The sequence below is a fragment of the Peromyscus leucopus genome, chromosome X (genome assembly GCF_004664715.2).
Source record: "Peromyscus leucopus breed LL Stock chromosome X, UCI_PerLeu_2.1, whole genome shotgun sequence".
In the NCBI taxonomy this organism is placed as follows: domain Eukaryota; kingdom Metazoa; phylum Chordata; class Mammalia; order Rodentia; family Cricetidae; genus Peromyscus; species Peromyscus leucopus.
The window spans coordinates 136,528,906-136,599,973 of NC_051083.1; the positions used below are offsets into that span (position 1 = coordinate 136,528,906).

General features: G+C 42.5%; 2 protein-coding genes across 2 annotated transcripts; both read left to right on the forward strand.

Annotated features, from left to right (window-relative positions):
- Positions 1 to 1,467: 1,467 nt before the first annotated feature.
- On the forward strand, positions 1,468 to 25,239 carry Tktl1 (transketolase like 1). The gene is given in 14 exon segments (XM_028888595.2): positions 1,468 to 1,665; positions 5,965 to 6,082; positions 8,967 to 9,064; positions 10,731 to 10,922; positions 11,001 to 11,128; positions 12,570 to 12,763; positions 13,237 to 13,401; positions 16,358 to 16,514; positions 18,174 to 18,304; positions 20,078 to 20,161; positions 21,151 to 21,247; positions 21,396 to 21,515; positions 25,068 to 25,151; positions 25,154 to 25,239. Coding segments are annotated over 14 exon segments (1,788 nt in total). The 5' UTR covers positions 1,468 to 1,531.
- A 6,462-nt stretch (positions 25,240 to 31,701) lies between these two features.
- LOC114706234 (uracil-DNA glycosylase-like) lies at positions 31,702 to 33,530 on the forward strand. The gene is given in 1 exon segment (XM_037199042.1): positions 31,702 to 33,530. A coding segment is annotated over 1 exon segment (912 nt). The 3' UTR covers positions 32,614 to 33,530.
- Positions 33,531 to 71,068: the final 37,538 nt, after the last annotated feature.

The window sequence follows — 71,068 nt, forward strand, 5'->3', positions numbered from 1 at the left end:
GATCCAAAATTGACTTCTTCAGACACCAGGCTTATACATGATTGATATATATATATATATATGCAGGCAAAACATTCATACACATAAAAACGTGAACATTTTGAAAATACTAAAAAAATAAAGTGATTAGTAATTTGTAAATCAAAGCATTAATTTAATACCATTCACTTATCGATCAGATTGCCAAAAATTAAAAGTGCTAATAATATCTATTAGTTTATGAGAATGTAAGGAAAGGAATACTCAGATACTCTGCAAATAGGATCAGTTCAGATTCTTTACTATGCTAAATCAGACAGCATCTACTGAAAATTTAAATGCAGGAACCTTTTAACCTAGCAAGAACAGCAAAGTCCAGTGGCACTCAGGTGACAATTTACACAGGAACTCCTAATTTTTGTGTCAAGATACTGCATTTGGAATCTCATGTTACTGAATCTCGGCACAGCACTGGGTACTGTGCTGGTGTGAAAGGTTATCCCAAGTCTCTGAGATGAACAGTGTCATCTTTATGGGAAGATACAGCCCAAAAGTTCAAAGAAAAAGTGTATACATTCTACTATAATGGAAACTCACCCAATTCAGGCTCCACAGTCAAGTTACAGGCCAGCTTTGGACTAAACAGTCACTCCGGGCTTGTTGGACAGAAAGTTCTAGAAAGGAAAATAGCTCAAAAGTGTCTTAAAGTCTCAAGAAGTCCAGCTCTCCTCATCAGCTAGAAACCTACTGGAGTTGGGCTGCTGCCTGTGAGGGGTAACTTTGGAATTCTGGGGTGTACTTTTTAATATGGTAATAAATTGTGAATATCAACTTCACAATTATAGCTATTTTCAATTGCAAGCTTCAGTTTCACAAGGTTCACTATGTTCTTTACATCTCCAGTCACACACGACTATCCTCTAATTACAGAACTTTTTTTCATCGCCCCCAAAGGAAAACTGTACCTGAACATGGAGGTAGTTCCTTTGAGGAATTGATAACACAAAGAAAAATATAAAGAAATAGAATTAGTCTGTATAGAACTGAAAATGCAAGTTCCAGATGTTCAAAATTCTTTTGAAATGGCCACACAGAAGCAGCACATAGTCGTGTAGTGAAGGGGTAAACATATAATGAAAAGCCTACACATCTGTGGAATGCGGAAGGATACATGTGATGAAGTGATGCACGTGCAAAAACGGTGGACTACATGTGCAATGCAGTGGAAGACTATATGTGCAACAACAAAAGAATACATGCGTGGTGGAGGGATATGTGTGTGTGTGTGTGTGTGTGTGTGTGTGTGTGTGTGTGTGTGTGTGTGTGTGTGTGTGTGTGTGTGTGTATTTGGCGAGAAAAACATATAACCAGGATAGACTTATAACTGAGTCACGAACTTGTGGCGGAGGAATGGACCTGCGGAGTTGAGGTATAAGTCCGTGGAATATGTGCGGAGGGATGTTAGTGCCAGGGCGGAGCACCCCGGAACTTTTAACTGAGTCGCAGGCCTGAGGCAGCCATTTAGTGCTGCGGAGCGTGACGCTCAGGTAACATGTCGGAAGCTGAGGCAAGCAGTGGGATGGCCGGCAACGCTGGACCTGATGAGAAAACGTTGCAGGTGTTGCGGGACATGGCCAACCGCCTGCGAATCCGTTCCATCAGGGCCACAAGTACCTCAACCACTAGGTAAGGCTGCCTAGGAGGGCCTTACCATGCGATTCTTCAGTCCTTACTGAAGTTGTGAGGCGAATGGAACCTGCCGTTATCCTCCATTTTCTGCCTTCTGGGACCACCTACCGCCTTTAGATACCCATGAAGTATAGTCTTCTTCAGCCCTGGCGGCAGGGGCACTCCCCTGACAACTTTGTGACCAAGGTTCTGGAAGCCCACAAGACCTCCCTTAGTAAGGGAAAATCTAGAACCTAGTCGAGTGAGTGAGCAGTGTTCTCTGGTATTTATCAGGCTAGTTCTAGTTTGGCATTTTAGGGAGGAATGGAGTTTTGTGTAGGGGGTGGTCGTGATTGAGCGGACCCTTACTCAGGACATTAGGTTGAAAAACGAACCACGTTCTGTGGAGAGCACACCAGAAGGGTAGTGCTCCAGGAGGTGGAGTGGGAAAGAGACGAGGAAATGTGAGAGGCAGCACATAAGAGGTGTGGTTTCCAAAAAAAGCAGTTGACGGCTTGTTAAAAAAAAAAAAAAAAAAAAGTTAGTGGATTTGTTGATATTTGTTATTTGTTGAAGGTAATTTTGCACCTATATCGATGAAGGATAGGGGTCTATAGTTTTTTTTTGTTGTTGTCTGTGTGGCCCAGGCTGGCCCTGAAGTGGATACGATTCTCCTGCTTTCCCAATATTTGGAATTAAGACCTATAATGCTGCTAGTCCACAATTCATTCATACTCTCTCTATTCTTCCCCCCTGCCTCGTTTTTCGAGACAGGGTTTCTCTGTGTAGCCTTGGCTGTCCTGGAACTCACTCTGTAGAAAACTCACAGAGATCCGCCTGCCTCTGCCTCTGGAGTTCTGGGATTAAAGGCGTGCACCGCCACCGGCACCGCCACCGGCACCGCCGCCGCCGCCGCCTGACCGTTTTGTTTTTGTTTTGTTTTTTTAAGATTAATTTATTATGTGTACAGTGTTTTGCCTGCATGTATGCCTGTCCACCAGAAGAGGGCATCAGGTCTTATTATAGATGTTGTGAGCCACCATGTGATTGCTGGGAATTGAACTCAGGACCTTTGGAAGAGCAGCCAGTGCTCTTAACCTCTGAGCCATCTCTCCAGCACCTCTCTTTTGGAGGCTTGTTTGTTTGGAGGTTTGGTCTTTTGGTTTTTTTGGGGGGGATAACTGTCTCTCTACATAACCCTGGCTGTCCTGGAATTTGAAGTGTAGACCAGGCTGACCTTGAACTCACAAAGATTCACCTACCTCTGCCTCCTGAGTGCTAGGATTAAAGCTATGCACCACTACACCCAGCTTGTCCACAGTTTTTCAGTGACTAAACTACTAATTGTATGTCTATTCAGACTTCGTAATACTAACTAGGTCCTGTTAGATTTTCTCTTTCTAGAATTTTTTTTTCAGTTATTTTGATTAACAAGTTTTTTTTTTTGTTTTGTTTTTTTTTTTTGTTTGTTTTTTGGTTTTTCGAGACAGGGTTTCTCTGTGTAGCTTTGCGCCTTTCCTGGGACTCACTTGGTAGCCCAGGCTGGCCTCAAACTCACAGCAATCCGCCTGGCTCTGCCTCCCGAGTGCTGGGATTAAAGGCGTGCGCCACCACCGCCCGGCGATTAACAAGTTTTTTAGGATACAATTATCCACATTATTATAAAAAATTCTTTTTCATTTCTTTAGGAGTGACAAGAATAGCCTCATCTTCATTTTCTGAGTTATTTCAGTCTTTTCACAGTTTTGCCTATCTAGCTAAAGCTTTGTTAATATTTTGCAAGAACCAACTTTGGGTCCTGTGGGTTGTACTTCAGTGCAAAATACTTGCCTATTATGCCCTGGGCTTGATCATTTGCACTGCACCAAAAAGAACCAAGTTTAGTTTTGTAGATTTTTACCTCTTTTGCTGCACTATTTTTTATATCTGCTATGATCTTTATTATTCTTTCCTTCTCTTAAAGGCTTTTGGTTTAGTTCTTTTGTAGTTCTTTAAGTAGGAAAGTTAAGGTTGTTGATTAGAAATCGTTAAAAAAATGAGTTTTAGCTTTACATTTTTTCTTTACACTGCTTTTGCTGCATAAGTTTTAGATTTTTGTTTTTATTTTCATGCATCTGTTTCTAATTTTCCTTGTAATATTTTTCCTTTGGTTTGTATAAGAATTCATTATTTAATTTCCACAACTCTGTTGAATGTTTTCTGTTTTTCTGCTGGTTTATAATTTCATGTCCTTGTAGTTACACAAAGTACTTTGCATGTATTTTTTTTTTTTTCATCCTTCCCTGGAGTTCGGAGCACAGCTCAGTAGTAGACTATTTGCCTAGTATGTGCAAGGCCCTAGGTTCCATCCCCAACACTGCAAACATAATTTGCCCTGAAACCTAAACCATGACATTAAGAAGACAATTTTTATTGCATTTTAAGACACAAGATTTTGGTTGGGTAGTGGTGACACACGCCTCTAATACTAGCGCTCAGGAGGCAGAGGCAGGTGGATTTCTGAGTTCGAGGCCAGCCTGGTCTACATAGTGAGTTCCAGGACAGCCAGGACTACACAGGGAAACCCTATCTCATGGGAGGGGGGGGCACAAGATTTTGTTTTGTTTTACATTTTTGTTTTATGGGTATTAAGTACAGTCACATTGTCATCTTAATGTTATGCCAAGTCTACCACCACCTGCTGAGGTTACAATTATAGGGTATTACACCAGGCTTTTTTTTAATGAAGCAAATATGTTTATTTATGTCTTTTATTTTATCAAATACAGAGAAGGATTTAAGAAGCCGGGCATAGTGGCACATGCCTTTAATCCCAGCACTCAGGAGGCAGAGGCAGGTGGATCTCTGTGAGTTCAAGGCCAGCCTGGTCTTCAGAGTGAGTTCTGGGGAAATCATTTAAAAAGAAATGCTTATTACAAGTATACTGTACTTTTTTTCTTTTCTTTTTCACCTGCCTCTGCCTCCCAAGTGCTGGGATAAAGGTATGTACCACCACCACCCAGCTTGTCTATTTTTACCTTAAAGTAGATAGATGATTAGATAGTACAGAAGTTTCTCCAGGTTTTTTGTTTGTTTGGTTTTGATTTTGTTGTTGTTTGTTTGTTTGTTTGTTTTTTAAGCATGTGTTCTGGTGATTGGCAAACACTTTACTGATGGAAGTAGCTCCCAAGTCCCTGCTTTATTTGTTTCTTACAGTAGCTTTTTTGGCTGGGGTAAGATGATATTTCATCTTTGTTTGTTTGTTTGTTTGATTTTGTGATGCTGGAGATAGAACTTGATCACCCACTCGCTAGACAATACTCTATCACTAAGCTGGCTTCCAGCCTCAGCCACTTGAATCCTGGGATTACAGGCATCAGCCACCATGTCTGGCCCTTATTGTAATTTATATTTACATTTTCTTGGTAATTAATGATGCTATTTTTTTTGAGACAGGGTTTTGCTGTGTAGCCCTGGCTGTCCTGGAACTCACTCTATAGACCAGGCTGGCCTCAAACTCACAGAGATCCACCTGCATGTGCCTCTGGAAATATTTTTTATATACTTGTTAGCTATTCACACTTCTTTCTTTGAAAAATCTATTTCGATTATTTGCACACTTTAATTTGTTGTTAAATTTTTGAGTTCCTTATCTTTTGACTATTAATGATCTGTCAAATGAATAGCCAGGAAATATTTACAGGGAATAAGTTTTGTCCCCTGTCCTGTTATCTCCCCACTATAAGAAATTCATTTTAGGGGCTGGAGAGATGGCTTAGAGGTTAAGAGCACTGGCTGCTCTTCCAGAGGTCCTGAGTTCAATCCCTAGCACCCAAATGGTGGCTCACAACCATCTAACTGCAATCCCATGAGATCTGATGCCCTCTTCTGGTGTGGAAATGTACATACAGACAAAACACCCATCTACATAAAGTACATAAATAATAAATATTTTTTAAAAATTCATTTTAGGTAGTAGAATGGAATCTATGTGATAGTTCTGATAGAATGAAGCATGTGGAAGTTCTACAGATGATAGCATATGAGTAAAAGAATGCTCAAGTCAGTAACAAATTGAAGTAAGCCCAGTGCATGTCACTGTGTAGAGAGAAAGAGGGCTTGGGAGGTTGCTGACCTCTCAAATGGCCTTTAGTGCCGAAAGCATAGGAGGCCATGGCCCAGCACCCTGATCCTTGCCTGAATTCAGTCAGGCCGGGGGAAATGACTGCTGCTTCTAGTTCAAAGACACAGTATACTGCTGCTATACATAGAAGTACAAGGTGCCCACTGAGAACCATTTGCCTGTGAGAAATGATTTGTATTGTGTCTGCCTTTCAGCCATCTCACACCATGCAGCAGTGCTGCTGAGATCATGTCTGTGCTGTTCTTCTACACAATGAGATATAAACAGGCAGACCCAGAAAACCCAGACAACGACCGATTCATCCTTTCAAAGGTATAATGACAGGGGAATACTGCTGCTTGTTGTTGTTTTGCAGGGGGGGGTGGTTTTTATTGTTTTGTTTTGAGACAGGGGTTTGTGTAGCTCAAGCTAGCCTCCAACTCACCATGTAGCACAAGCTGACCATGAACTCCTTATCTTCCTACCTCCAACTTCTGAATTCTGGAATTATAGGTGTGTACCCTGCTTGATGCTTACTTCTTAAACTGCACTTTAAAGACACCATATGTCAATAGGTGCCTTTTGAAATGGACCATTTGGTATTTTTTTTTATTCACAGTACAAAGTTCTAGTGAGGCCCACTTGGAGCCATCTGACATGTATAGCAGGAAAGATGAAATGTGGCAGCTGGCCATCATTGGTACTCTTGCCTCATTCCACCTCACTCTACTGAAGCCCCCATAGATCATACTTTTTCCATCCTCTGTGCTGCTTTGAGAGGCAGGTGACTTCAGTGACTCTGCCTTGCTGAACCTGCAGAAAACTGATGATGACTTGGAAGAAGCATCAACCGAAAACTGAAGGGCTTTTAGTTTTACCAGTTTTTTGTTGTTGTTGTTGTTGTTTTGTTTTGTTTTTCCCAGCTAAGTAAGCCTGGGAAGTAGCCAAAAGATCTTTGTATGAGCAATTTCTTGAAACATACTTGGTGCTGGAACAAAGATAAGTACTGCCTGGAAGCTAATTCTTCCCCTGAGTGTACATACCTTTATTCTAGTTGCCACCACTGAGTTGTACCCCTCAATACATAATAGTTTATAAGAAAAAGAAAACCCTATCTGGGTATGATGACACATACTTGTAATCTATACACTTAGGCAGCTGAGACATGAAAATTACCAAGTTTGAGGGCAGCCTAAGCTACATAGCTTCAGGCCAGACTGGGCTACAAAAATAGCCTATCTAAAAGAAATGTGGGGGCTGGAGAAATGGCTCAGTGGTTAAGAGTACTGTGTTGCTCTTCCAGAGGACCAGGGTTCAATTCCCAGCACCCATATAGTGGCTCACAACCATCTATAATGGGAATCTGATGCCCTCTTCTGGTATAAAGGTGTACATGCAGATAGAGCACTAGCATATTATGAATAAATAAATCTTAAAAAAAAATTTTAAATAATAAAAAAAAGAAATGTGGGGTAAGAAACCTTTTCTGGACCCTTGTGCCATGTCATGCTTCTTGCTGGCACCCCACCCATAATCTCAATAGTCTCCTACTCCTAAGTGGAGGCTCTGATTCCATGCCAAAAGATGAAGTCCTAAGACTTATTTGCCTTCAGTTTCACAGTTAGGAGAAAGCAGAGACGTAGGTCTGTGCTCCAAGGGCATGTGAGACATCTGGAAGCCAGGGCTTGTTACTCTAGGTGTTTTGTTTTGTTTTGTTTTTCTGTTGCTAATGAAACACTCTGACCAAAAACAACTTGAGGGGAAAGGATTTATTTGGCTTACACTTCTAGGTCACAGCCTATCATTTAGAGAAGACAGAAACTCAAGATACTTTACTGGCTTGCTTTCCTTTCTGGCTCATACACAGCTAGCTTTCAGATACACAATCTAGATCCCCTTGCCTAGGGATGGTGCTGCCAATAGTGGGGTGCAGCTGGGCTTTCCAAAATCAATCATCAATCAAGACAGTCTGTATCAGACATAGAAATGGGTCAGTCTTATTGAGGCAATTCTTCAATTGAGGTTCCTTCTTAGGTGACTCTAAGTTGTGTCAAGTTGACAATAAAAACTAACCACCATACTCCATCTCTTGTCAACTTGACACAAACATGTCACTGTTAAACCATAACTTTTCCTTTCTTGTCTATTCCCTAGATTTCATGTTAATGTCATATTATAAAATGCAGTACCATGTTAAAAGTCACCTATTCTTTAAGAATTCCAGTGCTTTACAAGTTCAGTGTCTCTTTAAAAGATCAAAGTATCTTAGCTGAGATCCTACAAAATAAAAAAAAAATAACTTACATACTTTCTTCTTCCAAAAGGGAGAACCAGGGCATAGAAACAGTTAAAGCAAAACCCAAAATCCAGCAGTATAAATCAAATCCTGTAGCTCAATGTCCATTATCTCAGAGTCACTCATAATATAATCCTCTGGGCTCCAAAGGGCTTGGGTAGCTCCACCTTCCCAATTCTGGCATCTGCAGTTCACACAGCTTGTCTCCTAGGCTCAGGTTCACACCACTTCACATCTGCTACTGTCCTTGGTGGATAGTGGCAATGAATAAATTTAGTGTGTCTGAAAGCTCAGGAGCAAGGTGTCTCCCACCAAAGCAGCAGCATTTTGCCATGGCTTTTCATCCTGTAGGGGAGCACATTCTCTCCATGGAATACTAGTAACCTGTATACAGACTAATGGATATTAGCCAAGGGGAGGTAGAGTGACAGAAAGTTAATCACAAGCATTGGCACTGCTTAGAATACTCAAACACTTTTGTGTTTATAGTTCTTTGAGAACCCATATTCTCCAAAAGATTTAACATCTGACTTGTGCACAGCTGAACCAAAGACTATGAAAATGCTTTACATTTTCTATTTTGCACTTAAGTTCCTTTCTCTGTATTCTAAAAGCTCCAGTTGCCATCACTATGCTGTGGATTCTGTGGCAATGGGTATCTTCCTTGTCTTTGTCACCCAGTTTCCAATTTAGGGTGGGCCCCAGGCTTGACTCATGGTCATCTTATGACCTTGATCTGGGACTTTGTAGATGAGGCAAAGATGATTTCATCCAGTGGGGTGGTTAATTCCAATGGGTCAGCAGGAGTAGCTGCTTGTAGTACTTACAAAAGAAAGTAGCCTGCACTTAGTACTAGAAATCTGCCTGAAGCTCATGTTCTGTAGATGTTCCTATATTCACTGGGTCTCTTTTCTCTTACAGGGACTACCATTTGTTAATGTGGCAACAGGATGGCCTGGGCAAGGACTAGGGGCTGCCTGTGGGATGGCATATACTGGCAAGTACTTTGACCAAGCCAGGTAAAGCGCTTACCAAAATCCATTTCACTGCCCCACCCCTGCACTTTGCCTCATTAGTTTGAGAAGACAATGATGGTTTTGAAAGTTCTGGTTGCAAAGTATTGAAGCAGTAAATAAATTCCATTTGTAGATCTGTTCTAGCATCTCTAGTTGGATCGAAGTGGTGACTAGAGTATTAGAACACTAATATTTTCTGAGACAGCTTCATGTTTTCTGTCCTGCAAAGTTTCACTGTGGAATGAACAACATGTACTTTGCATTAGGAGCCCCCAAATATTAGTAACATATGTCCTTTACTGGGTTGGTTCACAATCTCTTTCTTGGATCTGTGCTCATCTGCTGCTTATAATGAGCAGTACTACAAGTGAAATGCCTGGTTTAGACATGGGATTTCCTGCAGCTCTGCTGCATGTGGTGAGCCTGAATCTAGAGCTCTTTTGGTTTAGTTTCTCTGGGGTGTGAGCTTATCTTTCATATGATCTTGGGAGATAGCTACCTAGCTCCTAGGAGGCCTTGTTCCAACTCAGAGAATCCCTTTGGAAGTACTTAGTTGTGTTTCCTCCACCCCTCCAGCAGCTTTCTTGTTCCATTTCTCACAGTTTACTCACACATTTCTCACTGCTGTAAATTTTCAGACATGATTGCCTTTCTTAGTGACAACCTTGAATTTAATAACTTTTCTAAAGGGTTAGGGAGATAGGTGACTCAGCAGTTAAGAGCACTGGTTGCTCTTCCAGAAGACCCAGACTGGATTCCCAGCATCTACAGGCAGTTCACAACTGTCTGTAACTCCAGTTCCACGGAATCTGACATTTTCTTAGGCATACAAGAGGCAAAACACTCATACACATAAAATAAAACATTAAAAAAAAAAACAACTTTTCTTAAACCCACAGTACTTTCATGAGGTCTAGGGTGCATTTTATTGGTATAAATGATTCATGTTTCTGCTGCAGAGGAGTGTATTGTTTATGGTGGAGCATAGCTCCCTGGGTAGGATATTTCCATTGCTATGATGATTTGTAAATAATTTTAAGGTCAGAAATAAAAGGCACCAATGCTTTAAAAAAATGGAGCTTGGGGGGCGTGGTTACCTTATTTACATGTTTCAGGGACCTGCTTTCTCATTCCCTCTTGCTTGCTGACAAACCAGGAGAGGGAGCAGAAACAACTAAAAATAGTCTTAGAGCTGTAATGAGACCACTAGTCAAAAGTAAAGTCTGTCTCATGAGGCTCAGACTTCATTTCCTCAGCTGCTAAGCTTGTGATGATTTGATGAAGAAAATAGCCTTAAGGACCTTCTGAAGTCTGAAGCAGCTCCCAGAGTCTCAGTGTCTGTCTGCCTGCCTGCCTGTCTGTCTCTCTCTCTCTCTGTCCCTCCCTTTTCCTCTCCTCCTCACTCCCCCTCTCCCCCTCACTCCCCTGTCCCCCTCCCTCTCACTCCCCCTCTCTCCCTCTCCTTCCCTCTCCCTCCCCTTCCTCTACCTCCCCCTCCTTTCCCTCCCTCTCCCTCTCTCCCGTCTTCTTCTCCTTCTCCTCCTCCTCTTCTTCTCCCTCCTTCTCCTCTTCCTCCCCCCTCCTTTTTTTAATCTCCCTGAAATTGATTTGCTTGGGTGTCCCAAATGAGCCCCAGCAGGGTCCTAACTGATTCTTGATTTGTTTCTAGCTATCGGGTGTTCTGTCTTCTGGGTGATGGGGAGTCCACAGAAGGCTCTGTCTGGGAGGCATTAGCCTTTGCATCCTATTACAATCTGGACAATCTCGTGGCAATATTTGATGTGAACCGCATTGGACACACTGGCTCCATGTCCGTTGAGCACTGCATTGCCGTCTACCAGAAGCGTTGTGAAGCCTTTGGGTAATTGTTTCTTTGTTGTTGTGCCTTCTTTCTGTCCCATCATCCTTCTTCATTGTAATCTAACCTCCTCCATGACAGGTGGAATACTTACGTGGTAGATGGCCGTAACGTCGAGACCCTATGCCATGTGTTCTCACAGGCAGCTCAAGTGAGAGGCAAGCCCACTGCTGTGATTGCCAAGACCTTCAGGGCCCGAGGCATGCCAAGTACGTGTTTACTTCCTATGAGTATTCAGAACATTTGTCCATGGAGCAGAACAGACTGAAGGAAGCACTGACTGGGCTGATGGTTTCCTTAGTGAACAGTGGTAATGCTGGTAACATGTGAGGCTGTTTCTCTCTTGACCTTACTAGCTAAACTGTCTGGTTAGGATAGGAGGGGAAGGCCAAACTTCTACCAAGTAAACAAAGGTTTTTGCCCTTGTAGAGAATGGCTAGTGGAACAGTTCACCAGTGGGAATAGTTTGCTAACAGGGAAGGATCTGTTATGGTTAGTAGTCAGAAAATATGCTATATGTAGGGGGCAAGCCCATGAGTAAGGTGGTATATCCACATACATTGGTCTAGACCCAGGTCATCTGGAAGAACACATAGAAAACAGAAGCTTGGGAACTGGGGCTAGTGATAGAGACTTAGTTTTTTAATAAAATTTTATTCTAATTAATTCACAAATAAAAACATCAGCTAGTTAAGGAAGCCACTCAAACACTTTCCTAGTCCCAAACTCTCTATATCGCACTGAACTTCTATACAGTTAGAATGGCCATTCTGAAGTAGTGGAGCTTCACTAAGGGTTTTTTACTTTCATTATTACATTTTTTATTCAGTTAATCCACCACATAAAGAGTTAAAACTAGGAGGGAAATGAGACATAATACAAGATGTAACTCTTTGTACATTTCAGGATTATCATCTGGAATTGTCTATCTCAAATTTAGTTTCTCAAGTTTAAGTAGTTGAAGAAGATATGATTCATTTTTTAAAATAATATAGACAATTTAGAATAACACTGATCTGTGAGTCCTCCCAAAAAATACAGCTTTATTCTAGTTCTACCAATTTGGCAAATGACAACTTTACCAACGAGCCGCTGCCTGAAATTTTTCCTTGCTTTCACCTCTCCCTTACCCTCCTTACATACCCAGTCTCTAGAGTGTATCTCATATGCATTCCCTCCTCTTTCTCTCTACTACCTTACTGTCACTAAGTCCCTATTACCTTTGTAGAACTACAGCAGCTTCATGAAGAGTCTATCTGCTTCCTGATCACTCTTTTGCAAGCACAGTACTGCAACAGTAACCTTTCTATAGCACATCTGATCATTCACTCCCCTTCCAAACCTTTCATGGTTTCCAATCTTACTTCAGGTAAAAACTCATATACATAATTGTCACTCTGCTTGGTCTATCTTTTCAGCCTTGTTTCCTTCATAAAACCCTCCTTTCACCAGCATGTGTATCAGTGCCTCCCTTAAAAGCCTCAGGACCTTTCTTAGGCTGCTCTTACTGCAGTTCTATCCCAAGACTCCTATGTCCAGTCCTTATTCCTGTGATTCCTATTCAGATATCTTTTCTCTCAAAGTAACTTTCAGATGATCTGTACGGTACTCATTAAGCACCTGGAGTGAATATCCTTTGTTTTGTTGTAGATATTGAGGATGCAGAAAGTTGGTATGGAAGGCCAATGCCAAAAGAAAGAGCAGATGCAATTATCAAATTAATTGAGAGCCAGATACAGACCAACAGGATTCTTGTACCACCAGCTCCTATTGAGGACTCACCTCAAATCAACATCATGGATATAAATATGACCTCACCCCCTGTTTACGTAGCTGATGACATGGTAGGCAAAAATTTATAAGATTAACTAAAGTCATGTACATCATCATTATGGTTTTAAAAAAATATTTCTTAATACACAGGAATCTTCATTTATCCTTATCACTGTGGATGAACCAGTTGGTAGACAATAATGGAATTTTATTGATGATTCTAAGCAGTAAAGATCATTTTTACCTCCTCTATATTAACTCTGAAATTTCTTCTTGTTTTGGGTGGGTGGGTTGGTTGGTTTGAGGAAATTTTTATTTATTTGCTTTTTAAAATAGGATCTCACTACAGCCCAGGCTAGACTTGAACTCATTATCCTTCTTGAGTTCTGGAGTTACAGATGTAAACCACCATATATGTGATACTGAAGGATACTGTTGGTAAATCAAAAATTTATCAAAGGTAACAATGTATAAACCTATAAAGTAGTAACTCCTTTTCAAGTGTACTCCCAAGAAACTCTTACCACTTAACTTTTTGTTCTAGGTATCTACTCAAAAAGCATGTGGTTTGGCTCTAGCTAAATTGGGCCATGAAAATGACAGAGTTATTGTGCTGGATGGTGACACCAAGAACTCCAACTTTTCTGACATATTCAAGAAAGAACACCCAGAGAGATTCATTCAGTGTTATAGTGCTGAACAAAACATGGTGAGTATATCATGCAGGTCTCTCAAGTCTTCTCTAACTATCAGACTATGAAAGGCCTTCTACAGAAGCATTCCAGAGAAACAAGAGGTAAGTAGTCACCTAAAGTCAGAGAAGTGGTTTCTCTGTCTGCTAGACAGGGTGTAAACTGCCCAACACCCTCTGGGCATCCCACCCCATACAGATTGAAAGCAGGCTGAGAGCTCTAGGTCTGAAATGTCCTAAGTTCCCTAGTAGCCCTTTCTGTCCCATCTAGCCTGTAACTACGCAACTTTACAGCCACCCATGGACAAACGGATTGAGGAACTACCAGATATCTGTGAGTTTGAGGTCAGTCTCATCTATATAGTGAGTTCCTTGCCAGCCAGAGCTACATAGTGAAATCCTGTCACAAACAATTTCTTTTAATTAAAAAAATATCAATAGTTAAAAATTGTCAAAGAATTAAAAAGAAAGAATACTAATAGTTAAAGCTAGTACCTAGGCCGGGCGGTGGTGGCGCACGCCTTTAATCCCAGCACTCGGGAGGCAGAGCCAGGCGGATCTCTGTGAGTTCGAGGCCAGCCTGGTCTACAGAGCAAGTTCCAGGACAGGCTCCAAAGCTACACAGAGAAACTCTGTCTTGAAAAAAAAAAGCTAGAACCCAAGGCAAATCTGTACCTCTGTTGCTGCCCAGAGTGATAATATGCAGAGAGTACCTGTACCATTCTCAAGAGAAAAGAGTTCATATCAGAAAACCCTTAGAACTCTAAAACCAAGACCTGCCCACATAGAGGATGACAACTCTCTCCTGCCTTTACATTGCAGAGGCTAAAATAACCCTGAAGAGTACTTTTCTGGACAGGGAACTGGACTAGCAGAGCTCATGTGAATGTATTTTTAAACAAGTAGTCGGATATTTTAAAAAGATGAATTGCCAGCATTTAAAAATCAGATTTTTATGTAGAATCCAAATTTCTACATTCTCTTGAAAAGTAGAAATAACTGCCAGTGGGTTGGCATTCCCTCACAATGCGTACTGGCTGGAGTCAAGCATCATCCCTGTTTAGATGGGCATTCCCAGCCAGCTCTCCAGGGGTGCTGTACTCTGCTGGCCCCATTGTTCTTTTATAGCACTTCCCTAACCCACCAGTACTGGAATTTAAGCATATCTGTTACATAATAGGTCATCACAATGTTCATTCTTGGGTCTTTTCATTTTGCTTTTATTGTGGTGTTATGAATTGAACCCAGGGCCTTGCATAAGCAAGGCAAGTGCTCTACCACTAAGCTACATCCACAGCAGCTCTTTTTATTTAGAAAAAAAAGAAGTGCAATTCTTATTTTTTGTAAATTGACCTTCCTATCAAAAAGCTTGCTGGTATGATTGCTTCATTGATTACTTCAGTCAACAGCCATGTATTCTGGGCCTCACTTTGGTAGGCCTCTAACGAGGAACTTACTATTCAGCTGAAAATGAACCATAAATTTCTGATCTTCATGCCTCTGCCTCCCAGCCACATTGCCTGGCTCAGCATGATTATTTCAATTTGTTTATTATTTGATCTGAAGATTTTATATTCCAGAATGCCACCCAATATAAAATTAATGTAGGAGTAAGCATGCCTTTTAACAGTTTGTTAGCTGGAAGATAGTTGGTTAAAAAAAAAAAGACAGTGGGAAAAGAGGCCATGGGCCTTTTCTCTGGCAGATGAATGTAAAGCCAAATCAATTAACATTTAAGTATCTTGATTTTGGAACCAACCACAACCACCACCACCCCTTTGGAAAGCTCTTGTTTGCTCCCAGAGGTCATGTCCTAGTTCAAACCTGCCTAGAGTATATGAGTCTGGAGTGCCAAGGGAGATGTAAAGAACAACAATATAAAGTGGAGGTCATTAATAATGTGTATATCAGGGGCTGGAGAGATGGTTCAGGCAAAAGATCCAAGTTTGCTTTCCAACACAATGCTGGGCAACAGCCTATAACGTCAGCTCCAGGGGATCCTATGGTCTCTTCTGGCCTCCATGGGCACCCAAACACTGACACACATAGGGGGCAAGAGGAGGGAAGAGAGAGATTTTTAAAATTGTGCACATCAGAGCAGCTTTAGACCAGTCTCTTAGAATCAATGGCCCAAAGAGGAAGAATGAACACAGAGCTTTGAGAACTTACCCTATATGCCCACCCATCAACTAGAGGTTTGCACACTCTAGCCACCTTCACAAGGCAGCAGGACTGGTCCTATTACCACACCACAGAAATCTGAAGCATGATGGATGGTCCTTGTAACAAATAGAGGTAATTTGTTCTGAATACTAGTGAGAGGTCAGTTGTGATGCCACTCAAGGTAAAGAGACCACTTGGAAAATTTTTAACTTTAGGGTTCTTCATGGGAATGGAGGCCTAGATGAAGTAGGCTAAGGAGAAAGTAGAAAATGAGAAAGTGGAGATAATGACTAAATGACTTTTTCGACAAATTTTCTGTGAAGTAGAACCAGTTAGGGCAGTTTTTGGAAGGAAGGGTAAGGTGGAATGGAAAAGCAGAGATGGAAGGTATTGACACATAATTAAATGATAACAGATGATTTGAGAGAAAGTGAGAAACTGATTGAAAGGGAAGGAGTGGTAGAATTGGAGATACCATCTAGTAAGAAGGTTGGGATCTAGGATGAGCAGTGGGCAAACCATCCACAGGGAGGAGCAAGCTGATGGCTCAGGGTGGAGGGCAGGGAGTGGGCAGGCAGATGGATAGATGCTCCATTTCTTAACTTGGTCTCTAGGAGGTGTGAGGTTAAATATACTACCTGAGGTGGGTAAGAGAGATCCAAGGAAGAACATAGGAAAGAGACATGCTAGGACTGCAGAATAGTTAACCATGTGCAGAGTAGGAGTTACATCATGTAGTCTCTGTGGTTTAATGGGGGAGGGGATGAAGCCAAATCCAGGGATGTTCTGCTTCCTGTTCTTTGTGTTTTAGGTGAATGTGGCTCTGGGATGTACCACCCGTGACCGGACCATTGCTTTTGTTTGCACCTTCGCTGCCTTTTTCACCCAAGCATTTGATCAGATACACATGGGAGCCGTCTCTCAAATGAACATCAACCTTATTGGTTCCCATTGTGGGGTATCTATTGGTATGCATTCTGAATATCGTCATGTTGATAGCTTTGTTTAGGCTTTGCATTTTCTTACTGTTCACAAAAGGGATTTATTTTTGAAAATATTGTGTTTTAGATGTTTCAGGTACTCTGGATACCAATCCAGATGAGACACATTACTGTAAAGTACCCATTCAGTCATTGAGAAATACTTGTCTGCAGGCCTTTCTGAGATTTGCAGTATACCAAATCTGGAATAAGGACAACACACACATCCCAGAATTGTTTTCTGTGCTCTGTGTGGTCACGGCTAACTGTGAACAGCTGAACACACATTTAGGTAGAAGTAGATTGCTGTTCCACATTTTTGCTTTGTGCAATGGGAAACTTTGAGGAATATGATGCAGGAAATTATGGTAACGAAAACTTCATTCTAGTATCAGTAACCTGCCAGGGATTGCTGGAAACAGAAAAATCTAAAATAGGATTGAAGAAAGATGGGAACCAGCAAGAGGGTACAAAACCAAAGGTGGCCCTGAGAGAGTAAAGAAAAGAATAAATGTTGCTGACTAATGGAAGGATCTGGAATTATATAAAAAGCAAAAAAGCAAGTATCCAAGAGTTTCTTAGTTGACAATGTCAGGGAATCCTGCTCATGAATTACAGAAATTGCATGGGAAAGATGAGTAAACTTGTGGAATAAGTCATCTAGATAGTTGTGGCAACTTACATCTGCTGCTAGAATGTTACTGATGTGCACTCAGGAACCATAAAGTGACTCCCTGGCAGAACTAAACTATAGAAAGCAGCTTTGGCTAGAGCTGGGTATGAAGATAGCTAAGTGACTCCGAAACGAGGCACAGATGGTAGTCCAGGGAGCAAGTATAGCTGAGAGACAAGGCAACTGAGGCATACCAGCACTTTAGCATGGACAGGAATAGCAGCTGAGAAAGTGTCCCCAAATCTTTAACCAAAACTGGGTTCAGTGAGAATTTGAAAATCAGGACAGCTACAGAGACAAATGGATCTAATGTAGAGAGGATCTGGGCTTCTAAAGTTAGACAATTGTCCTAGGCAAGAGTGTACACAGGACACTCCTTTTCCCAGGAATAAGTAGGCTCCCTCTCTGTATGTACATTGTGATTTCTGTACACTAATCCCACATACCCAAGGGCATTCTTAGTCACAGCAGCATCTGAGGGTATCCCAAAAGTATGTTATCTGGTACTTGAAAGGCCTGCCAAAATGAGTAAGATACTTCATCTAGAAAAATCTGATTTCTTGAGAGTGAGTAGTAGAATAGAGCCAGAAATACAAAGCCTTGGGATGCTCTTAAGAAGAGGAGGACACAGGATCAGAGACTGGGTAGGGCTGACTCCACCCATGACATTTAGGTAAGAAAGCATTGGGTTAACTTGAACAGTACTTCTACTACTGTGTGACCAGCCAACTGATTACTGATCTGAAAGATCATTTGATAGCCTAACCTAGAATATTTTAGTGAGCTTTCAAGGAAGATGGTTATGTAAAAGCTAATGTAAATTACAGCAAGTGTTGAACCATGCAGGGCTTTGCTGTAATAGAGGGTGTTCTGGAGCAGTAAGAGTAGCTGCTTCTCAAGAACGATGGAAGGAGTTGAGAGTGGGTTCCTGGTAGGGTTGTGTTCATGTTTTTGTTGGTCTGTGGCTTTCTCAGGTGATGACAATCCCTATCACATGGCCCTGGAAGATCTGGCCATGTTCCGAGCAATTCCCAACTGTACTGTTTTCTATCCAAGTGATGCCATCTCCACAGAGCATGCTGTTTATTTGGCAGCCAATACTAAGGTATGTTTAAAGAATGCCAAATCAGAAAATGGTTCTGGACTCTACTACAAGTTTTGAACTGATGAGAGTTTTGTTTCTTTTCCTAGCATAAAATATAAAATGTGATGCTAGATACATTTACTAGCATGCATGAGGCCCTGGGTTTGATCCCCTGCACCATATAAACTGGTCATGGTGGTACACACCTAAAATCTTAGCATTCAGAAGATGGAACCAGGAAGGTCAAAATTTCAAGGTCACCTTCAGCTATATTAATAGTTTTAAGCCAGCCAAGGATGCATGAGACCCTAACAACAGGTGACTGTGCACATGAATGCATTGGAATTGTAAAACATGCAAAACTTAACTATATAGGGCAAAAGAGATGGCTCAGTGGAAGTGTGAGTACCAGAATTCAGATCTCTAGAACTCATAAAAATTTGACAGGGAGCCAGGTGTGTTGATGTACACCTTTAATCCTAGCACTTGGACTTGAAAATGTGTGTATTCAAGTTGACAATACAGTTATATTTACACCTTCTCATTGGAAATGACTGACTCACTTCATATTCACATATTTAAAGTCTTTCTAAGAATGAATCATTACAAACTATATTGTGGCGAAATTAATTTTTAATGTGTTTTGGGCTTTCTTGTCATCATGAGTCAGTGTTCCTGCCCTGACTTTTTGTTCCATGAGGACAGGAAAAGTCAGTGCATATTTTAGAAATCTTCCCAAATCAAAAAATTGGACAACATGGAAAATTTATCACTGAGGATATCACTAGGGTCCTGCTTGAGATATTCCTGTCTCAGTAGCAAAGTCAGATGTATAATCTGTTCACTGGCAGTTGAGCTTCTCCCTCACTCCAGAGTCTGCATTTTGTTGTTAGTATGAAGAACTGTTCACTCTTCTTTCCTATTGTTTAATGACTTATTACTTAGAATTTATGGTTTGGTTTAATTTTCATGTTTTTTCTAATTTTTGGGATTATAACATTTCTCCCTTCTCTTTCCTCCTTCCAAACCCTCCCATATACCCCTCCTTGCTCTCTTTCTTTCAAATTCATGGCCTCTTTTTTCATTAATTGTTGTTGTTGTGGTGGTGGTGGTGGTGGTGGTGGTGTGGTGGTGGTGGTGGTGGTGGTTTTGTTGTTGTTGTTGTTGTTGTTGGTGGTGGTGGTGGTGGTGGTGGTGGTTGCTTTGTTGTTGTTGTTGGTGGTGGTGGTGGTGGTGGTGGTGGTGGTGGTGGTGGTGGTGGTGGTGTGTGTGTATTCCATATATATTCCTAAATATAACCTGTACAGTCTGCATAATGTTACTTGGACATTTATGTTTTCAGAGCTGGCCATTTGGTATTGAATAACCAATTGGTGTGTTCCTCCCTGAGGACTGTTTCTCCTATTCTTTGTATTCCTTAGTTACCGGTAGTTCTTTGTGTAGGATTGAGGTATCCTGGGCTTCCCTATCCTCATCCATGTTAGCTCGTCTATAGTTGTCCTTGTTCATTGATGTTTTGGCAGTCATGTTGGTAAGATTTATGAGTGTAGCTTGTGACATTTCTAGGAGACACAGTCTCATGGTACACTCCTTGTTCCTCTGGCTCTTACAGTCTTTACATCCCCTCTTCCTTAATGTTCACTGAACCTTACATTTGAGAGTGTTTTGTAGATGTATCTATTGAGACTAGGCTCCATAGCTCTGCATTTTGATTGGTTGTAGTTTTCTGTAATGATCTCTATCTGTTGCAGTTTGATTTTTTAACTGTAGTTCTTGTTTGCACTTATGCCACAGGAAATGTGTTTCATTCGTACCAGCCAAGCAGAAACTGCAGTTATTTACACCACTCAAGAAACCTTTCAGATTGGACAGGCCAAGGTAAAGGCATAAGTTTTCCTGTGCTGTCCAGTATCCATTATATAAAGAAATCCATTCTAACTCTTGCATATGTTCTGGTTGCTTTTCCATTAATAAGTCTGTTTTGATCTTTGCCTGATTCTGTATTTCTTTCCAAATGGAATATCTTTTGTTGAGTTTTTTATTTTGTTTTGAGACAGTATCTCATTATATACCCCAGGCTGGCCTCAAAGTTGGAAATGTTCTACCTTAGCATCTCATGTGCAGGGGACTATAGATATGTGGCAGCACACCCAACTTTGTTAGTTCCTTTTATAGGAGAAGGGTTTGTTTAATTTTTATGGTGCTAGAACTTGAGACTGGGTCTTTATGCATGCTAGGCAAATACTCTATTTCTGGGTATATTGCCAGCCTTTTTTTTTGCATTTGTATTTATCAATTGTGTTTGTGTATGGCAGGTGCACCTCTGCATGCAGGTGTAGAGGTCAGAGGACAACCCTGAGGTGTGGTTGGTTCCCTTCCTCCCACTATGTGAGTCCAATGAATTAAACTCAGGTCATTGGGCTTGGTGGCCAGCACCTTTACCAGCCAAGCTTTCTAGCCTATACAGTTGTCAGCCCTTTCTTAAAAAATTTTTTTTTGGTTTTTTGAGACAGGGCTTCTCTGTGTAATTTTGGTGCCTGTCCTGAATCTCGCTCTGTAAACCAGGCTGGCCTCAAATCATAGAGATCCGCCTACCTCTGCCTCCTGAGTGCTGGTATTAAAGGCATGCACTACCACCACCCAGCTAAAGTCTTATTTTAAGGTAAGTTCTCAACCAAATTGCTCATGCTGTCTTTAAGCTTGAAATCTTCCTGCCTCTGGTTCCTGAGTGACTGGGAATTCAGATGTGTACCACTGCACCTGGCTTGTAGGTGAATTAACTAATAAATTTGTTAGTCAGGAGCAATTTGTCTTTGAGATGTGTCTTTCCATAATAACCACATATTGTTTTGTTGGTGCTATACCAGGTTGTCCGACGCAGTGACAATGACAAGGTCACAGTTATTGCAGCAGGAGTCACTTTGCATGAAGCCCTAGTGGCTGCTGATGAGCTCTCTAAAGAAGGTCAGTTGATTGTGTAAACACTGAAGTTATGGGAAGAAGTAGAATGTCAGCTATGTGATACACCTGGACTGATCTTTTCATTTTAACCTCTGAACATCCCTTATTCTGAGTTTGCTTCTTACACTAAGCTGTTATTACTATTCTCCAGATATCTCTATCCGTATCATTGACTTGTTTACCATTAAACCTCTGGACACTGCCACAATCATTTCCAATGCAAAAGCCACATCTGGCCGAATTATCACCGTGGAGGAACATTACCCAGAAGGTGTGTTGGATACACTGAGTATGGTTTTATAAGTTTGTTTTGGTAGAATTTTTTTGGTAGAAAGTGTTTTTGTTTTGCTTGACTGGAGATACACCATGTTCTCTACGTAGCCAACACTAGTTCAATATACCTTTGTTATACTCTCTACAAGTGCATCCATGTAGGGGCCTTTCAGCCATACAGAGTGGTTTCTTGAACATGGAACATTGTCTGTATATACTTTATGAGTCCCTATCATAGAGCCCAGTCAACTAGGGTGGGTCAGTAGCAACACTAAGGTGGCTAATTGAGCAAACAGGAAAACATTCACAAACATTTCTACAGCTTCTTTTGAGTATTGAATTAATAGTTCACTCCCCTGCCCTTAAAAAAAAACTAGCTCCTGGCAGAGAGTGGTGGCATATGCCTTTAATCCTAGCCGTTGGGAGGCAGAGGCAGTTGGATCTCTGAGTTTGAGGCCACTCTGGTCTACAGAGCAAGTTCCAGGACAGCCAGGGATACACAGAGAAACCCTGTCTTGATAAACAAACAAAAACCTAGCTCCTTGAACCACGCTTGCTGCACACACCTTTAATATGGCACTGAGTCAAACACAAAGGCAGGTAGATCTCTGAGCTTGAGGCAGTCTGGGCCTACATAGCATGTTCCAGATGACCTAGAGTATCTTAGTTAGGGTTTCTATTGCTGCAACGAAACACCACGACCAAAACCAAGTTGGCGAGGAAAGGGTTTATTCATCTTACACTTCCACATTGCTGTTCATCACCAAAGGAAGTCAGGACAAGAATTCAAACAGGGCAGGATCCTGGAGGCAGGAGCTGATTGATGCAGAGGCCATGAAGGGGAGCTGCTTACTGGCTTGTGTCATCCTACTTTCTTATAGAACCCAAGACCACCAGCCCAGCGATGGCACCACCCACCATGGCCTGTGCCCTCCCCCATTGATCACTAATTGAGAAAATGCCTTACAGCTGAATCTCATGGAGGTAATTCCTCAACTGAGGCTCCTTCCTCTCTAATGATTCTAGCTTGTGTCAAGTTGACACACAAAACCAGCCAGTACAACTGACCCCTTGTCAACTTGATGCCCAAACACATCACTATTAAGCAACAACCCTTCCTTTCTTATTCATCCCTAAGATTTCACGTTAAAAACATAAATAACTTTAAAGGTCCCACAGATTTTACAGATTTACACACATTAAAATTGCAGTCCCTTTAAAATATCCTATCTTTTAAAATTCAAAATCTCTGAACTGCAGGCTCCAGTAAAACACTTTCTTACTTCAAGAGGGAAAAATCAGGTACAGTCGCAATCAAATCAATGCAAAATCAAATTCCAACCATCCAATGTCTGGAGTACACTCACAGTCTTCTGGACTCCTCCAAACGTCTTGGGTCACTTCTCCAGCTCTGCCCTCTGTAGCACACAGCTTGTCTTCTAAGGTTCCAGCTGGCTCCACTCCACTCCTGCTGCTGTTCTTGGTGGTCATCCCCCCACGGTTACTGGCATCTTTAAAATGCTGGGGTCTTTGCTGCAACTGGGCTTCACTTTTCACCAATAGTCTCTCGTAGGTTCTCTTCATGCTGCCAAGCCTCAGCCTCATGCATATTCTGGGCCTTCAACTGCCACTGAGGATACACTTTCACCAATGGCCTCTCCTGGCCTCTCACAGTGCCAAGCCTCAGCTGTTCTCCATAACTCACCCCTTCCTGCTTTCAAAACCAGTACCACCTGGGTGACTCTTACACATTACCAAGTCTGGCTGCCAAGACAAGGTACAACCTTGGCCTCTTCTGGAACTCAGGTTCTCTGTGTTCTCAGGAAACACTTCCCAGAAGATTTCACCTCAGTGATGCTGGTCTCTTCTTAATCACCCCTAATTTCTTAGCTCCAACTAACCAGCATAGATTGTCCCAGTAGCATAAGGGTTTCACTTTAGTAGTTATGGTATCTTGTTAATCACAGCTAATTATTTAGCCCCAGCTAATCAGAACCACAGAATTTTAAATCCAAATAACAAACAGCCCTGATAGTCTGTAATCTTCCCTTTGAAATTTCACAAGCCAGGCCTCCATCTTCTGCACTGCTCTCAACATCCTTATCTTCCAAGCTCCCACAGAACATCCTACTGAGGTCTTAACACTCAATGGCTCTTCTACCCAAAGTTCCAGAGTTCTTCCACACACAGTCCTCCCAAAAACATGGTCAGGTCTGTCACAGAAATATTCCACTATGCTGGTACCAATTTGTCTTAGTTAGAATTTCTGTTGCTGTGACAAAAAAAAAAAAAAACCATGACCAAAAAGCAAGTTGGGAAGGAAAGGGTTTATTTGTTTTACACTTCCAGATCATAGTCCATCATTGGAGGAAGTCAGGACAGGAACTCAAACAGGGCAGGAACCTGGAGGCAGGAGCTGATTGATGCAGAGGCCATGGAGAGATACTGTTTACTGGTTTGCTTCCTATGACTTGCTCAGCCTGTTTTCCTATAGAACCCAGGACCACTAGCCCAGGGAATGATAGCACCACCCACAATGGACTGTACCCTCCCCCATTGATCACAAATTGAAAAAATGCCTTACAGCTGTATCTCATGGAGGCATTTCTTCAACTGAGTCTCTTTCTCTCTGATGATTCTAGCTTGTATCAAATTGACACATAAAACCAGCCAATACATAGGGATACATAGACCTGTCTCAGAAACAACTGGATCCTTGCAAACAAAAGAGGAAATGGCAAAAAGTAAGAGTATTTCAGGGAGCTAAGGCTTGGGCTATATTTGAGCCTAGAAAATAGGTAAAAGAGACAACATTCTGTTTTTATGACACAAGACCCTAAGACCACATCTCACTGGGTATTTCTCTGGAAGGGCTCCCAAATCTAGCATGCAAGTGTGGGAACCTATGGTAGAGATGGGAGAAATACCTGCCCCCCATGAAGGACACAACACTTCCCACAATGACCATGTCTGTCCACGGGTACACATAGTTAGGGACTGGGAACCCCATGATTCTATTGAAAGCTGGTCATGTTGGCATCTTCTGCCAGACATTTGTACCAAAATTCACCTGACTCCTGGCAGAAAAGTGGGCATTTGTCATAGTCTGCATCGCTTGCACTTGTATTCTAGGCACAAGGGCTACCCCATGAAGAGGGAGAGGTAATAGCAGTGAAAAATGCTTGTACCAGCCAAGGGTCACCCTATCAAGCTAGCAGCCTATTACTTCTCTTTGACATGGTTCATTGTGTTTAGTGGCTTTCAGATCCCTGGCAACTTTAAGAGTCCTAGTTTCCACAACCACAGCCCCCACTGCCAAATTACTGGAGACCAGGTTGAGATTAGCCCCTGCTGTGTGTGTGTAGGGGTGGATGATTAGAAGATGTGGGATTAGAAATGAGAACTCATTAAGCCAGTTGGAGCATGATGATTTGGGTGAATCAAAGACTAATGAAAGTACTTTGCCCAAAAACCAGCAGATTTAAAAGTGTATCACAGGACTTTTAAGGCTTACAGAAGAGATGTTGATATCCCGTTTTTTTTTCCCTAGGTGGCATTGGGGAAGCTGTCTGTGCAGCAGTCTCCATGGAGCCTAACATCATAGTTCATCAGCTGGCAGTGACAGGGGTGCCTCAGAAGGGAAATCCAGTGAAGCACTAGATTTTTCTGGAATCAGTGCCAGACATATCAACGTAGCTGTGAAATGCATCTTAATGAATTAAATTAGCTGTTGGTTTTTGTCTTAGAAGACTAGCCTCTTTTCTGTGTATTTATGGTTGTACCAAAACCATCACTTAGATAGAAATGATTGTGCTTTGTTCTCCTTAAAGGCAAAACCAGCTAACACCTTTATTCCTCATTCAGTAATTCTAATTTCCCTTTCATATGTGACTACATATATGAATATTCGTTGTTTTAACCATCAAAATGGGTTATATTTAAAATGGCAGAATAGCTAACAAGACAACCACCTGATACTGAACTTTCACATAAGACTGCATGTAAGTGAATTAAGGATCAATGTAGAAGTGACAGTTTAAAAAGTATTTCTCTCATAAGTAAAGCAAATATGTGTTGAATTAGAGTCCTCAGCCCAGCTTTCACAACACTAGACCCCTGAAATCCATAGTGCAGTTCGACTTGAGTTACTATGTATGCTGCCTTCCTACCTGCAGCTTCCCGAGTAATGTGTAACTTCAGGTGCTCTTGAATTTTCTCTGCTGTTTCCCTTCATATCTCCTCCACAGTTCACAGGCTGGTGAACAGAACGAAAGCAGTTAGGATGTCTTGTGCTGTTTGTGATGACTGTTCTGTGAAGACACAAGGACACTAGTCTTGATCTCCATACTATGCTGTTTGATATTAAAGCATTTCAAAATCAGCTACTTTATTCATTTTGTGCCTTCTATTCAATTTGGTTTCCCCTTGCAATAATCCTCAGGGAGAGCCTTCTATCTCAACCAGACTAGGTGTAATGGGCGGCAAACAAGTCACTCATTGTAAAATAGTATAGCCTTGGAAATTTACCCTAGTCAAATCTTCCATCAGCTGGAATGTAAGAAAGGTGTCAACCAAATAAAAATGGGACTGAGTTTCAAAAGCATGTGTCAAATATGTCACATTTCTTATTACTTTTATTAAGTGGACATTGGGAATTTGGGGAGACATGACCACATTGCTTCTGGAGTTATGCAACAATGTGTGGTAGATTTAACCTGGACTTGGTGCCATTAGAGCCTGCTCATTCTACTCCCACCCCTAGTCTACTGATTGGGTTTCCTGGCCTGTAAAAGGAAAGTCTTCATAAAGACTGCAAAATTGGGCTGCAGATATGGCTCAGTTGTCAAGAGTACTTGCTTCCAGGTTTGGTTCCTAGCACCCACATCAGGTGGTTCACAACTGACTATAACCCAAGGTCCAGGGAATCTGACCCCTTCTTGCCTCTGGGCACTCACAGAGATGTGGCATACATTCACAGCCATACCATACATAGACATTTTTTTTAAAATAAAATCTTTAAATGACTGGGTATGGTGATACATGCCTTTAAGCCCAGCACTTAGGAGGCAAAGGCAGGAAGTGTTTGAGTTTGAGGCCAGCCTGGTCTACATAGGCAACAGGCCAACCAAGGCTAAATACTAAGATTCTGTCTTTAGAAAAAAATTCAATTATTTTGGGATCATCACAGTAGTTTTAGAAAACAATTTATTCTGGGTATGGTGACATGTATAATCCTAGCACTTAGAAAGAGGGGCCTGGGCCGTGGCGGCGCACGCCTTTAATCCCAGCACTCGGGAGGCAGAGCCAGGTGGATCTCTGTGAGTTCGAGGCCAGCCTGGGCTACCAAGTGAGCTCCAGGAAAGGTGCAAAGCTACGCAGAGAAACCCTGTCTCAAAAAACCAAAAAAAAAAGAAAGAAAGAAAGAAAGAAAGAAAGAAAGAAAGAAAGAAAGAAAGAAAGAAAGAAAGAAAAAAAAGAAAGAAAGAAAGAAAGAAAGAAAGAAAGAAAGAAAGAAAAGAAAGAAAGAAAGAAAGAGGGGGCAAGAGGATTAGAAGTTCAAGGTCATCCTCCTCGGCAAAGTAAGCAAGTTGGAGGCCAGCCTATACTATGCAACACCTGTCTCCCGAAACATTTTTAACTTATTTCTCTGTCTCAGGGTAATCGCTTTCTCATTATACAATTTTCTCCTTTAAATTATACAGTTCAGAGGGTTTTTTTAATGTATTCAGAGTTAATTTTACAACATTGATATCTCCAAATTCTATACCCCGTTTCTCCTCCCAGCTCTTAGCAATCACTGATTTGCTTTTGTCTGGATTATACTTTTATGTGATATTTTGTGAAAATAGAATTGGAATATATGAACTTTTTGTGTCTGGCTTTCAAAAAGCATAATGTTCTTTGTATCTATGTACATGCACATGGAGGCCAGAGGACAACCTTTGGTGGTGATCCTCTGGTGCCTGCCATGTACCTTTCTGGCCTGGAACTCACCAATTAAGCTAGGTTGGCTAGCCAGGGAGCCTCTGGGATCCACCTGTCTCTGCCTTCCCAGTGATGGGATTATCAAGGTGAATCACCTTGTATGGCTTGTTTTACATGAGTTCTGGTGAATCACACTCAAGTCCTTGTTCCCATAAGGCAAGCATGACCTACTGAACTATCTCCCCAGTCTTGAGTGTAATGCTTTTGAGGTTCATCTATGTAGACTATGTTCATATCATTCCTTTTTTGAGGGAAAGGAATCATCTCTTGTAAGCAAAGCTGGCCTTGAACTTGCTCTGTAACAGGGTGACCTTGAACACTTGATCTTCCTGTCTCTCCCAAGTGGTCACTACTTTTTTATGGTCACACAATATTCTTGTTTACATAGACCCTATTTTATTTAATCTTTGAGTGAACATTTGGTTTGTTTACATTTTGTTTACATTTTTTGCTATTGTGAATAGTGACATTCTGAGTCATATATACAGATTTGTGTGTAGGTAACTATTTTTACTTTGTGTGTGTGACTGCCTGGAATTGCTGGGTTCTATGGTAATACTGTTTGCTTCTTCGTGTGTAGTATGAGTGTGCTTAAATACAGTTTATGAAAGAGTAAATAAAATGGGAAGACAATCAGCAATCTGTAAAGCAAATATAGAAGCCATTAATACAGGAAAGCCACAGTATAAGTGTCTATGCATTCATCTGGAAGTGCTAGATTCAGTATGCCTGAAACTCATAGTGCACATTTACACTGGCAGTATAAATGAGTCAACAAATGTACTCAATAGAAGTATAATTCCAAGAAGCAAAATAAAAGCCCCAAAGGCTCAATTCTGGCTTCTAGATTATGCTGGGCAGAAAAGGACAGATAAAAGCCAGAAGTGGTCGCTCACTCCCTTAATCCCAATACTTTGAAATCAGAGGCAAGCAAGCCTGGTCTACACAGTGAATTTCAGGCCAGATAGGGCAACATAAGTGAGACCCTGTCTCAAAATTAAAAAAAAAAAAAAAGAAAGGGACAGATATGGTAATAAGGACTCAAGAGCCATGATCATAAAGAAGAAAATGAGTTCCATTGCCAGGGATTGTTGTTGCCACTGGGTAGCCAAGGTATATAATATCCAAGTGATGGGGGCTGGTGCACAAAGCGTTTGAGGATGAAAAGTCCTTAATTCAACCAGTCTGGCAGTTTGTAGGCTCATGAACACCCTCTGAAAGATGTCATGGATCTTTGCACTTGGAACCAGTCCCTGAATCTTCTAATTCCCTACCATGAAGAAGTACCCGTCAGAGTTTGGAGCCAGCTATCTGGTTTTAAATCTAGACCTGTTAGTGGGAGGTGATTCCCTAGGTAACCTTTATGTCTCGATTTTTTCATCTCTAAAGGGGATAATAGAACTGCCAATAGAATATGTTTTAGAGCTGTGGTCAAAATTTTACAAAACTAAAACATGTCTATTTAGGCCCTCCATGTCCATCTATCTGGTGGGTTCCTACTTCCCCTCAGATCCAGCCATATCCCACTTGTCCCACCTCCTCAGCTGATCCTCACACTTGCCACCCTCCCGAAATTGACTGTATTGGGGTAGCGGCGATTCTTTTTTGCTTTTCCTCTCCTTTGCTAGCCCCCCTCCTCTGCAGCCCTGTCTGTTCACCTGCCCCTTCTTTCTCCAGTTCCTTGCTGGGACGCCCTCTACCCACCATTTGACTCTGCCTGGCGTTGGTATGTTGGGCCTGCCCGCGCCTGCCCGCAGTACCCTCCAATCCACTGGCGGGCTAGCATTTCGTCATTGGGTTTTGTACCGTCACTCACTTGGACACAGCCAATCATCTCACAAGAGCCTGAAGACGCGCTGGGCTAACAGCGAGGGTTAGCAACATGACCTCACAGTTATGTGCTCCCAGCCGCACTGGCACCGTTCCTAACCGCTAACAGAGCAGCCACGAACAGGGGAGGGAGGACCAACATAGGGACACAGGAGCCGGGTGAGGACAGCTAAACAGTGCAGCTGGGTTTGACAGTAGAGTGATTGAGATGGTAGGTAAGCATGTGCTTACCATAGAGTGCAGGGAGTTCCTTTCAACAGTCAGACGTTCAAAGCCTTTAGGGTCTTGGGACAGAACCCTCCCTACACAGCACATGCGCCACAGAAAAAGATACTAGGGGTGGCCTGTCTTACAACGGGAAACCATGGGACTTTCGTTCTACTGGTACTACTGTAGCCATCTTTTCTGCCAGTGAGATAACTTGTGGCTTTAGGATTCAGGAAGCCAGAAATGATAACAATTGTGATTCCCAAACTAGTTGAGGAAGACAAGCAACTAGCCAAAGAAATATTCAAAGCCAGAACCCAGGTACAGAATTGGGGTGGTAATTTCAGCAATCTGAAGGCTGAGACCAGACAGTTATGAGTTTAAGGCCAGCTTGGGCTGCATTAAAAAATTTTTTTTGAGACCAGGTCTTGCTATATAGCTTTGACTGACCTGGAACTCACTATGTAAATAAAGATGGCCTACAATTTTCAACAATCTCCCTGCCTCTGCCTGCCAAATGCTGGGATAACAGACATGTACAAACAGGCCTGGAATTTTTTAACTGCTAGGATGGAACCCAGGGCCTTGCATGTGCTAGGCAAGAAGTCTAACACTGAGTTAGATGCTCAGCCCATAAATCTTTGGTTTCTGCACCTCAGAAACCATTGAAGATTTTGGGGGAGTTGTGGCTTTACATCAGAATTTGTAAACACCAGTGAGAACTGCTCTCTGGGCTCATGGAACTCAAAAGAAATGTCAATTTTGATTTGCAAAGTTCATCCCGATGAAACAAGAAGAGAAGGGTGCTTCTCTTTTTACTCTCCTCCGTTTCTCATCTGATGGCCAGCTCCTCAGTGACTCCTTCCCAAAAGAAGTTCCTGCTCATGTAGGAACCTCAGAGAGAGAGAGAAAGGGAGGGAGGGAAGGTGGGGAAAGTCACAGGCAGGAGAGCACAGGATCCAGCCCTAGAGGCCAGATACTTTGAGTCACACTCTGCCTCTACCATGTGCCAACTCACAATTCAGAACAAGCTATTTAACTCTCCTGCATACTGTTTCCCTCATGTCTTGCCCTGGAAAATAGGGGTAGCATTAGCACCAACATCTTGGGGAGCTGCTGAGGATAAAACAAATTGGGTCCTTGGGAAGTACTTGAAACAGCCCAGCATATATAAAATATTCAGTCATTACTGCTGATCATATTACTGAGTCTCTGAGAATTATGCTCTCAGAAATATGACAGCCCTGGTCTTGCTCTTTGATGTACGTTCTAATTCTCAGGGATAGTGACAATCTCTATTGCTGTCAGTATGTGACTGTTGACCTACCTTCAGTTTCACCCCTTGGAGTCCTGTGTGTGACTCTGCTCTGCCAGGATTCCAGCAGTAAATGACTTTACCTGTAGCATAACCTCCTGTCTTTCCAGGACTTCCCAGCCTTCTCCCTAAGCTGTGGGAAGGTAGGCTTAGCTCCTGGGGGCTCAGAGGAGCTTCTTCACCTACTGTTATACATCAAAGCTGAAATGGACCCACTTCCTCCTAGATCCCTGTGCTGAGGCCAAGTTCAGGCCCATCTTGCATTTTCATCCTGCAGGTAAACCATCAACATCACCAGGTGTAGGTGAGGATGTTGGTCCTACTAAGTAATATGCTATAAGTTCAAAAGCTTCTACTCCAAAGACCATCAAGGCCCAAATACTAACTGGGCATGGTAGTGTATACTTCTAATTCCAACACTTGAGAAGCTGAATTAGGAGTATTGGTATGAGTTTGAGGCCAGTCTGGGCTACATAGAAAGTGCCAAGCCAGCTAGAGCTACATAGCAAGACCTTGTTATAAAAACAAAATGGGGGAGGGATGTCATTTTGAAGAGTTGCTCAAGGTAGACTGCCCTCAATAAGACCTTCTCTACTCTCTCTTGCTTTGGAACAATCTCTGTACGCTGTAAATATGTATTACTCTCATTGGTTAATAAAGAGATGACTGGCCTATAGCTGGGCAGGAAGAAATTGGACAGGAGAGCCAGACTAGGAGGATGCTAGGAAGAAGAAGGGCAGAGTCTGAAGAGTCGCCAGGAGATATAAAAGAAGCAGGACAGGGAGGCGGGCGGAGGGTGGCAGCGGCGGCGGCTCGGGCTCCGGCTCGGCCCCCGGTCGGCTCAGCCATGGGCATCTTCGGGCCGCGGCCTTTGGGGTTGGCCCGGAGCCTGTGAGCGCCGCGGGGGGGGGGCAGGCGGCGGAGTCTCACCCGCGACCCCGACTCCTGGCAGGCCAGCCCCGCCAAGAAGGCCCGGGTCGGGCAGGACGAGCCGGCCACGCTGCCCTCCTCGCCGCTCAGCGCCGAGCAGCTCGTCCGCATCCAGAGGAACAAGGCCGCGGCCCTGCTCAGGCTCGCCGCCCGCAACGTGCCCGCCGACTTCGGCGAGAGCTGGAAGCAGCAGCTGTGCGGAGAGTTCGGGAAGCCTTACTTCATTAAGCTCATGGGATTTGTTGCTGAAGAAAGAAAACATCACAAGGTCTATCCACCCCCGGAGCAGGTGTTCACGTGGACCCAGATGTGTGACATCCAAGATGTGAAAGTTGTCATTCTGGGACAGGATCCCTATCACGGACCTAATCAAGCTCATGGGCTCTGCTTCAGTATCCAAAGACCAGTTCCACCCCCGCCCAGTTTGGAAAACACTTTTAAAGAGCTGTCCACAGACATCGATGGTTTTGTTCATCCTGGCCACGGGGATGTATCGGGGTGGGCCAGACAAGGTGTCCTGCTCCTCAACGCTGTCCTCACCGTCCGCGCCCACCAAGCCAGTTCCCATAAGGAGCGGGGTTGGGAGCAGTTCACAGATGCAGTTGTGTCGTGGCTAAATCAGAACCTGACAGGCCTCGTCTTCCTGCTCTGGGGCTCTTACGCCCAGAAGGGCAAAGCCATTGATAGGAAGCATCACCACGTCCTGCAAACAGCCCATCCCTCCCCGTTGTCGGTGTACAGGGGGTTCTTTGGATGCAGACATTTTTCTAAAGCCAATGAACTGCTCCAGAAGTCTGGCAAGAGGCCCATCAACTGGAAGGAGCTGTGACCTTGCAGTGCAGGCCGCTTGTCTCCAGCAGTGCTTCTGAGAGGCCGCTGAAGCATTGACCATAGATGTCACTGAAAAAGTCCTGTTCTTAAGTTCCCGTGTGAGTGAAGAAAATGGAGAGATCTTTGTAAAGCGGTCACGAGCCAGCCGGGCCGCAGAAACCACAGCTTCGGCAGCCAGACCTCTTTTGACTGGCGCTAGACTTGAACTCTCCGGGCCAGGCAAGGTGGCCTGGCCGAACAAGCCCACTTCTCACAGACCGGTGGTCACATACTTGTCCTCTGTGAGCTGTATTGGGTTGGGGGAGAGATGGTTTTGGAGCTAAGTTTGGCGTCTGCCGCTGTTTACTTTTGCCTTTAGACGTAGTGGTCACAAGGTGTCCAGGTGTGTTCTTTAAAGGGCCTCTGTCTCAAGGAGCCCTTGGGTGTCTTGCGATCTTTGAGAATCTGTTTCCTGTTAGAAAGGGAGCGAGCGTGTTTTCCTGGCTCAGGAGGAGCGGCTGCCATCCATCCTGCTGCTCGTCCAGGCCTTTGCCTTAAGCAAGTGGTAAGGTTGAGCAGAGCAGAGCAGAGGGTTTGTGTTTGTTTTAAACGAGGGTGGGAGGTTTTCTTGTAGTACCTGTGGAGTCAGGGTTCCCACAGCAGACTGCCAGGTGTTGGTTTGTGTGTGACACTGGGGACCAACCCCAGGGTGCTGCTTTTTTTTTTTTTTAAATGGGCTGAATTCACACAGATTGTATTTCTCTGCAACGCTGGAGAATGTTGTGTCTTTTACAGGGTAGGCAGATAGATTATTTTTTTGGTCCTTTCTTTGAGAGACAATCTACTGAGTTCATACCTCAACCTGGATCCAGTGGATCCTACTGTTTAGAGAAGTGATCTGCCTGAGCAGGATAATACAGATCGTTGGAGTTTGGATTTGTAAAAAAAAAAAAAGAAGAAGAAGAAGAAGAAGCAGGACATGAACATGCCATACTGAGATAAGGTACCAAGCCACATGGTAGAACATAGATAAAATATGGGTGGAGCCAGAAGTTTTCCTGTGTCCTGCCTGGTCCTGCAGCTGCTTGGTCTCAAGTAAACACACAGAGGCTTATATTAATTACAAACTGTATGGCCTATGGCAGGCTTCTTACAATTTAACTCAGTCCATTCATATTAAGCTATGTAGCATTACCTGTTCTCTCACATCTTGCTTCTCCTGGCTGCTAGCAGATCTCTCCCAACCCTGCCTTTCTTCCCTCTCTATGTGTCTTGGATTTCCTGCCTAGCTCCATCCTGCCCTGCCACTGGCCAATCAGCATTTTATTTATCAACCAATTAGAGCAACACATATTCACAGCATACAGAAAGACATCCCACAGCACTTCCCCTTTTCTGTCTAATCAAAAAGGAATATTTTCATTTTTTTAAAGATTTTTTTATTATGTATACAGAAGAGGGTGCCAGATCTCATTACAGATAGTTGTAAGCCTGTAGATGTAACCAACCGTCTTATTAAATAAGAAACACAGAACCAATGTAAAAGAGAAAGCCAAGAGGTCAGAGCTCAGAGCTAAAATCTCACCCTTCCTCCTGCGAGCTCCTAGCTTCCCGAAAGAGCTATTTCCTGTCTGTCTGTCTGTCTTTTCATAGTCTTTTGTTCTGCCTTCTCATTGGTTGTAAACCCAAACACGTGACTCCTCATCACTGTCTGTATGTACAGTCCCCCAGGTCTTAAAGGCGTATGTCTCCAATGCTGGCTGTATCCCTGAACACACAGAGATCTATGGGATTAAAGGCGTGTGCCACCACCGCCACACTCTGTCTATGGCTCTAATAGCTCTGACCCCCGAGCAACTTTATTTATTAACATACAATCAAAATCACATTTCAGTACAATTAGAATACCACCACATAAGCCACCATGTGGGTGCTGGGAATTGAACTCAGGACCTCTGAAAGAATAGTCGGTGCTCTTAACCTCTGAGCCATCTCTCCAGCCCCAAAACTTTTTTTTTTTCTTTTTGGTTTTTCAAGACAGGCTTTCTCTGTGTAGCTTTGTGCCTTTCCTAGATCTTGCTCTGTAGCCCAGGCTGGCCTTGAACTCACAGAGATCCGCCTGGCTCTGCGTCCCGAGTGCTGGGATTAAAGGTGTGTGCCGCCACTGCCTGGGTTTCATTTTAATATAGTAAAATTACATGTAACAAAACAGTTATCGGGCTGGAAAGATGACTCAGAGGTTAAAAGCACTGGCTGCTCTTCCAGAGGTCCTGAGTTCAGTTCCCAGCAACCACATGGTGGCTCACAACCATCTATAATGAGATCTGGTGCCCTCTTCTGGCCTGCAGTCATACATGCTGTATACATAATAAATAAATCTTTAAAAAAAACAGTTATCAAGCAAGAATTATAGTTACAATATCTAGTCTATTTGTATTTAGCAAAATTAAAGAAAATACTCTATCATCCATTCTATTTTTGTGAGTCTAAAGTTTCATATCTAGGGGGCTGGAGAGATGGCTCAAAGGTTAAGAGCACTGACTGACTGCTCTTCCAGAGGTCCTGAGTTCAATTCCCAGCACCCACAGGGTGGCTCACAGCCATCTGTAATGAGATCTGGTGCCCCTCTTCTGTATACATAATAAATAAAATTTTTTAAAAAAAAGTTTCATATCTAATTTAATCTTTATCATGATTAAGGAAAACCATAATTTTAACTATCCAGTCTTCAACTCCATCAAAGACCCCAGAAGGATATAATATTACCTGAGTAAACAGGAAGTGCATTGTGAGCAACTTCCAAAACTCTAGAAATGACAAGAGACATATGACTGCCTGGACAGTCACTCAAAATTCTTCTGCAACATTGGGGCATCCATCTTCAGCCTACAGGCCTAGAGTCTCTGGCACACTTTTTAGTGAAGCAGGACATTTGAAGCATTGTCTTGCCTATTGGCAAATTTCATCAGTCACTTCTCCCTGTGTCTTGCAGAATGTCTGGCAGTCTCCTCTGCAAAGCAGGAACCTGAAAATACCATCTCACCTTGTTTTGGCAAAGTTCAGTGGTCATCTTCCTATGGGTCCTGCATAGCCAGTTTATACAGCATCCTGTCAAGCAGTGGAGGCAAGAGCACTTTTTTTTGCCCAGGGACTAACTTTTGCCACAAAGAAAGCAAACTCCATAATGAGTTTCTTCAATGCCCATCATCTTCTCTGAAGTAGATTGGTGCTGTCAGGAGCAGACATGTCTCACTGTCCAGAAAAGTCTAAGTTCTTAAAACATTTTAAATGTCATATTCTGTAGGTCTTTGAAGTGTTTGAAGATTGTCTATCTAATTGAAATATATCTTTGTATGCCTAAAAACTTAACTAACATTACTATAACTTTGATTATTATAGATGACTATTAATCTGTATTTCTTAATGATACATTTAATTTTAAATGAGTTGCATAAACGTAATACCTTAAACAAGAGTAGAAATAGGCATACAGTATAACGAAATTGACCTTAAATTTGTAATAATAAACAAAAATCTATATTAAAGTAAAATATATAAGATTAATAGTTGTTTTTTAGATTAAAGTAGATTTAATAATCTACCCCTTTTCCCATCATTTCTATATCATATCCCCCTTTCTTTTTTCAGAAAAAGATTGACTATGACCAATAACAATTTGTAACCAACCTCCTAAACAAAGATAAACAACCATAATCCATTTTTGGGGAATGTGGGTATAGTTTTCTAGGCTACTTCCTATTGATTGGGGGTACTGGTAGTCTCATGAGGACACAAAGAAAATTCAGGATAATAGTCAAGTCTTGGCTGTAGTAGTTTGTGAGGCTGGATCATCTCAGCCAGCAGCCTTGAAGCCTTTCTGGATGCAGAAAGCAGAGGAAACTGCAACAGTGGCATTTTGAGATGCTGGATCATCTGGGCCATTTGTTTTCATTGGTGTCTGGTCCCCTCATCCTGAAAATACATAAACTTTTAAAGGTAACATACATATCTGCACTAATATAAATACAGACTATGCATTGTACATAAGTCAGCCAAAGATAATTTCTTGTTATGTGTTTGAGGAGGTAAAATATACATCACATGTCTTACAGTTCTTCGTGTTTATGTTTTTATGTCTGTAGTCAGGATTTCAGGGGGTCTTCCTCAATCAAATCTGATAATCTTTAATTTTGAATGAATTCATAGTGTCTCATTTTCTGTGGAAACAAAAACATAACCTCTCTCCCAAGGTGGCATACCTTTTGACTTAAATTTTAGAGTCAAGATATTTTTAAAATATGTAGGTTGGTTTAATCCAGCTGCTTTTATAATCAAATGTCTCATAGCAGTCAAAAAATTAAAGACAACACAATAATATACATAATCCAGATTTCCGTGCATTTTCCATCCTCACGTGGCTCATTTTCTTTATATGACTTTACTCCCCTAAGAACTTTATTTTACTATTTTAAAACTATATATTTCTTTTTTATGACTGTCTATACCTTCTCTTTTTTTCTCCCAAACCTATGTATTTTTTTTCATTTTTCCTTATTAAGAAATTTTTTATTCACTCTACATACCACCCACAGATCCCACCTCCTCTTCCCATCTCCCAGCTCTCCCTCCCAAGCCACCCCACATTCCCACATCCCCCAAATCAAGGAGCTTATGTATATTTTTAAACATACCGTAACCCGTTTAGAGTTTTTTTTCCAGTGGAATCTGTTTTTATTATGTATCTATAATCCTTTTTTGACCAGGAGAGATTTTAAACTGCTAAGCTGTTTGGCGGCTTTGGCTGTTGACTGCACCCATTTGGCTTCCCAACATGGCAGAGGTACATTTACTGCCAGCTCTGGAAGCCATGCTCACTGCCAACCCTGGGAAGCAGTGAGTCTATGCCTCCATCAAGCAGCATGTAGCCCAAAAACATTTTTGTGTGTACTAGCAAAAGATAAATCCACTACGCAGTGTGCTTTGCAGCTTGGAAATGCCTCTGTGTACTGTGGCAGGAATCCACAATGCTGTGTTCAAGCTTGAATGCCATAGGGTCTCTGTCCCATGACCCGCATGAGAGATATGAACTAGGAAGCTGCTCTTGGCTCCTTTTTAGAGCCCTTTTATAAAGCTTTCTCAGATTTTAGGTGGAAATTCTTGCCCCATGTTGAGTGCCAGATGTAGGTGGAAGTTTTTCTGTGTCCTGCCTGGCCTGCAGCAGCTTATAAAATAATCACTCAGAGGCTTAATATTAATTACAAACTATTTGGCCTATGGCTCATGTTTCTTGCTAGCTAGCTCTTACAACTTAACTCAATCCATTCCTATTAATCTATGTTTCACCATGTGGCTTTGTGGCATTATCTGTTCTCTCACATCTTGCTTCTCCTGAAAGCAGCTCACAGTCTCTCCCGACCATACCTTTCTCCCGCCCCCCCTCTTGGATTTCCTGACTGGCTCCATTTTGCCCTGCCATAGGCCAGTGCAGCTTAATTTATTAACCAATGGGAGCAACACATATTCACAGCTTACAGAAAGACATCACACAGCATATCGGTTAATTTAAAATGTAAGAGTTATCTAATAACAAGCCTGAGCTATTGGCTGGGCATTTATAATTAATATTAAGCCTCTTTGTGGTTATATGGGAAAAGCTGCCAAGACACAGAGAAACTCCACCTACTCTCTCTCTGTTCCCCCAGACCTAATCCTCACGGTTGTCCCTAGCACTGCAACAGAACACCAAGTGCAACCTTTGTTAGAACAAAGCAGAGAAAATGTACCCCTGGTGGGTCTGGGGCCAAGGTGTACTGCTAAAAGATCATGCCACCCAACATATCTAATGCAAGATGTTTATTCAGGGAGAGGGAGGTTGAAAGGCCATCTTGGAGTGGGGAGATGGGAGAGATATAGAGACAGACAGACAGAGAAACTGAGAGACAGACTAAACAAGACAGAGTGATCTGGGGTAGCCAGGGCCTTTTAAATGGGATACGTAGTGACATACCTGGAAGCAGCAAGTAATGACATAAGCTGCTGCCACTGAGTCACTGAAAAGCAAGCTAGTGGAACACCAAATTTACATTACTCCCTTTTGTTTATTATAAAAGGTGGGGGGATAGGAAGGGGTAATGGTAAAGCAGGAATGAGGATGCCATGCTCTTTATACTGCTTCCTATTATCTCAGGGTAACATCTTTAGAGGCTTAAGAAAGCTGGAATGCTGACCAAGTCCTGGGAGAGCTGGCTGTTTTACTAATTGTCCAGGCTCTGTGGGACCATCTGGGGCTAGGAAAGTGCAGGCCTAGTTGAAGCAGTTTCTGATGCTGGACCACCTGGTGCTTTGAAGCTATCTGGGATACAGCTTTTGAGGGGACACCTGGACCTGACAGGATGCTGAAGATAAAGTTAAGAGGTTTAGGAGGAAATTTTTTTCTTAGGTGTATGTTACATGAATTCTTTCTCTGCCCAGCCAGGTGTACATTTGAAACTTTTGGGCCCATTGTCCTGGTAGTTGAGGGATGGGAGTCCCAAGACCAGGGAAATGGGGAGAGATGCCACCCTCAGGAATAGGCAGTAGGTGGGGAAACTTAGGCTGTTAAGTTTCTCTGTTGGCAGGGGTGCTTAACCTAGAGTCCATTTAACCCATGAGAGGTAGATTTAAGTTGATTTCCTGAAGCTTACAAGAATTTTAAGTTTACAAAAAGAGGTTTTAGATATGTTAGCATTACCATTGTTTGTGATCTGCACTGAAATCCACATTATAGAAAAGGCAGTAGACTCATGCTTTTGTGTCATAGTAGAAGCTTGGGAAATGACTTTGGGTTAAAAGCATGAACACTGTTTAAGGTGAGCTCAGAGAGGACAGAAACCTTTCAGGGAGCAGAAGAGCAAAAGCTCCCTTGATCTTGATTTTTCAGTACGAATACAGACATGAAAGAGGGCCTGTAGATGTAACCAACCATCTTATTAAGTAAGAAACACAGAACCAATGTAAAGAAGAAAGCCAAGGGGTCAGAGCTAAGAGCTAAAACCTTACCCTTCCTCCTGCGGTGGTCCTACCTCTCCAAACCAGAGCTAATTCCTGTGTGTCTGTCTTTTTATAGTGTTTCTGTTCTGCCTTCTCATTGGTTGTAAACCCAACCACATGACCGCCTCGTCACGGCCTGTCTGTATAGACCTCCAGGTTTTCCATGATTGGTATTGAGATTAAAGGCAGGTGTCTCCAATACTGGCTGTATCCCTGAACACACAGAGACTTACCTAGCTCTGCCTACCAAGTGCTGGGATTACAAATGTACGCCACCACTGCCCTGCTTTCCTATGGCTTGCTAATAGCTCTGACCCCCCGGGCAACTCTACTTATTAACATACAAATAACATTTGAATACAAATAAAATATCACCATAAGGGGCTTCTTCCCTATCTAGACGAATGGATGTATATAGATTAGACAGATGTTTTAGCACAATGAGAAACACTGTTAAGTCTATAGTTAGAAAACAACCAAAGGAAATTTAAAAATCTTGAGCTTGTGACTATGATAGTCACTGCTTCCCAGGGCTAGATTAATAGCTTATTAGAACTCTATTGGTTAATGTCAAAACTTTGAACTTTTGAAGTCTTAGTATAACAATAGTATAGAGAGGGAAAGAAATCTGAAGCATTTTTTCATTCTTTTTATGTACCATAAATCACTTTTTATCACTTCTTTCACATCCTCCAACTATTATGACTTGTATCTATACACCTTAAAACACCTTAAAAACGTAAAACATTTTCTTAGATCTTCACAACTTAAGCTTTCGTATCCTCAGACTTTATATAAACTTTACACTTTTTTTCTATCCAATTAGTCACCATGAGACACAGATGGTTGTTGTAGAATAATCCTTTTGTACACTGTAAAGATGTATCTCTGCTAAAGCATCCTCTGATTGGTTTAGTAAAGAGACTAATGGCAGGGCCAGGCAGTGGTGGCGCATGCCTTTAATCCCAGCACTCGGGAGGCAGAGCCAGGCAGATCTCTGTGAGTTTGAGGCCAGCCTGGTCTACAAAGCAAGTTCCAGGAAAGGTGCAAAGCTACACGGAGAAACCCTGTCTCAAAAAATCCAAAAAAAAGGGGGAGAGAGAGAGAGAGAGATGCTGTGGGATGTTCTGTATGTCCTGTGGGAGCCCGTTCTTGGGTTCCTTGTGGCTTTACCCAGCAGGTCCGCATAGAGGATGATTACGACCATGGGCCTGAGTGCAGGTGTCTGAGATGGTCTGCACTTGGCTGTGCTGTGGGATGGTCTGTATGTCAAGTTGTTGTGATTGGTCAATAAATAAAACCTGATTGGCCGTGGCTAGGCAGGAAGTATAGGCAGGACTAACAGAGAGGAGAAATAAAAGAACAGGAAGGCAGAAGGAGTCACTGCCAGCCACCACCATGACAAGGAAGATGTGAAGATGCTGGTAAGCCAGGAGCCACGTGGCAAGGTATAGATTTATAGAAATGGATTAATTTAAGCTATAAGAACAGTTAGCAAGAAGCCTGCTATGGCCATACAGTTTGTAAGCAATATAAGTCTCTGTGTTTACTTGGTTGGGTCTGAGCGGCTGTGGGACTGGCGGGTGACAAAGATTTGTCCTGACTGTGGGCAAGGCAGGAAAACTCTAGCTACAAAGAGAGACTAATGGCCAATAGCTAGGCAGGAGAGAATAAGCAGGAATTCTGGGCAGAGAGAGGAACTCAGGGGGATGAAACTAGGCTTGCAGGAGACACCAGCAAGACACTGAGGGAGTAGGACATACAGAATGGAGAAGATGTAAAAAGCCACATGGCAGAATGTAGATTAATAGGAACAGGTTAATTTAGGTTATAAGAGCTAGTTGGGAAGAAGCTGAAGCTAAAGGCCAAACTTTACATAATTAATAATAAGTCTCGGGGGGCGGGGGGCTGGTGTGGGGCATTTACCCACCAACCCCACAGTTCCCCAGAGTTTTCTTGAGTGTGAGCAGCAGGAAATATTAGATAGAAAGATTTATTGTGGAGAATCTTGTGGAGATAAACAGAGAGAAAATAAAGAATATCCTTGAGAGGGCCTGGAACCTTTTCTAACGGGCCCCGACTGTCTCTGTTCCAGGGTTTTTATAGAGACGCCAAGGGGTGGAGCAAAAGACCTCCTCCCCCAGCACAGCCAAGTGCAGACCATCTCAGACACCTGCACTCAGGCCCGTGGTCCTGATCAACCTCTATTCGGACCTGCTGGGTAAAGCCACGAGGAACCCGAAAACGGGCTCCCACAGGCTGGGAGGGAGCAGGAGGAGGGATGAGAGTGGGATCTGCAGTTGGTAGGTCAAATGAATAAAAAAATTTTGTTTTAAATAAAAAAGGAAGAAAAATTTAAAAAATAATAAGCCTCTGTGTCATTTTTTGAGGGCTGGTGGTCCAAACAAAGTCTGATGAGAAAGCCGGCTATAGGTGGTTGATTGTCATTGTAAAGTGAGTTCCTTTAAATAAAAAATAGTAAAAAGTTACATTGAAATCTGTTTTGTGAGTTTATCTTTTTTTGGAGTCTGGTAGGTAGGTAAACTGTGTCTAGGCCTAGTAGCAGCTCTAGGAAAGTGAGGCCTGTGGCCTGGTTTTTACATATGAAGAGAACTGAGGAGGCAGCTGAAGCCTTAGTTGCTGCTGTTAAACTAACAAAGCTATCACTAGCCTAGTCATCAACACCATCAGAGATCTGAGGATGTATTTCACCCAAGTAAATAGGAAGTGCAAACCAAACAGCTTCTGAATCTATTTAAAAAAAAATAACTGAGACTTACCAGGTACCTGGACAATCACCCTAGGCTCCTCTACTGTTGTTGGGGGCAGAAGTCCCAGGGCAGCATCAGTCTTTGGCTACCAGGCCCCAAAGACCTGACAGACTTTCCTGTGTTAGGAGGAGCTTGGGACAACTGGCCTAACTTGTCTAAGCAAAGCGGAGCAATCAACTCCCCAGTCTCTTGCTTGTCGAGAGTTTTGACAGGGTCTTGGCAGCAGTTGAGGTGAAGGGCAGTTTTTCTGTCCAGTGGCTAGCTTCGCCACATTTAAAGCAAGCCCCTCGTGGAGTTCCTCTGTGCCCCATCATCTGTCTTCCTTGGAGGAGATTAGGGGTGCTGCCAGGAGATGGTACTTCTCTCTGTCTCAAAAAGCTTTTTATTAAACACTTTAAATGCCATATTCTGTAGATCTCTGAAGGGTTTGAGGACCATTATCTACTAAATATATCTAAACTAGACAAACTTTGCTTGTTTCTGTTACTTGTTTTTAGGCTTAACTTTGAAAGCATACACAGGAGGCTAAATAAATCTTAATCCTGTAATTAACTGTATTAGTACTGAGCATGACTACAAATATAGTTCTGAACTCACATTAAAGAATTTGATCAAAAAAAAAAAAAGAATTTGATCATCTATAAGGTGATTGACCATTAACTTGCATGTCTTTATTATCCTTAACAGTTTACAGTAAGTTAGTAGTTTTTCTTTTTTTTTTTTTTTTTTCTTTTTTTTTCTTTTTTTTTTTTTTTTTTTTTGTTTTTTTTTTTGTTTTTTCGAGACATGGTTTCTCTGTGTAGCTTTGGAACCTTTCCTGGAACTCACTTGGTAGCCAAGGCTGGCCTCGAACTCACAGAGATCTGCCTGGCTCTGCCTCCCGAGTGCTGGGATTAAAGGCGTGTGCTGCTGCTGCTGCTGCTGCTGCTGCTGCCGCCGCCGCCGCCACCACCGCCACCACCACCGCCTGGCCAAGTTACTAGTTTTTCTAAGACTAAGACTTTACTGCTGCGTGGCGGCGGCGGCGGGGGGGGGCGGGGGGCGGCGGCGGCTCACGCCTTTAATCCCAGCACTCAGGAGGCAGAGGCAGGCGGATCTCTGTGAGTTCGAGGCCAGCATGGGCTACCAAGTGAATTCCAGGAAAAGGCACAAAACTACACAGAGAAACCCTGTTTCAGAAAAAAAAAAAAAAAAACAAAAAAAAAACAAAAAAAAAAAAAAAAGACTTTACATTGCATCTCTGTTAGGTTTAGCCTTAAAAATAATGATTTTTTTTTGGTTGTGAGCCTAGCCTTTAACCGCATGCCTCTAAGCCCAGCACTTGGGAGGCAGAGCCAGGCGGATCTCTGTGAGTTCGAGGCCAGCCTGGGTTACCAAGTGAGCTCCAGGAAAGGTGCAAAGTTACACAGAGAAACCCTGTCTTGAAAAACCAAAAAAAAAAATAATAGTAATGATTTTTTTAATTGAAAGCTCTTCTAGTATCAAAATAAAACTTTTAATCATAGATGCAGTCCACAGAGAGACTGACAACTTTATTGTGCACCATTATAGGCCATTATAATTTTTTGTATGGCTTAGTTTATCTGAATAGCTAAAACTTAAGAGGCAAAGAAGCTAGACAAATATTACTGTGAACCTGAGTGGATCTTAGGAGTTTATAAATCTTGATTATCAAATATACCTTATGTAGCAAACATATGTTGTTACTTATCTAAATTTTCTAGCCACTTGGTGTTGAACAATTAACAAAGACATAAATAGTTAGACATACATCTTAAATTAGCTTTTGTTAATCTGAATAGTCCTTTATAACCTTAAATTTCCATTGACATATGCTGTAGAATAATGCTCTTGTACACTGTAAAAATTTGTCACTCAAATTGGTTTAATAAAACACTAATTAGTCAGTAGCTAGGCAGGAAGTATAGGCAGAGTGACCAAACTAAGAATGATGGGAAGCAGAAGGGCAGAGGCAGAGGAGTTGGGAGAATCAAAGAGAACAGTATCAAAATTTTCCCAGGGGCCTTCCCTGAGAAGATTTCTCCCAGAGTTCTAGGGAAAATGCTATGCCCAGTGTGGGGTAATCTTAGAGAAAAGAATCTATGTACACCATGCTCTTTCATCCATCCACTTTATTTCTCTAAGACAAAATTCTATCTACATAGCTTCATTCCCATCCTCACACTCAGCTCCTCTCTGTTCCTTCTTTTCCTGTCCTTTCCTAGTCCTAGTGATAACTAAGCTCTTATGCTCTTGACCTCATCCTTGTCCTCCGTTCCTCCATCTTTCCTTCCTCTCCTGCTCTTTTGACCTGGCTCAAATCCACCTACCATCTGCAAAAATTTTTCCTTGCTGCTTTCTCCTCTGGCTGAGCCATTCTAACACTAGCCCAGAGTCAGGAATTCTGCCCAGTCTTCACTCCACCTGGTTATGCAAAAACCCCTTTTGTCCTGAGTCAATATCTCTGCAGTGTCACTAGGCCTATGAGAGAAAGGGATGGTCTGAGATTCATTTGCACAAGAAATAAAGCTATGCATCTACACATCTGCCTGTCTTCTTGGCATTGTCTCTGTAGGGTGTTACCTAGTTCAGATCAGCAGTAGGTCTGAGAAGCTTATACCGTTTGCCATTATGACCTAGGAGTATGAGTGCACAAAAATGTTGATAGCAAAAAAAAAAAGCTGATATATTGAAAGCCAAATAACATCAAATATTCCTTGGTATATGACTTCTCCTCTAGAAGGATTCCTTGATCCTCCTAGGTTTAGTTTCATCATATACAGCTGAATCTCTATTTCATATTCTTGTAGCCTGCAGCAGAACAGGAGATGAATGTGCCATGCTAATAAAGGTACTGCCACATGGCTGAGCGTAAATAAGAAATATGGATTAATTTAAGTGTAGTAGTTAGCTAGTAATAAGCCTGAGCTATTGGCCAAGCAGTTATAATTAATATAGGCCTCTGAGTCAATTATTTGGGAAGCAGCTGCTGGCTATTTGGGAATAAATGGTCAGGACAGGAAATATCCATTTACAGTCATCTACAGTATATTCTAAACCAGAGTTGAATCACATATACAGTATGTTGTAGCAATATAACCTTAAATTTCTATCAATATACAAGTCCATACCAATCCAAAATATCTGTGACTTGTTACTATTTCCTTAGTCTAATAGGAGATACAATAATAAACAGAGAGCTCATCAGGACTAAGAAGTTTTACAATTGTTGCTTTATACCACATGATCACTGCTGGAGAATATTATTTTAAGATGTGTTACATTTGTTTATGCTGTAGAATATTTGTTTTAATAATGCAAAGATGTGTTACATTCTTTTATGTTGCATTTGTTTAACTCTGTGAAGCTGTGTTACTGTGCCTATCTAAAACACCTGATGTTCTAATAAAGAGCTGAATGGCCAATAGAGAGGCAGGAGAAAGGATAGGTGGGGCTGGCAAGCGGGGAGAATAAATAGAAGGAGAAATCTGGGGGGAAGAAGGAGCAAGAGGAGGAGAGAGGACTCCAGCGGCCAGCCACCCAGCTACACAACCAGCCATGGAGTAAGAAGTAAAGAAAGGTATACAGAATAGAGAAAGGTAAAATCCCATAGGCAAAAGGTAGATAGGATAATTTAAGAAAAGCTGACTAGCAACAAGCCAAGCTAAAACTGGGCATTCATAAGTAATAATAAGACTCCAAATGTGATTTATTTGGGAACTGGGTGGCAGGCCCCAAAAAAGAGTAAAAAGAATTAAAAAAAAAAAACAAAAAACAACTACAGGTCATTTTAAGATGGTGAGGTCACATGGTATGTACTCTTTAACCTTAGTAAAGATGGTCATCAGCCATATGGCTGCTTATAAACCTGATGAGTCTCTGAGTTCAAGGCAGGCCTGGTCTACAGAGTGAGTTCCAAGACAGCCAGAACTACACAGAGAAACACTGTCTTTAAAAAACAAAACAGGGGCTGGAGAGATGGCTCAGAGGTTAAGAGCACTGCTTGTTCTTCCAAAGGTCCTGAGTTCAATCCCAGCAACCACATGGTGGCTGGCTCACAACCATCTGTAATGAGATCTGGTGCCCTCTTCTAGCTTGCAGGGATATGTGCAGACAGAACACTGTATACATAATAAATAAATGAATCTTAAAAAAATTGTTTTCCTATTACACACACACACACACACACACACACACACACACAACACACACATATTAAATGAGAGTTGAATCCAAGTTAAATACACACATACATGCAGAGTTAAATCCAAGTTACATACACACATATATAGAGTTAAATCCAAGTTACATACACACATATATAGAGTTAAATTCAAGTTACATACACAACCATATAGAGTTGAATCATATATATCCATATATAGATTTTTAATTATAAGCCCTTTGTTATAAGTTTAAAGCCCAATTTTTCTACAAATTATATAGATTTTTAAACCATGCCTAAAGAGCAACTTACAAATCCTGAGATAAGAGTTTATAGCATAATCTTAAGATTTTTTTTGAAAGCAGAGTGCAAAGAAATCATAGAGATAAAAGATTTTTAAGAATGGGGAAGTGGAACCTTAGAGGTAAGAGATTTAGGAAGTATAAAGTGTAAAGCTTAGCAAGTTTAGATATAGGATATTTGGGGATCATTTGTTTGTGGCAGTAGCAATTGTTACTGATTTCTGAGAATTTGGAAATCAAGTTCAGCAATTTTTTGGCCATTGATTTGTACTGAGGCCAAGTTGTTGTAATAAAATGAATCTATGGAGGATGAGAGAAAGGGTCACAAAGCTGAACACTGAGTGGGTATATTCCTATAAGTTTCAGGGGGAATCTGGAAGCTGAAGCTGTGGAACTGCAGGCTGGAGCTGAGAGACAGTGTAGTGGGTCTAGTGTAAGGCAAGAGAAATCCAGGAGAATGAAGGAGAGAAGGAAGATGTCCACATGGGCCAGCAGGCTGCAACAGAGCCACATGGAGGATACAGCAAGCTATCGGGAAACAGTAGCTGAAGAATCAGCAGGAATGTGCCACACCAGGCAGTGGTGGGTTATGACATAAGCTGCTGCCACCAAGTCACTGAAAAGCAAGCTGCCAGAGTGCCAAATTTACAACAGCCTCCCCTCCCCCTGTTCATCCTCCTGTGGATACCACAGACCACTCTCCAGGCGCCCTCCCCCCCACCCCACAACCCCCACCCCGCCACCTCATCACTGTGTCCCAGCCCCCAACTTGGGCAGACCTCACCCACCCACCCCTGCTCAACCTAGGCCACACCTGCCAGAAGACCAGGTCAGCTGCCATTGGACCTTCCCACTCCCTGTCTCCCAGACCCTATCCCTCAGGGTCTCCCTTAGCTCTGCAACAGACCATCCCCACCTTGGCCTTCCCTTCCCCACAGCCTTCAATACCAGCAAGCATTCCAGTGAACGCATCAGCTGAGCATACCAGTAAAACAGGCAACACACAGCCAACACACTGAAAATCCAGAGAGGAAACAGAAACCAAGGAACAAAACACCCACCCAACAAAAACAAACCCAGAAATCAACACCAACACCTATAATCATTCCAAACCCAGATGCCTAGACACCAGCATAAAAACAGAATAACAACCAGGACAATATGTCTCCACCAGAGTCCAGCTATCCTACCACAGCAAGACCTAAATATTCCAAAACAAGAGAAATACCTTAAAACCAACTATACAAAGATGATAGAGGTCCTTAAATAGGAAATTAATAAAACCCTTAAAGAAATCAAGGAAAACACAAACAATTCCAGGAAATTAATAAATCCCTTCAAGAAAAACAAACAGTTGAAGAAAATGAATAAAACTGTTCAAGACCTGAAAATAGAAATAGAATCAATAAAACACACACACACACACACACACACACACAAAAAAAAAAAAAAAAAAAAAAAAACCACCCGAGAGAATTCTGGAAATGAAAAATTTATAAATACAAACAGTAACTACAGAGGCAAACTTCTCCAACAGAATACAAGAGATGGAAGAGAGAATCTCATGCATCGAAGATACAGTAGAAGAAATGGATACATTGGTCAAAGAAAATGTTAAACCTAAAAAAAAAATTCTGACACAAAACATTCTGAAAATCTGGGACACTAAAAAAAAAAAACCAACCTAAGGATAATAGGAATAGAGGAAAAGGAAGGTTCCCAGCTCAAAGGCCCAGAAAATATTTTCAACAAAAATCATAGAAGGAAATTTTCCTAACCTAAAGGAGATGCTTTTAAGGTACAAAAAAGATTACTGTAATGGCTGGTTTTGTGTCTCAACTTGACACAAGCTAAAATGATCAGAGAGAAAGGAGGGAACCTCAATTGAGAAAATGCATCCATGAGATCCAGCTGTAAGGCATTTTCTCAATTAGTGACCAATGGGGGAGGGCTCAGACCATGATGGGTGGTGCCATCCCTGGGCTGGTGGTCCTGGGTTCTATAAGAAAGCAGACTGAGGAAGCCAGAGGAAGAAAGCCAGTAAGCATCTCCCTCCATGGCCTCTGCATCAGCTCCTGCCTCTAGGATCCTGCCCTGCTTGAGTTCCTGTCCTTTGGTGATGAACAGCAATGTGGAAGTGTAAGCTGAATAAAATCTTTCCTCACCAATTTGCTTTTTGGTCATGGTGTTTTGTTGCAGCAATAGAAAACCTAACTAAGACACTCACAGAACACCAAATAGATTGAACCAGAAAAGTAAGTCCCCTTGCCACATAATATTCAAAACACTAAACATACAGAACAAAGAAAATTAAAAACTGCAAGGGGAAAGGGCAAAATAACATATAAAAGTAGAACTATTAAAATTACACCCAACTTCTCAATAGAGACACTAAAAGCCAGAAGGGCCTGGACAGATGTTCTGCAGACTCTAAGAGACCACAGATGATAACCCAGTTTAGTATACCCAGCAAAATTTTCAATCACCATAGATGGAGAAAACAAGATATTCCAATGCAAAGTCAAATTTAAACAATATCTATCTACAAATCCAGCCCTATAGAAGATACTAGAAAGAAAACTCCAACCCAAGGAGGTTAATTACACCCATAAAAACACAGGAAATAATCTCACACCAGCAAAACCAAAAGGGAAACACACACACACACACAACACACACACACACACACACACAACAACAACAACAACAACAAAATAACAGGAATTAACAGTCATTGGACATTGATATCTCTTAATATCAATGGACTCAATTCCCCAATAAAAACACACAGGCTAACAGAATGGATATGAAAACAGGATCCATCCTTCTGCCACATCCAAGAAGCACACCTCAACATCAAGGATAGGCATTACCTTAAAAGGATTAGAAAAAGATATTCCAAACAAATGGACCTAAGAAGCAAGCAGGTGTAGCCATTTTAATATCTAACAAAATAGACTTCAAACCAAAATTAATCAAAAGAGATGGACTAATCAAAGGAAAAATCCACCAAGATGACATTTCAATTCTTAACACCTATGCCCCAAACACAAGATCACCCAACTGTGTAAAAGAAACAATGCTACAGCTTAAATCATGAATGGACCCTCACCCACTGATAGTGGGAGACTTCCAACTGTTGCCAGGTGGTGGTGGCGCACGCCTTTAATCCCAGCACTTGGGAGGCAGAGGCAGGCAGATCTCTGTGAGTTCGAGGCCAGCCTGGTCTACAAAGGGAGTTCCAGGACAGCTAAGATTGTTACTCAGAGAAACCCTGTCTCAAAAACCAACCAACCAAACAAACAAACAAAAAAACCTATTCTTACAAAGGGACAGGTCATCCAGACAAAACTAAACTGAGAAATGCTGGAGCTAACAAACATTATAAACCAAATGGACATAACATGTATCTATAGAACATTTTACCCAAACACAAAAGAATTCACCTTCTTCTCTGTGTCTCATGGAACTTAATCCAAAAATGATCACATACTTGTTCACAAAACAAGTCTCAAAAGACACAAGAAAACTGGAATAACTCCCTGCATTCTATCAGACAATCATGGATTAAATTTGGTTATCAACAGCAACAGAAAGCTTACCAACTCATGGAAACTAAACAACTCTCTACTGATGAAGAGATTGCTCAGTGGTTAAGAATGCTTGCTCCTCTTCTACAGGACCTGAGTTTGGTTCACATCACCTACATCAAGTGGTTCAGAACACCTGTAACTCTAGCTCCAGGTCATCACATGCCCTCTTTGCCCCCTGAGAACAGTGCATTCACATGTACAAAATCACACACAAACAGATAATTAAAAAGAAAATAAATCTTGGGCTCAACAGTTAAGAGCACTTGCTGCTCTTCCAGAGGATCTGAGTTCAGTTCCCAGCACTGTTGCACAAATCCTAATTGGCCAGATATCAGGGTGAAATCTGAAAGATCAGAAAAGCAGACCAAGCCACAGCTACCACCTCTTACCTCACCAACTCCTCAGCCTGAAAAAGCCATAGTTCCTGTCTTCTCCTATCTTATATTTCTTTCTCTGCTCAGCCATATCACTTCCTGTTTCAACCTTCTTAGTGCTGGAATTAAAGATGTGTGATCCCAAGTGCTGGAATAAAGGTGTGTACCACCACTGCCTGGTTTCTGTGGCTAACTCTGTGGCTGGCTCTGTCTTCTGATCTTCAGGCAAGCTTTATTTCCTAGATTACAAACAATGTATCACCACACAGCACCCACATCAGACAGTTCACAACAACTTGTAACTCCAGCTCCAGGGGATCCAATGCACTTGTATGGCCTTGGCAGGCACCTAAACTCACACATACACAGATCTACACATATATACACAATTAAAAATAAATTTAAAAAAATAACAAAAAAAACTCTCCTGTGCCTTGATAAGCAAAAGAACCTGGCCTAAAGTGCATCCTCTCTTATCAGTGGGGATTAGAATTTCAAGTCAATATACAGAGGGAGGGAGAAGAATGTGAATATGAATATGAAGTCTTCAAATAGAATTTTTTGACTGCTTGTTGCAAACTCTGTTTGGCTCAGGCTAGGCCAAACCAGCCGAGCCTAGAGTTCTTAGTCATATGAGCCAACACTGACTACACAGGATTGAGGGTAGTCATTCTCAGATACTCAGCATCTGTCCTTTGTGGGGCCTCCAACACAGTTATAAGACTCTGAGGTGTATCATTTCCAAGCAATCTTGCAGTCCCAGACAGTGAAGAAAGGGGACTATCTTTTTTTTTTTTTTTTTCAGGGGAAGCACATTTGAGACAGGGTTTCTCTGTGTAACCATGGCTGTCCTGGAATTCACTCTGTAGACCAGGCTGGCCTCAAACTCAGAGATCCATCTGCCTCTGCTTCTATCCTATTCCCACATCTGCTGGCTCTGCTCCTAAGGAAGACTGGCTCCTCTCCTTCCCATGCCTAGCTAAGAGTCACGCTTGAATCTTTCCAATAAATGTCCCTTTCGACAAAAGTTAAGTCTTAGTTAGGGTTTCTATTGCTGTGAAGAGACATTGTGACCACAGAAACTCTTATAAAGGAAAACATTTAATTGGGGCTGGCTTACAGTTCAGAGGTTTAGACCATTATTGTTATGGTGGGAAGCACGTCAGCATGCAAGCAGACATGGTGCTGAAGAGGTAACAGAGTTCTGCATCTGGATTTGCAGGCAGCAGGAAGAGACACTGGGCCTGGTTTGAACATTTAAAACCTTAAAGCTCACCCCAGTGACATACTTCCTCCAACAAGACTGTGGAGGCCCACAGGGGCTCCCTAGTAAGACCTTACTCAGGGTCAGAGAATCTGGGCTTGCTTTACCCAGCAGAGCTGCATAATGGAGTGATTTGGCCATGGGCATGGTTACCAGGTGTTTTGAAGGGTCTACACTTGGCTGTATGTTGTGCTTTGATCTTGAAAGGGGGAGGTCTTTTGCCTCACCCCTTGGCGTTGTATAAAAAGCCCTTTGCAATAACCCTTGAGGTGACTGGGTATTGACCCAGGGCCCTCCCGAAGCTATCCTGTGTCTCTGTCTTTTTTATTGTCTCTTTCTATCTTTGTATCATTTCCTCATTCCTCTCTCCTCCCCTCAAGAACCCTTTGACAGGTTGGAGCTGGACTCCAACAGACTCCCACACAAGACTACACCTACTCTAACAAGGCCACAACTTCTAATAGTGCCACTCCATATGACCCTAGGGGGGCCATTTTCATTCAAACCACCACAAGTTGTAAGTGGAGTTTTCTACTGTCACTGTCCTCATCTGAAATCCATGATTATCAACCCGAGACCTGGTCGACAGCCCCACCCATAGTCACTATACTAGAATGAGGAGCTCGATGATATCTCAACCTCAGAAACAACCTCCTAGAGGCAAGAAGCTATAACTACTGGTGCTCTGCATAATCCATGAGTAGGGGAAGTGGAAGAGGCCACTCTTCCCACCTGAATGACATCCAAGGTCTTCAGGAACAAAGCAATGCTGTGAGTACACCTCTTCTCACATTGTCACAGTCAAAGAGGCAAGAGATATAGGTGTCTCATGGCCTTAGTCAAGCTGATGGGGAAGATCACTTAAAAAAGAAAATTCCCAAGGATGACTGAAGCCATCTGTAAGGTCATCTAGTAAGGGAACAGCATGTCTGCTGGTGTGAGAAGATACCTAGTGCATCCCAGTGCAAGTGTTCTCTGAAGGTGGGTGGCAAAGCTTCCCCATGAATAAGTGGAAATTTAGTGTGAATATGACTGCTACAATAGTTGAGGGAAAGGATGTTGTGGAATATTTTTAACTATCGTTACATTTGTTTATGCTGTGGCAGACTATTACTTTAACTGTGTAAAGGTGCGTTACTTTTGTTTATGCTGCATTTGTTTAATGATGTAAGGACGTGTGTTTAATTATGTAAAAATCTGTTGCATCTGTTTCTCCTTGCCTGCCTAAGGCACCTGATTGGTCTAATAAAAAGCTGAATGGCCAATAGCTAGGCAGGAGAGGGATAAGGCGGGGCTGCCAGGCAGAAAGAATAAATAGGAGGAGAAATCTAGGCTCAAAAAGAGAGAAACAAGAGAAGGAGGAGGAGAGAATGAGGAAGATGCCTTGGGCCAGAAGCCAGGCAGCCACCACCAGCCAGACATAAAGAAGCAGTAAGAGTAAGATATACAGAAAGAAAGAAAGGTAAGAAGCCCTGAGGCAAAAGGTAGATAAAGAGAAACAGGTTAACTTGGTTTAAAAGAGCTAACCAGAAAGGTGCCTAAGCTAGGAGCATTCATAACTAAGAAGTCTCTGTTTCATGATTTGAGAGATGGTTGGTGGCCCAAAAGAAAAAGCCTGGTACAGAAGGGCCTGGCTTATAAAACAAAGAATCAGAAGTTTGAGCATGTAGGTCCATGACAGAGCTTCTACCTCCTACATGTGAGGCCCTGGATTTCATCCCCAACTCTTTAGTTCTTTAGTAGGAATGAAGTATAATAAATGTAATGAAGGCAACTGACTCGTGGAAAGTAAGTGAGAGCCTATATTAGCCATTTTCATTAAGGCAAGCTGCTGAAATCCATGGACCATGTGATCTCATTGATCTAGTCACAGGCAGAATTCACCAGTGGTTTTCTTCTAAGCCATTATTTCATGAGATGATTCAAGATTCAGACCACTTTGTGGCTCAGCTACCTAGAACCAAGGGCTTTCCTGAGGCTAGGAAAGAAAGAGATGGGTGATCTGCAATGTGTTTGGAAAGTACCAAGTAACTTCTAGGAAACTCCTTTACGTGAAATAAAATCAAAATAGAGATACCTGGAGAGATGGATTGTAGCTAGAGTTTTCTGGTCCTGCCTGGCCCACAGTCAGGACAAATCTTTGTCACCCACCAGTCCCACAGCCGCTCAGACCCGACCAGGTAAACACAGAAACTTATATTGCTTACAAACTGTATGGCCGTGGCAGGCTTCTTGCTAACTGTTCTTATACCTTAAATTAATTCATTTCCACAAATCTATACCTTGCCACGTGGCTCGTGGCTTACCGGCATCTTCACATGCTGCTTGTCATGGGGGCGGCTGGCAGTGACTCCCTCTGCCTTCCTGTTCTTTCTTTTCTCCTCTCTGTTAGTCCCGCCTATACTTCCTGCCTAGCCACTGGCCAATCAGTGTTTTATTTATTGACCAATCAGAGCAACAGATTTGACATATAGACCATCCCACAGCAATGGCTAAGCAGTCAAGAGCATATACCAGAGGATTCCAGTTTACTTTCCAGTGTCTATATCAGGTAGCTCACCACTTCCTGTAACTCCAGCTCCAGGAAATCTGATGCCCTCTTCTGGCCTCTTACAAGCACTTGTACTTATATGTGCATGCCCACATGCAGACCCACAGAAACACAAACTCGCATACATAATTAAAAATAAAATAAGTCTTTTAAAACTTTTTTGAATTAAAAAAAAAATGGTGAAACAGAACTGAGTATAATCCCAGCATCTGAAAAGTGGAGGGAGGAGAATCAGAAATTCAAGGTCAGCATCAGCTACAAAGCTATTTTTAAGCCAGCCTGAGCTACATGAAACTTTGCCTCAAAAAAAAAAAAAAAACCCAAAACAGAACCTGATAGGATGGTGTACATATGTAATCCCCCGCACTGTGGAAGCACAGTGATTGAGAGCTTGAGCCTAGTTTGAACTACATTGTGAGATCTGTCTCAAACATAAATAAACGAACAAACAAAAGGTAAAATTGTGAAAAGCAGAATCAAAACTCAGAAAATGTAGAGACTCTTACTTCCAATCCCAAAAAACTGAGTTTGATCCTCAGGATCCAGATGGTGAAAGAAGAGAAACAGCTCTCATGGGTTGTCCTCTGACCTCCACATGCATACTGTGGCACACATGTCCACACTCATATACAAAATAAATGTTAAAAAGTAAAAACAATATAGAATAGTATGGTGATATTTTGTTTGTGCTCTAACAAATGAAGCTTACCTGGAGACCAGAGGGCAGAGCTAGCCACTAGTTAACCATAGAGGCCAGGCAGTGGTAGCACACACCTTTAATCTCAGCACTTGTGATCTCATGCCTTGATCCCAGTACTTGAGAGGCACATGCCTTTAATCCTAACACTAGGGAGGAGGAAACAGGAAGTGGCATGGCTGGGCAGAGAGAGGAATATAAGGCAGAGGGAGACAGGAGCTCAACCCCTTTTTCAGGCTGAGGAGTTGGTGAGGTATGAAGTGGCTGTGGCTTGCTCCTTTGTCTCTCTGATCTTTCAGCATTTACCCCAATATCTGACTCTGGGTGTTTATTATTAAGACCAATTGAAATTCGAGCTACAGAACAGTGTCATAATGTGTGGGTAGCACTATGATAAGATACATGACTCAGAAATTACACAACAATGATTTAGCAAATGTCTATATAAGACTGTATAACTTCTCAGAAGCCAAAAATAGCAGATTCATGGGGTGATATTGTGTTCCCCAATATATCAAGCACCCTAATAAATTTATCTGGGGTCAGAGAACAGAACAGCCACTAGATAGACATAGAGGCCAGAAAATGGTGGCACACACACCTTCAATTCTATCACTTGGGAGGCAGAGATCCATCTAGATCTCTGTGAGTTTAAAGCCACACTGGAAACAGCCAGGCATGGTAACTCACACCTTTAATCCCAGAAAGTGAGCCTTTAATCCCAGGAAGTGATGGCAGAAAGCAGAAAGGTTTATAAGGCATGAAGACCAGAAACTAGAGCTGGTTAAGCTTTCAGGCTTTGAGCAGCACAGTTCAGCTGAGATTCATTCTGGATGAGGACTCAGAAGCTTCCAGTCTGAGGAAACAGGATCAGCTGAGGAAGTGGCAAGGTAAGGTGGCTGTGGCTTGTTCTGCTTCTCCGATCTTCCAGCTTTAACCCAATACCTAGCTCTGGGTTTGATTTTATTAATAAGAACTTTAAAGATTCATGCTACAGATTCATCTAGAAAAACAAAACATGAGAAGATACTAGCAATGTTACACACCAGGATGAATAGCCATAGTGTACAGCAAACTTCCTCAGGGTGCAGCAGGTCTCAGATCCAGAAGCCCAAATGGTCAGATAAATTTAGGAGGAGGTCATGCTCAGTGTGGAGAAGAGGAATGCAAAACCAACCAAACTGTAGTAGTATCTTATGTTCTCCAAAACAGCAAAACTCGAAAACTGAACAACAGCAAGAGAAATTCTCCCCTGTTGCTGAGGCAGCAATTACTGTCATGTGGTTTGTGGCAGTCCAGGAGCTGAAGCAGTAAGAGTGTATAACACAGAATAGGAACAATCAGATGTGCCAGGTCCATGTTACAAACAACTGCAGCAACAAAAATTCAAGTAATTATGCCATTAGGGCCAGGGGAAATAATTCAGAAACTTGATTGAGAAAAGCCTTGAGCAGATTGTGAATACAGCACACTAACATTTGGAGACAGAGAAAAACCATGCACACAAGGAAGAAAAAAGTCAATCTCCAAATTCCAAAAAGAATACACATACCTAAGGACAGAGGGAATCAGCACAGAACCTTTGGAAAGAAAGGGAGTGGGAGCAGGAAGGCAAGAAGAAGAAGGCAAACAAATAAAGCTGTTCTCCAATCCTCCATGTTAGTGAGGCTGTAGATAAATGTGGTACAATTTGGAGTGGGATGGTGTCAAATAGGGGTTTTCTCCCAGAGGTAACTCTACTTTGTATAAAATTTCAAATGTAGTTTTGTTTTATTTATTTATTTATTTATTTATTTATTTATTTATTTATTTATTTGGTTTTTTTTCGAGACAGGGTTTCTTTGTGTAGCTTTGCACCTTTCCTGGAGCTCACTTGGTAGCCCAGGCTGGCCTCGAACTCACAGAGATCCGCCTGCCTCTGCCTCCCGAGTGCTGGGATTAAAGGCGTGCGCCACCAATGCCCGGCTTATTTGTATATTTTTATTTGTTGTATAATTGGTTTTGTTTTGAGATACGTTGTCACTATGTAACTCTGGCTGGCCTGGAACTCACTATGTAAACCAAACTGTCCTAGAAATCAAACATATCTGCTTGTCATTGCTTCATCATGAGTGCTGGGATTAAAGGCATATGTTACCACACCTGGCTTAATGTTTTTACATTTGGGGGGTTGTTTTGTTTTAGATTTATTTATGGGGGGGCAGGGGGTTACTGAGAGATAGCCCAGTGGTTAAGAGCATGTATTGCTCTTTCAGGCAAACAGGCTTTGGATCTCATCACCTACATGGTGGCTCACAACCAGTTGTAACTCCAGTTCCAGAGGATCCACCAACCTCTTCTGGCCTTCTTGGGCACATACAATCATGCAAGCTTGTATATTACATATAAAATAAATAAATATAAATTTTCTTGATTTATTTTTATTTTATGTGTATGAGTGTTTTGGCTGCATATATGTAATTACACCACCATGTGCATTTCTGGTGGCCCAGGAGACCAAAAGAGGGTGTCTATGCAAGCCCTTCAAAGCATGACTGGCTGGACCCCAGCCCCAGACTTCTCTAACAGCCTTAATAGCTGTTTCCAGCCCCTCAAGGTGCCAGGCCCTGCGCTACAGAAAAAACACCCAAGATCAGTCCACAGAATCCTAAAGATCCTTGAGCTTGCCTCAAAATCAGGTCTCAAAATCCCTCCAATCCCAGGCCACCCTGGAAAGCTCCCACACACACCCCCACACCCCATAAAAGCAAGTTCTTTGCTGTTTCTCCCCTGAGCAGAGGCAGCCACCTTCCCTCCTATGTCTTTCCCAATAAATCTTTTGTGTGAGATTTGTTGTGCAGTGTGACTTTGTTGTATTCCTTGGCTCCCAACTACCAGTATACCTTTCCCTTCAGAACTATAACACTTAACAGTCCAGTTCCCTGGAAACTCAAGTTACAGGCAGTTATGAGCTGCTATATGGGTGCTGGGAACCAGACCTGGTACCCTGAAAGATCAGTATATGCTCTTGACCACCTAAGCCATCATTCTAGCCCCTATTATTTAGTTTTTGAGATAGGCTTTCAGAGCTCAGACTGGCCTAAAACTCACTATGTATCCGAGGCTGGCCTTGAACTCTTTGATCCTCCAACTTTACATTCTGAGGGTTGAGATTACAGGCATGCAACACCACACCCATTTTAAATGTGCAGGTTTTCCCTATTAATTCTGCTTAGAGCTAATTATTCCAGAGAGGTAGATACACCTTCAAGGCTGTCTAGGCTCTTAGTTGTAATAATAAATAATAGTGAAAAGGATATCAACTGAGGGTTGTAAATTATAATTCAGGTATCCTACCAAACACCTTAAGACCAGAGGAAAACAAATTAGGTGGTTTCTGTAGACATAGAAGATGCCAGTGATTTATTGCTGCACAGGAGGATCACAACAAAAATGAAATGGCATCTGTGTTGCTTTAAAGCTGTGTGAATACTATGTTGGTGATCCCAAGCAAAAACAGAAGATAGAGAAAACACATTCTTGCTTAAAATATCCATGTCTGGCAAATTTTTCAATGATTTGGTCTAAAAATATGCATGCTGCTATGTAGGCAACTTGACAATTTCTATTAGACTTACACATCCACTCCCACATGAGATAGCAACCACTGTCTTAAGCTTTAATTTAAGAAAGAAATGGAAATATGATTCTGCAAAAACCTATAGGTGAATGTTTAATCAAAGATTTTTGTGTAAGTTTAAAAGATGGGAATGAAGGGTTACAGATGTAGCTTAGTACAGTGTTTGTCTAGCATGCATGAAACCCTGAGTTCAAACCTCTGCCCTGCATAAATAGGGTATGGTGCCCAGGCAAGTGCATGAAATCCCAGCACTCCAGAGATGGATGAAGAAGGATCAGTTGTTCAAGACCATCTTCAGTTCTATAGTGAGTTCTAGGCCAGACTTGGATACTTGATATCTTGTCTCAAAAAATTTGAAAAACAAAACTCTGGTGATATTAGCTTCAGCACAGTTGCTCTGCCTTAATTTACTGCTATTTCAGCCAGCAATTGCATCTCCAAAGTTATGTTCTCTGGCAGGGGCCTGTCTCCTCAGGCAGGAATTCTGTTCCCGCAGGCACCAGCTCTGTGACTGTCGATAAAGGTAGCTTTAACTAAATCTCTATCGTTCTATTTATAAATAAGTCTTGAGATTCAAAGGCAGGAGTGAAAACCTGCTAGCTCAGATAGGTTGGATCACAACCTATTCTTGCCAGTGTCTCCTAAAGACCCAAGCTTCTGCTTCTCCAAACCAGAAAAACCTGTGCCACTCCAAACCCCTCCCTACTACTTCCACCACATCTCTTTATCTCTTCTAGATGCCCTCTGAGGCTCCAAGATTACTTTCCTTTCAACTAGTTGCTAACTCAGCTTCCTGACCTAAGGTTAATTTTATTTAATTAAAGCAAATGCAAACTTGGAGTGCACAGTATGATCAAATATCCCCCAACACTCTGGTCCTTTAACTGGTCACTGCTCAAACAAACTGTGGTTCATCCAAATGTATTGTACAGCAGCGAAAGGAAGAATTATTGGCAAAACTCAATGGTTTCTTTAAAGCACAGACTGAATAAAAACACGACTACTGTTAAAGGTTGCAAGCTATCTGAGTACACTGATGGCAAAAGTCTTCCAGTGACTAAATTCAAGACCCTGAACAGGAAGCAGCTTACACAATAGGTTCCATAAATTTCCAGCAAGAGAAGAGTCTATAAAAAAATCAACATGAGAGACTCTAGTGCTAAGGAGGCCTATGTCCTAGCTGGGGGAGTGAAAAGACCCACGTAGTGAATAAGCCCAGCACAAGCACTTTAGACACTTAGTAGGCCCAGCACACGCACAACACTTTACAGTTGTTTTCTTTTTTTCTTCTTAAAATTTTTGAGACAGGGTTTCTCTGTGTAGCCCTGGCTGTCCTGGAACTCACTCTGTAGACCAGGCTGGCCTCACACACACAACAGATCTTCCTGCCTCTGCCTCCCAAGTGCTGGGACTAAAGGCGTCCACCACTACCAATCAACTAGAGTTGTTTTCAAAGGGCTTGTTTTTTAAATTGCTAGGTGTGGGGCGTTTACCCACCAACCCCACAGCTCCCCAGAGTTTTCTTGAGTATGAGCAGCAGGTAATATTAGATAGAAGGATTTATTGCAGAGACTCTTGCGGAGATAAACAGATAGAAAATAAAGGGTGGCCTTGAGAGGGCCTGGAACCTTTTCCAATGGGCCCCAACTCTCTCTGCCCCAAGGTTTTTATAGAGATGCCAAGGAGTGGAGCAAAAGACCTCCTACCCCAGCACAGCCAAGTGCAGACCATCTCAGACACCTGCACTCAGGCCCATGGCCCTGATCATCCTCTATGTGGACCTGCTGGGTAAAGCCACGAGGAACCCAAAAACGGGCTCCCACAGGTCCCCCCTTCTTAATATATAAAAAATAACTAATTATTAATGGCTTACAGCAATCTCCATAGCTGTTACACCTCCCAGTATGGGAGTAGAGGGTGATAAAGATGGCATTTCTCTTTTGAATTAGGTCCAAGGTGATTACAGCAGTCTTAGCTGCCTCAAGCCCTTTCTAAACCAAAAACTCTTAAGGCAACTACAAACTTAAAGAATCCCTTAGCTTCATCATTACCATTAACAGATTAACATAAATATTGCTATACATAGTCACAATTCTCTCAATCTTACAACACAAAGCAAACTCTTAACAGAACCATTTGAATTAGCACATATGGTGCTATACATAGTTAACAATTTTCTCCATCTTACAACTCTTAATCACTTGAATTTTCTTGCTAACAGAACATAGGAAAAACTTTGATGTATTCACATCAAACTTAAATATTTCCTTAACTCCAAAAAACCAGGGTGCATTAATATCAATAGGTTAAACATAATTTCTGCAAACGTAATTTAACCTCATAACTCCTCCTTTTCTTTATAATTTTTTAAACAAAATCTCAAACCTAGTTAGAGGAACCCAAACTTATACAATTCCTATAAACCCATATTGAAATGCAGTATTCTCAATCTAACCATTAACACTTTGAAAACTTTTAGCAAAACATCCAAAAGCAGTTTCATAATAAAACTCTTTACACATTAAAAGTAGTCTCTTAGTATACCCCATTTGCATTTCTTATACTAAAAAATATGACATTAATCCACTCAAACAAGAAAATATTTTTTAAACTAAATAGACTAAGAAATATTAAACTCTCCCATTTTCTTTATAATTTTTTAAGCAAAATCTCAATCCTAGTTAGAAAACCCAAACTTTTCCATTTAAACAGTTCCATTTGTAACACAAAACCAGCTCCATAAGTAATTCCATTTTTACATAAACAGTGCCATAAAACAATTCATGAATCACCAGTTAATAAAGCATATATGCATACACAAAACTGCATCTTGATTCTAGGTAGAAATAAATTTCTTCATTTAAACAGTTCCATTTTTTAACCCAATTCCAGAAAACAGTTCCTAGGTCATTATTATAAGTAAGCTCAAAATTGTCCCATTACAATGAAATCTATTGTTCATTTCATTAAGTCCCAAAATTCAAATGATAAATTCTGGCACGAGTATGGGAGCCTGTTTTCAGGTTCCTCGTGGCTTTACCCAGCAGGTCCACATAGAGGATGATTAGGACCATGGGCCTGAGTGCAGGTGTCTGAGATGGTCTGCACTTGGCTGTGCTGGGGGAGGAGATCTTTTGCTCCACTCCTTGGCATCTCTATAAAAACCCTGGGGCAGAGAGAGTTGGGGCCCATTGGAAAAGTTTCCAGACCCTCTCGAGGCTATCCTTTATTTTCTGTCTGTTTATCTCTGCAAGATTCTCCACAATAAATCTTTTCTATCTAATATTTCTTGCTGCTCACACTCAAGAAAACTCTGGGAACTGTAGGGGTGGTGGGTAAACGCCCCACAGAATGGTGCCATGAACAGGGACTAAAGAAAAAAGAAAAAGGGACTAAAGAAAAAAGGGGGACTAAAAAAAGGGGGGACTAAAGACAAAGTAATAGGGACTAAAGATAAAGGAAAATTTTATTACAGAGTTTTTGGCGAAAGTGCTGAGTCAGCCCTGCCAGTGGAAAGGCATGCTGGTGTTATGGAAAATATATATATTTTTATATATATTATTGAGAGGCAGGGGTTTTATCCTCAAGAGAAAAGGAAAGCAGACTGGAAGGATGTCCGATGCTGCAGCGCAAAATTCTCTTCTGTCAAAATTGTCTATCTTCGCTCCCTTTCTCAACTTCTATCTGTGAAAAATAAGTATAAGATATAGGGTAGTAATATAGTGTAGGAAAAACTTAGAAGTGTAAGATCCTGTAGGAAAAAATAAGTAAGGCAACTAGACAGAAAAACTCTTCAATTTTCTAACTTTGGGGGCTATGAATGCAAACTGGGGGAAACATCTTTCTTTGGGCTTTATGGGTAGTAAAAAAGCTCTTCTCTGAGCTTATGGGGAAGGAAAAGTTTCCTATGGAAGCTTTTGTCCTGGGGACAGCTGAAATGCTAAGTCCAAGCGGCAGGAGAAAGTGTTTCCTCCCTGAGGCAAAAATGGGGGTGTAAAAAACCAAAAAGTTTAAAGTTCAAACATTTGGGAAAAGTTGGTCTTTCTCTCTCCTGGGGAAAAATCCTTCTCTTAAAAAGTTTTTCTTGGAAAATTTGGGGAAAACTCTCTCTAAAAAAGCTTTAATCTTTCTCAAGAGCTCTTTAAAAACTTAAAAACTAAAACCTTTCAGGACTCTCTCAGAAGGACAAATTAGAATCACATGAAGATATTAGTATGGGGACCACCTGTGATTAGCTCTAAGGGAAAACAACAAACCTCTTAAGAAAGCAAAACCTCTCTAAGTTCTCTTTCAAGCTTTAAAAATCCTCCCTGCAATGCAGGAGGCAGGGACAAGATTCTAAAAACCATCACAGTCCTCGGGGGAGGACTTGTCCTGGAGGAGGTGGGAATGGAGGGTGGGCTGGGGGTAAGGGGAGGGCGTGGGAGGGGGGAGAAGAGGGGAACCCATGGCTGATATGTAGAACTGAATGATATTGTAAAATAAAAAATATATATCACAAAAAAAAAAGATTCTAAAAACCTCTAAGCTCTGTCTCTTCAAGCTAATAGAAGACAGTGGGTCAGAGTACCCTGAGGGAAACGCTTGGGTGAGTGTGGGTAAAGAGCTACAGAGAGCCCAAAAGGGCAGGAAACTTTACCTGAGAAAGGCAAATTGCATTACCCTTTGCTAAAGGACCAGGAAGATTAGACTGAGCTCTAATACGGCCCACAAAGCATGGCAGCTTTCTTTTGTGAATAGCGTCTTGAATTTGTTGAAACATTTTGACTTGATTGTTGTTAGTTCCAATATTTTCACCAAAACTGTTACTATTCAAAGGAGTCAAGAACATAGATGTTCTTTCATGAAAGGTATCCTTCATTAGCTTACTTTGAGAAAAAGCATTTTCAGGATTTAGTATTTTCACTTCATTAGCTTTAAATCCTGATGTTATTAGCAGCTGTAATATTTAGCATTGATTTTTTTTATAAGGAACTTTCAGGTGAAGCAACTCTTTTGTAAGACAGCTAGATAATCTGAAGTTTGTTTCCCATCTATAAAGCAGTCATTTCTTTTTGAATGCCTGTTTCCTTGTCTCCTTATTAGATTTACAAAGGAATTACTCATTGCAGGCAGTTTGTTCAAAAGGCAAAGAACTTTTTTAATTTCAGCATAAGTTTTTTCATATCTAAGACAACGTTCAGTGTATAAACTGCTTTCCCTTGTTTTAAGGATTTTAAAGTGGCTTGTTTGCTCTTAAAGGTAGCTTTTTGTCGTCCAACTACCGTAAAAACTTTGCACAGCTATTAGGGTAAATAAGGCATTTTACCAAAGGATCCCCAAACCGCGAAGCACCTAGTTCCATATCCTTTCAATTTTTCGTTGGAACTGACACTTAAACCCTTAGACGATTTTCCTCCTTATTCTTTTAAAAGCTGTATTTTAAGTTTACCTTGAACACATTTTCGAGCTGACAAATGTGTTTCAGGGCAATGTCGCCATCTTTAGAGGAAAAACTACCTTTCCCAGAATGCATTTCCCTTACATCAGTCCATAATAATATCAGTCCCTTATATCATTTCCCTTATATCAGTCATTTCTCATAGTTCTTTTGGGGTCTGAGAGTCAACTGGTTCTCTTTTACCAGACTTGCTTACAAATTCTTACCTGGGAGGTTTGACCAAAGTTTTTTGCTTTTGCAATGGGAGATTTGAACAAGCATTTTACATTTTCAGCTATGGCACATTGGGAGGTTTCTGGTCTCTCCTCAGCTGGCTTCAGCAGGTTGTCTCTCCTTTATTTGACACTGCCCCCAAATCAGAACTGCACCTGCCTCGTTAGCGCGAATTGAGGTGGGCAATTTCTGATGGCAACTTTCCTCGGGGCTTGTGTTTGCCAGTCAGTGAAAAACATTTACAACAGCTTTTCCATAACTCATTCAGAGATTTTTCTCCCACTGATTTTATTCTCATTTTGCTTGTCCCCCACACCCGCAATGCAGAGCTTCAGGTATCTGTCTGCAGCTCTGTACCTCTGCTAGCTGCTTTTGGAGGTAGAGGCTTTTTTTCTCCCACTGAATCTGCCTCAAATTCTAGCAGCTTTTTCAGGTCATATATTTTCTGGGGAGGAATCTGTCCCCTCTGTTTCTTCAGAGTCTTTCTCCCAGACAGTTCCCAGTTTGACCTCAGTTTAACCCCTCTACCCCAGAAACAGTTCCCGACACTACAGTGGCGGCTTTCCCTGCTACTGAAGGTAGGGGTTTTTTGTCCGTTTCTGTTTTCGGGGTCTGTGTGGTTTGCGTACAGGCTGAAAATCTAACAAGGGAGGTTTTTGCCATCTCTAAACTCCCATTAGGACAGGTGTTTTGCCTCATCAGGGCTTCACCTGGCCCAGTCCCCCAATGGGTTGCATTTGCATGTCTGGGTGCTCAAGGACAGAGCTTATGCCAGAGGCAATCACCCCTCAGGGCTACACTCCCTCATCTCAGGGAGTCAGTTGAAACAAAGCTTTTTTTAAAGAGATGCTTTCTCTGACAGAAAAGAAAGCTTTACTCCTGGATAGTTCTGTTCTGCCCTGGCTGGGCTCTTTCCCCAGACAGAGTTCTGACTTGGCAGCACAACTGCTTCAGACACAGTTCAGCTTTACTGTTTTCCCAGAAAGGTCCTTTCTCTGATAGAAAAGCTTTTCTCAGATTTCTTTTTGTAGTTGTGGACCGATCAACCCAGGACTTGTAGGAAAGCAGACAACTGTGCCGTTCCCACCAGTTTTAGCTTTGTTTGTTCATTGGCAATCTTTCCCTGGGTTCTGCACCTTCCTGCCTCAGCTCTGTGCTCCAGGAATTTTACAATTGCAGGAATCCTAGTATCCCCAAAATGCACTCCAACTCAGAGACGCTGGCCAGTCGCCTCTGGGTTTTTGGTCAGAAGAGAGGATACAATGCTTCAGGGGATCTTTGCCTTAGGAAGATTAGGAGCACCTTTTCAAAGATGCTCACTCAGAAACAAAACCCTTGATGCCTCAGCTCGGCTGTAACTGAAAAGCTTGGCATTTTTGCCTTTCTCAGGTAAAGTTTCCTGCCCTTTTGGGCTCTCTGTAGCTCTTCACCCACACTCTCCCAAGCGTTTCCCTCAGGGACTCTGACCCACTGCCTTTTACTAGCTTGAAGAGACAGAGCTTAGAAGAGGTTTTTAGAATCTTGTCCCTGCCTCCTGCATTGCAAGGAGGATTTTTAAAGCTTGAAAGCAGAACTTAGAGGTTTTTCTGTCTTAAGAAGTTTGTTGTTTTCCCTTTGAGTTAATCACAGGTGGTCCCCATACTTATATCTTCAGGTGATTCTAATTCTTGTCCTTCTGAGAGAGAAAGTTTAAGGCTTTAGTTTTTAAGTTTGAGAGCTTTTGAGAAAGAATAAGGCTTTTTAGAGAAATTTTCCCCCAAATTTTCCAAGAAAAGCTTTTTTTTTTTTTCCAGAGAGAAAGACCAACTTTTCCCAAATGTTTGAACTTCAAACTTTTTGGCTTTTTACACCCGCATTTTTACCTCAGGGAGAAAACACTTTCTCCTGCCGCTTGGACTTAGCATTTCAGCTGTCCCCAGGACAAAAGCTTCCATAGGAAACTTTTCCTTCCCCATAAGCTCAGAGAAGAGCTTTTTTACTACCCATAAAGCCCAAAGAAAGATGTTTCCCCCAGTTTGCATTCATAGCCCCCAAAGTTAGAAAATTGAAGAGTTTTTCTGTCTAGTTGCCTTACTTATTTTTTCCTACAGGATCTTACACTTCTAAGTTTTTCCTACACTATATTACTACCCTATACCTTATATTTATTTTTCACAGATAGAAATTGAGAAAGGGAGCGAAGATAGAAAATTTTGACAGAAGAGAATTTTGCGCTGCAGCATTGGACATCCTTCCAGTCTGCTTTCCTTTTCTCTTGAGGATAAAACCCCTGCCCCTCAATAATATATATAAAATATATATTTTCCATAACATTGGCATGCCTTTCTATTGGCAGGGCTAACAGCACCTTCACCAAAAATTCTGTAATAAAACTATTTTCCTTTATCTTTAGTCCCTATCACTTTGTCTTTAGTCCATGTTCATTTGTCTTAGTCCCCCCTTTTTTTAGTCCCCCCTTCTCTTTAGTCCTTTTTTTCTTTCTTCTTTAGTCCCTTTTCATGGCGCCATTCTGTGGGGCGTTTACCCACCACCCCCACAGTTCCCCAGAGTTTTCTTGAGTGTGAGCAGCAAGAAATATTAGATAGAAAAGATTTATTGGGGAGAATCTTGCGGAGATAAACAGATAGAAAATAAAGGATGGCCTCGAAATGGCCTGGAACCTATTCCAGCGGGCCCCGACTGTCTCTGCCCCAGGGTATTTAGACCTCCTCCCCCAGCACAGCCAAGTGCAGACCATCTCAGACACCTGCACTCAGGCCCGAGGTCCTAATCATCCTCCATGTGGACCTGCTGTGTCATGAGGAACCTGAAAATGGGCTCCCACAGCTAGGGATGGAACCCAAGATATTGTTAATACTAGGCAAGTGCTCTAACACTGAGTACATCCCCACTCCTTAGAGTGTCTGAAGCTGCATTAAGGTCAGCTAAGAAGCCCAGAGCCAGGCCAATGCCAGAAGGAGCCACAGGTCTCTTGGATGCCTCTGGACAACTTCCATTTAGTCTGTGGTTTATACATGCAATCACAGCTACATGAGTGGCTGAGCCATGAGAAACGCAAGTTTGGGACCTGCCTGATATAAACGACGTGTTCAAGATGAGTCATGGGCAGGACCTTATCCAAAAATGGTGCTCGGGTGAAATTTGGGAGGTTTTTTTTGTTGGTTTTAGCAGGGAATATAAACAGCACCCTTGCAAGCATCCCAGGTGCAACCCCCAGCACTAAACAAAATGGGTGGGGAATACAATGAAGCCTCAGATGTGCAGAAAGCCACATCTGACTACCCAAACCTCAAACCATTAAAGGAAAGAAAACATTCATGATGGGCAGACAGCCACAGAACACACAAGCAACAGGCAGTTTAAAAATGGACAAAAAAAAAAAAAAAGCATCCTTTATTAGAGGGGCGGGACTTCCTCGGTGGTCATGATTTCTCATTGGCAGAGTTAGTCATCCTTCGAGAAAGGCAGAGAAGAACTTCCAGTACAGAGCACCACCACTGAGGTAAAGGTGGGGCAGTAGCAGGGTCTTTTTTGGCAATATCTTCTGTGTCTCGAGACGTGGGCTCTTCCCTTTTTGGGGTATTCCTTCCCCAGCGAAAATACCGAGGGGAAACCTCTGTCGAGGGCCAAGACACAGGCAGCCTTGTGGGTTGTGAGTTTGCCCATTCTCTTTCTCCACAAAACTCATTCTGGGGGGGGGGGGCTTGAAGGTCACAGAAAGAGTCATGCTTGCCAGGAAGTTTGGCCACATAGCAAATCCGGGTAACCATGGAATTCCATCACAATGCCTCTGGCCACGACCCTGAACTGATCTTCGAACTCTCTTGCGCCACCTCCCGTGCATCTCATATTCACTGGACCCCTCTCCTTCCCATTGTGTCCTGTTCTCCAAGTGTCCCTGAGCTTGAGTAGGAAAATTAACCAACATGAACCACTCTCCCGGGGAGAAATAGGCAGTTAGCTAGCCACCATGTCACAGCACTGGAGGCTGTTGTTAGAGGTGTTATTACATTCTTCTGAGGGAGGGGAGGAGTGAAGCAACAAAAGCTTAACATCATGAGGAGTGTGGCTCACCAGAAGGGAAATCCTGTTCTGCCCCTGGACCACTTGTATCTTGGCCTCTTTCAGTTTCTGACTCTAGTGTTTCCTGGGGTAGACAAGGGAAGTCCTGTAGAGAAAGCTTGTGAGTTCCTAGAGGGTCTCATACACCAGGGTCTCCAGAAGCTGATTCCAGTATGTCCCTGCCCACAAGTAGGACCCTAGGGCCTTTTGGAGACAGTGTGGCCACTCTTGGTACCTACATGCAGAGCCTCTCCAGCTGTCTCAAATCAAGGGCTCTGCTTTGGCTACAAATCAAGTTCTACTGTCTGCACTTAATTTGGCCTGGAACTGCTGTTGTGGGCTAGTGTTCTGCCCCTTGAGCCCTTCTCACTGACCATGGCAGCTGGGCCTTGACATCCTCTCTAATCTGGGTGTGTAGAGAAAGGACACACACTGAGGGATGAGGAGAGGGCACGGAGGGTCACTGTCCTTGACAGGTACCATGACTCAAACTGGTGCCCTCTGCCTGCCTTCACCTATCAATCTTGGGACCCTGGTTGATCCCCTCCTGCCACCCACCTGAGTCTCCCTGCCTCTCTTTCAGGCTCTGGCTGCCTGGCATATGCATGGGCATCTGCTCCTCCACGGATGTCTGCAGCCCTCACCCCTACCCCCAATTCTCTGTGGCCTCTGTGGGTTATTCCCATGATCACCTGCTGCTTGTCCCCTTTGGTCTATTCCCACCCTGCCATCTTGGCCTGGGCCAGCCCTCTAGAAGCCCAAGGGATTACTGGTCAGTTCCTGGTGGGGTATGAGTGCTGCTCCCCCCCCCCCCCCCGCGCTGCTGAGGGAAACCCTACTGAAGGCATTGTCCCCTCTTTCCTTATGGGGGTGGGGGTGGTTGAGCAGAGTGTCTGGGCTGTCAGGCTAAGGGAAGAGGAATGGTCGGCTGGGCCTGCCCCCTGCCTTGCCCTGTCCTGAGCCCAGCCTGAATTTGCAGTCTCTGGGCCCTGCTTTCAGCTGGAGCCAATCAGTCCCTGGTCCCCTTCTTGGTATCACTGGGTGGGAGGGAGGTCAGGCTGTGGGAGGTGTATGGCCATGTGGCCTTGACCTCTTGACTTCTGGTACCTGTTGGCCAACAGAGCCAGGGCATGGCCTGTGTTGTGGTTGGGCATCTCCACCCCACTGCAGATTCTAGGCCATGTGGCCTGGCTGACTTGCAGAGTCAGTCAGCTGAAGTGGCCACAACTGTGTACCCTGCCTGCCTCTTCCTGGTAGCCTGTGGGACCTCCTGTATTTCCTGTGTGGCTGGGTCTGTCAAGAATGGTAGGCATGGGACTGGAGAGATGGCTCAGCTGTTAAAAGTACCTGCTCCTCTTCCACAAGACCCAGAATTGATCGATTCCCAGCATCCATATTATAGTGGCTCACAACCATCTCCAACTCCAGACTCAGGCAACAAAATGCTCTCTTCTGGCTTCTGTAGGCACCAGGCATGCATGTGGTACACAGACATACATGCAGGAAGACACTTATACACATAAAATAGTTAATCCTTTTTAAAAGGATCCATTAAGGATGATAGGCATACTTGCAGGTATCATATGCCTGGCTCCTGGCCAGTATAGGGCACCCATCTCTTTTCCTTTTGCCTCCCTGACCAGATATCTTCCAGTTCACTGCCTGAAGCCTCTCACCAGGTTTCCTCAGAAGCCTGTCCCATCCCCAATCAGGCATCGTCTGCCCTATCTACAGCCCCAGGTATCTCAGCCACCTGTGTATGATGTAGAGGCAAGGAGACAGGGACCCCTGCTTAACCCAACTCAGCCCTGGGCGGGCAGTGGCTCCCTTGAGTAACTTTGCCAGGCCTTGGCTTGAGAAGAGGGTGTGAAGGTGGGCCTGTGTGGGCAGAATTGGTGCCAGGACTGGGTAAGAGGCTCTGGGTGATTAGGGAGCAGGGATTGTCCCAGGATGCAGTCGTAGTTATGTAGAAGGGGAAGCTGCCTCATCCACCTCTGTTAATGCTGTACCTCCTTGGACTTGCCTTTGATTCTTTTGACCCCCTGTCCAGGTGGGAAGCTTCTGGAGGCTCCCAGAGTGTTGGGCCCTCCTCTCTATCCTGGCTGTTCAACAATAGCAGCAATGGGCCAAGGGAGAGATTTTATTTAGTTGTGTCTACCTGTCCCTTGTGCAGTGTCTTCTGGGACTGGGCAGCCTCAGATGCACAAAAGCAAGGATCCCAGGTATACCTGCTTCTACGTAGTGCCAGTGTAGAAGTGGGGTGCAGAACCTTCCAGAGTCATGGGACTGTTTTGTCTCAGCAGTTCAGTCCTTTATCCCCTTTATGTTTCTTCTTGAATGACTAGCCTTGCCCAAGTGCTCTGAAGTCCTGCCTGATGGAGTCCCAGCAGAGGT